The sequence below is a fragment of the Dysidea avara genome, chromosome 13 (assembly GCF_963678975.1).
Source record: "Dysidea avara chromosome 13, odDysAvar1.4, whole genome shotgun sequence".
Taxonomy (NCBI): Eukaryota; Metazoa; Porifera; class Demospongiae; order Dictyoceratida; family Dysideidae; genus Dysidea; species Dysidea avara.
Window position 1 is genome coordinate 10,156,577 of NC_089284.1, and position 72,089 is coordinate 10,228,665.

The 72,089-nt window shown below is 37.1% G+C and overlaps 3 protein-coding genes across 5 annotated transcripts in view; 1 reads left to right on the plus strand and 2 right to left on the minus strand.

Moving 5' to 3' along the window:
- Window positions 1-6,160: 6,160 nt before the first annotated feature.
- Window positions 6,161-8,842, plus strand: LOC136242221 (uncharacterized). Its single transcript, XM_066033642.1, has 3 exons — window positions 6,161-6,705; window positions 7,311-8,319; window positions 8,741-8,842. The coding sequence occupies exons 1-3, from the start codon at window positions 6,161-6,163 to the stop codon at window positions 8,840-8,842; spliced, it is 1,656 nt and encodes a 551-aa protein (XP_065889714.1).
- A 4,583-nt stretch (window positions 8,843-13,425) lies between these two features.
- Window positions 13,426-52,634, minus strand: LOC136243592 (polyubiquitin-C-like). Of its 3 annotated transcripts, XM_066035128.1 has the most exons (9): window positions 52,536-52,634; window positions 32,794-33,020; window positions 31,862-32,095; window positions 28,753-28,977; window positions 24,192-24,425; window positions 20,756-20,983; window positions 19,741-19,953; window positions 15,467-15,697; window positions 13,426-14,837 (listed from the first exon to the last, which is right to left on the minus strand). In XM_066035128.1, exons 2-9 carry the CDS (start codon window positions 33,017-33,019, stop codon window positions 13,645-13,647), a joined length of 2,784 nt encoding a protein of 927 aa, XP_065891200.1. In that variant the 5' UTR covers window position 33,020; window positions 52,536-52,634; the 3' UTR covers window positions 13,426-13,644. The 3 variants fall into 3 exon arrangements, with proteins under 3 accessions (XP_065891200.1, XP_065891202.1, XP_065891203.1); XM_066035130.1 differs by lacking the exon at window positions 32,794-33,020 and having other exon boundaries at window positions 52,536-52,625; XM_066035131.1 differs by lacking the exons at window positions 31,862-32,095; window positions 32,794-33,020; window positions 52,536-52,634 and adding an exon at window positions 30,823-30,882.
- A 3,155-nt stretch (window positions 52,635-55,789) lies between these two features.
- Window positions 55,790-72,089, minus strand: part of LOC136243594 (polyubiquitin-like) — a 44,852-nt gene continuing 28,552 nt past the window's right edge. Inside the window, exons 3-6 of the mRNA XM_066035135.1 lie at window positions 63,610-63,837; window positions 62,725-62,937; window positions 58,162-58,392; window positions 55,790-57,527 (exon numbers count right to left, since the gene is read on the minus strand). Of these exons, the coding sequence (XP_065891207.1) occupies window positions 56,314-57,527; window positions 58,162-58,392; window positions 62,725-62,937; window positions 63,610-63,837 (1,886 nt within the window). The 3' untranslated portion in view covers window positions 55,790-56,313. The remainder of the gene's footprint in view (window positions 57,528-58,161; window positions 58,393-62,724; window positions 62,938-63,609; window positions 63,838-72,089) is intronic.

Consider the following 72,089-nt stretch of genomic DNA (forward strand, 5'->3'; position numbering starts at 1 on the left):
TACAGGGTGTTTGTTTGCAGCTGAACTCTCTACATGGTAGTTATTATTTTATTATTATTATTATTATTATTATTGTGATTTTGCTGCTGAAAGACATGGATACAAACTAGGGGGTTGGTATAAAACTAAACTAGACTATAAAATACAGCAGCCGGTGTGCTGATAAGAGCTATCAGCACCCATTTATAAGTTAAGATTACAAGGGAGCAAATAAAAATTACAAGTAAACTAATTAATTAACAAAGGGGTAATTGGGGTGGAACTACACCTGTGACAAGGACAGACAACATGATAAGTACAGTAATTATTGTCATCAAAGTTTGAAGTGAACATGGTCCAGAAGATGTTGTTTAACTGTCTCTTTAGTGTTGCTATAGATAGATCTAGATTTAAAGGTGGCAGTACATTCCATAAACGTGGTAAACGGTTAAAATAAAAGCTATATTTTGTATAATTATGAACTAGCTTGTAATGAGTTGATGATCTTGTAAAACTGTTGCCGTTAAAATGGACCCACTTGGAGATGTCAAAGTGTAAAGATGGATTCTTGATGGATTTAATAAAAAATAACAAGTCATTTAGTTCACAAGTAAACATGAGGGGAAGCATCGACAACTTTAATGGTGTAGTTTTATAGGATGAAGTATAATCATTAAGAATGTACTTTGTGGCTCTCCGCTGAACCCTTTCCAAAAGCTGGGTTTCTTTGTAGCTGAACTCTCTACAATGTGACTTCTTCTAGCTGAACTCTCTACAGGGTGACTTGTTTCTAGCTGATCTCTCTACAGGGTGACTTGTTTCTAGCTGAACTCTCTACAGGTGATTTGTTTGCAGCTGACCTCTCTACATGGTGGTTTCTTTGTAGCTGAACTCTCTACAAGGTAACTTTTTCTAGCTGATCTTTCTACAGGGTGATTTGTTTGTAGCTGAATTCTCTACAGGGTGATTTATTTGCAGCTGAACTCTCAAAAGGTGACTTCTTCTAGCTGAACTCTCTACAGAGTGATTGATTTTTTTGCAGCTGAACTCTCTACATGGTGGTTTCTTTGTAACTGAACTCTGTACAGGGTGATTTGTTTGTAGCTGAACTCTCTACAGGGTGATCTGTTCGTAGCTGAACTCCCTACAAGGTAACTTCTTCTAGCTGATCTTTCTACAGGGCAAATTGTTCATAGCTGAGTTCTCTACAGGGTGATTTGTTTGCAGCTGAACTCTCTACATGGTAGTTTCTTTGTAGCTGAACTCTCTACAATGTGACAGTTGTGACTTCTTCTAGCTGAACTCTCTACAGGATGACTTGTTTCTAGCTGATCTCTCTACAGGGTGACTTGTTTCTAGCTGAACTCTCTACAGGGGATTTGTTTGCACCTGAACTCTCTACATGGTGGTTTCTTTATAGCTGAACTCTCTACAAGGTGACTTCTCCTAGCTGATCTCTCTGCAGGGTGATTTGTTTGTAGCTGAACTCTCTACAGGTGATTTGTTTGTAGCTGAACTTTCTACAAGGGGATACTTCTAGCTGATTTCTCTACAGGATTACTTGTTCCTAACTGAACTCTCAACAGGGTGATCTGTTCATAGCTGAACTTTCTACTGGGTGATTTGTTTGCAGCTTAACTCTCTACAAGGTGACTTCTTCTAGCTGAACTCTCTACAGAGTGATTGATTTTTTTGCAGCTGAACTTTCTACATGGTGGTTGCTTTGTAGCTGAACTCTCTAAAAGGTGACTTCTTCTAGCTTAACTCTCTACAGGGTGATCTTTTCATAGCTTAACTCTCTACAGGGTGATCTTTCATAGCTGAACTCTCTACAGGATGATTTGTTTGCAGCTGAACTCCCTACAAGGTAACTTCTTCTAGCTGATCTATCTACAGGGCGATTTGTTTGTAGCTGAGTTCTCTACAGGGTGTTTGTTTGCAGCTGAACTCTCTACATGGTAGTTATTATTTTATTATTATTATTATTATTATTGTGATTTTGCTGCTGAAAGACATGGATACAAACTAGGGGGTTGGTATAAAACTAAACTAGACTATAAAATACAGCAGCCGGTGTGCTGATAAGAGCTATCAGCACCCAATTATAAGTTAAGATTACAAGGGAGCAAATAAAAATTACAAGTAAACTAATTAATTAACAAAGGGGTAATTGGGGTGGAACTACACCTGTGACAAGGACAGACAACATGATAAGTACAGTAATTATTGTCATCAAAGTTTGAAGTGAACATGGTCCAGAAGATGTTGTTTAACTGTCTCTTTAGTGTTGCTATAGATAGATCTAGATTTAAAGGTGGCAGTACATTCCATAAACGTGGTAAACGGTTAAAATAAAAGCTATATTTTGTATAATTATGAACTAGCTTGTAATGAGTTGATGATCTTGTAAAACTGTTGCCGTTAAAATGGACCCACTTGGAGATGTCAAAGTGTAAAGATGGATTCTTGATGGATTTAATAAAAAATAACAAGTCATTTAGTTCACAAGTAAACATGAGGGGAAGCATCGACAACTTTAATGGTGTAGTTTTATAGGATGAAGTATAATCATTAAGAATGTACTTTGTGGCTCTCCGCTGAACCCTTTCCAAAAGCTGGGTTTCTTTGTAGCTGAACTCTCTACAATGTGACTTCTTCTAGCTGAACTCTCTACAGGGTGACTTGTTTCTAGCTGATCTCTCTACAGGGTGACTTGTTTCTAGCTGAACTCTCTACAGGTGATTTGTTTGCAGCTGACCTCTCTACATGGTGGTTTCTTTGTAGCTGAACTCTCTACAAGGTAACTTTTTCTAGCTGATCTTTCTACAGGGTGATTTGTTTGTAGCTGAATTCTCTACAGGGTGATTTATTTGCAGCTGAACTCTCAAAAGGTGACTTCTTCTAGCTGAACTCTCTACAGAGTGATTGATTTTTTTGCAGCTGAACTCTCTACATGGTGGTTTCTTTGTAACTGAACTCTGTACAGGGTGATTTGTTTGTAGCTGAACTCTCTACAGGGTGATCTGTTCGTAGCTGAACTCCCTACAAGGTAACTTCTTCTAGCTGATCTTTCTACAGGGCAAATTGTTCATAGCTGAGTTCTCTACAGGGTGATTTGTTTGCAGCTGAACTCTCTACATGGTAGTTTCTTTGTAGCTGAACTCTCTACAATGTGACAGTTGTGACTTCTTCTAGCTGAACTCTCTACAGGATGACTTGTTTCTAGCTGATCTCTCTACAGGGTGACTTGTTTCTAGCTGAACTCTCTACAGGTGATTTGTTTGCAGCTGACCTCTCTACATGGTGGTTTCTTTGTAGCTGAACTCTCTACAAGGTAACTTTTTCTAGCTGATCTTTCTACAGGGTGATATGTTTGTAGCTGAATTCTCTACAGGGTGATTTATTTGCAGCTGAACTCTCAAAAGGTGACTTCTTCTAGCTGAACTCTCTACAGAGTGATTGATTTTTTTGCAGCTGAACTCTCTACATGGTGGTTTCTTTGTAACTGAACTCTGTACAGGGTGATTTGTTTGTAGCTGAACTCTCTACAGGGTGATCTGTTCGTAGCTGAACTCCCTACAAGGTAACTTCTTCTAGCTGATCTTTCTACAGGGCAAATTGTTCATAGCTGAGTTCTCTACAGGGTGATTTGTTTGCAGCTGAACTCTCTACATGGTAGTTTCTTTGTAGCTGAACTCTCTACAATGTGACAGTTGTGACTTCTTCTAGCTGAACTCTCTACAGGATGACTTGTTTCTAGCTGATCTCTCTACAGGGTGACTTGTTTCTAGCTGAACTCTCTACAGGGGATTTGTTTGCACCTGAACTCTCTACATGGTGGTTTCTTTATAGCTGAACTCTCTACAAGGTGACTTCTTCTAGCTGATCTCTCTGCAGGGTGATTTGTTTGTAGCTGAACTCTCTACAGGTGATTTGTTTGTAGCTGAACTTTCTACAAGGGGATACTTCTAGCTGATTTCTCTACAGGATTACTTGTTCCTAACTGAACTCTCAACAGGGTGATCTGTTCATAGCTGAACTTTCTACTGGGTGATTTGTTTGCAGCTTAACTCTCTACAAGGTAACTTCTTCTAGCTGATCTTTTTACAGGGCATGTTTGTTTGTAGCTGAGTTGTGATTGGTTTGCAGCTGAACTCCCTACATGATGATTTCTTTGTAGCTGAACTCTCTACAAGGTGACTTCTTCTAGCTGATACAGTGTGACTTGTTTCTAGCTGATCTCTCTACAGGGTGACTTGTTTGTAGCTGAACTCTCTACAGGGTGGTCTGTTTGTAGCTGAATTTTCTACAGGGCGATTTGTTTGCAGCTGAATTCTCTACATGGTAGTTTCTTTGTAGCTGAACTATAATAATAATAATAATACTATCTACAATGTAACTTCTTCTAGCTGAACTCTCTACAGGGTGACTTGTTTCTAGCTGATCTCTGTACAGGGTGACTTGTTTCTAGCTGAACTCTCTACAGGTTATTTGTTTGCAGCTGAACTCTCTTACATGGTGGTTTCTTTGTAGCTGAACTCTCTACAAGGTGACTTCTTCTGACTGATCTCTCTACAAGATGACTTGTTTCTAACTGAACTCTCTACAGTGTGATCTGTTCATAGCGGAACTTTCTACTGGGTGATTTGTTTGCAGCTGAACTCTTTGCATGATTGTTTCTTTGTAACTGAACTCTCTGCAAGGTAACTTCTTCTAGCTGATCTCTCTACAGGGCAGTCCGTTTGAGCTGAACTCTCTACATGATGGTTTCTTTGTAGCTGAACTCTCTATTAGGTACCTTCTTCTGGCTGATCTGACTACAGGGTGACTTGTTTGTAGCTGAATTCCCTACAGAATAACTTGCAATGTAATATAATTGAGTAAATTATAAATGCAGCTGAATGCTTTATTAGAGTGACTGTTCTATTAGAGTATCTCGATGTCGCATTTGCTACACGTAGTTGCGTTTCGAATCATAACTCAGTGGTTTGTAATCTGATTCTTCTGTACTACTGCAAGGACTTTCTATGATGATTATTCCAGCTACATACTGATTTTCAGCTCATTGCTCTAAGCGGTTTGCCTGATAGATACGAAAACTAATAGTATTTTTATTCATAAAAATCGATCGCGTAATTTTGACATAGGTCGGGTTTTGTGTCATATCTCCATGGTCTTTATCCCGATTCCTTTCAAACCACAAAAAGGCACTCCTACGATGGTTGCTCCATCTACATAGCAATTTTCAACTGATTCCTCAAAGGAGTTTACCCTGTAGACGTGACAGACCTTCGATCTTATTTTACGCAAATAATCGGTCATAACTCCGTGAATGTTCACAGGGGCGTAGCCAGCCAATATTTGATGGTTGGGCATAACATCAACTTAACTACACGCACAAGAAACATGCTCACTTTCATGCGAGACATTATCAAAGAAAAATATGAAAAGTGTATGTACACAAGGCCTAGCTACCTATGCTATAGTGTAAATAAATGCTGCTTGCTTGCATGCATGCAACATTTACTAGCTATGCTATTCTATTAAACTTGTAGGGCAGGCATCCACCGACGATCGTCGTAGTCGAGCATCACGTGACATCAAACTGCTGAACCTACGAGAACCAACAATGTAAACATTTCATCACATATTTACTACAATCAACTGGCAGTATAGCTTACAGACCAACCACTATGTAATGCTTTTCAAGTAAACGCCACATGGCCCCGAATGAAGGCCAGGGGCGCTATAATGAGTCTCGTCACAAATATCAGCATGTCAAGAAAGTAACTTTAGTCCTCTTGTTTTTTCAACTTCTGGAGGCATGGGTACCTCCACCACTGTGGCTTACAAGCGCCTGGCCTTCCTCCTATCTTGTAAGTGGAAATCACCTTACTGTAGGGTGATGAGCTGGCTTCGCTGCCGTCTTGGCTTCTCTTTATTGCACTCTGCCATCATGTGCATAAGGGGTTCTCGCTCCTCCTCTGGTCATCCCTTTAAGGGTCATGTTCCAGCATCAGTTGACCTTGCACTGGGGGAGGGGCATCTTGGGGCCGTTTAAGCCCCATTTCCTTTTTTTCCTATTCTATGTTCTGTTTCAGCAGCTCTGTAGGTGTAGGAATAGGCTAAACCCATTTTATAGAACATCTTAGTGTAGAATTTTCTGTCCTAATACACTGAAATGGCTGATAATGCTGGAAGCAAGAAGAGAAAAGCTGGACTTGATGATTCACCAGATAAGTGCCACTATGTGTTAAATAAGCAATTAGATGTATGTGGGAAATGTAACAAGAAATGTGAGGAAGATGACGATGCCATACAATGTGATTTATGTCGTATGTGGGTACATGCTAATTGTGATAATGTTTCTCAAGAACAGTACAAAGCAATTAACACTCTATCTGAAATCAGCAACTGTGTGTACTACTGCAATATTAATGATTGTCTAACTCGTCTCAAAAGTATCATTAATGATTGGATGATCCACCAGGCTGGGCTACCCCAACCAGATCTAACTGTCTCAACCTTATCAGCAGATCTTGAGCAACTGGCTTCAGCACACTGCAAAATCGAAAAGGCTGTGTCCGATTTGTCTAATAAAATAGAAACCTTGCAGTTGCAGGAGACAAAGCTGGTTGACCAAATCCAAACAACGTCAAATGCCCTTGATAGACATACAGTCAATCCTACTCAACAAGTGCCTGATCGCAAATCCAATGTTGTTTTGTATGGTATCGATGAATGCTCTTCAAGAACATCTAGACACGAAAGACAACAGAATGATGTTAAAGCCGTTTTAGAAACCCTTAGTAGTATAAAGGTTCAGATAAACCCTGATCACATAATCAACTGTTTTCGTCTTGGGAAATTCAAACAGAATCAATCTAGGCCACGGCCCATCTTAATTAAACTCCAACGTACCATGGACGTAAATACAATTTTAGCAAACAAAAGTTCCTTACCTTCCCCATTGATTATCAAACCTGATATGTCACGACTCACCACAAGAAAGAGCAATAGAGTCAGTTTTACTAAAGGAAAGATGGTCCCTAATCAAGGCTGGTCATAACCGTAAACAAATCAAACTTAGCAACAATCGTATTTTTGTCAACAACCAACTTCATGGAGAGGTTATTAATGCAGTTTTTAAATACTCTTCATCTACAGCTTCGAATTCGTCAGCTCAACCAATGGACATAACACACACGAAACAACCGCGCTCACAGGAGCAGACTTCCTGATGACTGCTCAGCTACAAGTAGTTACAATGCTTCAAATTTCCAAAATCCCAATCATACTAAACTAAAAATCTTGAGTCTAAATTGTTGTAGTTTACGCAGTTCCAGAAAAAGAGCTCATTTCCAAGCCTTAATTGATGAACACAACCCTCATATTATTTGTGGCTGTGAATCACATCTTGATAGCTCTTATTACAACGCTGAAATTTTTCCTCCTACATATACTGTATTAAGAAAGGATCGAGTAGAGGGTGCTGGAGGTGTATTCTTATGCATTAAGGAAGGCCTAGATGTATCTGAAGAACCTGAATTGGATGTAAATGCTGAAATCATTTGGGCAAAAGTGACTCCTTCTAAAAGGGCCCCTATTTATGTTTGCTCATTTTATCGTCCACCAGACCTGTCCATTGACCCCATACTGCAATTGGGATTATCTTTGAATACTCTTACACGTAGGTTTACTGAACTACCTAATATAATAGTAATGGGTGATTTCAACCTTCCAGGTATTAATTGGTTAGATGGAAGTGGTCAGGTTACCTCTAATCCTAGCTATGGAGTAGAACTAAATAATGTATTTCTTGATCAAATTAATGATATTGGCCTTAATCAATTTGTCAATACTCCGACTAGAAACAACAACATACTTGATCTTGTACTTTCTACCTCATCTACCATTTTGGACTTAACTACTGCACCAGGAATGTCGGATCATGAGGCCGTTGTCTTCCATCATAATATAGATAACACAAATATTAATACTAAATCTGAACACAAAGTTGCTTTATACCACCGAGCTAATCTTGAGAATATTAAAAGAGACCTACTTGAATTTCAAACTTATTTTCTTGGGAATGATCCTTACTGTAAAACTGTCGAACAAAACTGGACTGATCTAAAAGGTGTAATCAATGACAGTGTTGCAAAGCACGTGCCATACAAAACTATACGTTCCAACTCCAAATTACCATGGATAAACAGAGAAATAAAGAGGGATATGAAGAGACGCAAACAATTATACAACATAGCTAAAAGAACAAAATCTAGTAATGACTGGAATGCCTATCGCAAGATTAAAAACTCTATAAATAGCAAGATTAAAGTAGCACACAATAATTATTTTAATAGAATGTTTGACAACTCATTTAATGGAAATCGTAGACAATTTTGGAAGTATATTAGAGCAAAACGTAAGGACTACCATAATATCTCCACCCTAATTGTAGATGGTGAATCTATCTCAGATACAAAGAGTAAAGCCAATGCATTAAACAACTATTTTGAGTCAGTCTTCACTAAAGAAAACTTATCTAATATCCCTTCCATGAATGGTTGCAACAACCCTGTGAATGCTCTGCCTACTATGCCAAGTATTACATTTTCAGTGGCTGGTATCCAACATCAATTATCCCTATTAGATACCAACAAAGCCAGTGGGCCAGACAACATTCATCCATATATCTTGAAGAATTGTGCAAACGAAATATCTCCTATACTGCAAGTTATATTCACTCAATCACTAGACACAGGTATACTACCTTCTGATTGGCTCATGGCCAATATATGTCCAGTTTTCAAGAAAGGAAACCGTACTAGTACCGCAAACTACCGACCAATATCATTGACTTCTGTATGCTCCAAAACTATGGAACATATTATATATCATTCCATAATGAATCATTTAAACTCAAATAGCATTCTCATTGATACCCAACACGGCTTCAGATCCCAGCACTCTTGTGTTACCCAACTTATTTCACTGATAGAAGACTTGTCACATGCTCTAGACCAACAGAAACAAACCGATGTCATTCTCCTTGACTTTGCTAAAGCGTTTGATAGTGTCCCACATCAAAGACTATTAGTTAAATTAAGACACTATGGTATCAACGATCACATCTGTCAGTGGGTCAATACTTGGCTGACCAGAAGGTCACAGCAAGTAGCTTTGGACGGTACTTTTTCTGACTCGATAGCTGTTCACTCAGGAGTCCCTCAAGGGACGGTCCTCGGCCCTTTGATGTTTCTTCTATACATTAATGATATAACAGAACATGTAAATTCGTCACTACGGTTATTTGCTGATGACTGTTTACTTTACAGAATTATCACCACCAAGGAGGATGCCATTCAACTTCAGCATGATCTTGATCAACTACACGAATGGGCAACTAAGTGGCAATTAAGATTCAATGTAACCAAATGTACTATTATGCGGTTTACCAGATCATTATCACCAATCATTTTCAACTACAAGCTAAACAATCACAACTTGGGTACATCAAACCAACACTCCTACCTTGGTGTTATATTGGACAACAAACTATCATGGTCTCCACATATTAGTAATATAGCTGCTAAGGCCAATAGAACATTAAACTTCTTGAAACGCAACCTGAGTTGCTGCTCGTCTAACATCAAAGCAACAGCCTACCTTACGATAGTACGACCGTCAATGGAATATGCTGCAGTCATCTGGGACCCATATCACCATAACAATATTCAACAGCTAGAGAAAGTACAGCGTAGGGCAGCTAGATGGGTCCTAAATGATTTCAATCGATTCAGCTCAGTCACAGCTATGTTACAGCATCTTTCTTGGCCAAGCCTTCAGCTGAGACGTAAAATATCCAGATTACAAGCACTTTTTAAAATTATACATCAAGATTATTCACTGTCAATTCCTCCTCATTTTATTTCAATGACAAGATCCACCAGAATATATCACCCACATCGTTTTATTCTACCAAATTCATCTACCTATTCATACCAACAGAGCTTTTTCTCCAGATCAATTAAGGATTGGAACAACTTACCATCTTCCATCATTGAGAGCAACAATATTGACTCTTTTTCAGCGGAACTGCAAACATTGTATGGAACTCAATAACTGTAATCTTTGTAACTACGTAGCTAAATTCATTTTATGATTGCTTTTTTTCCTGAGCATATCAGCTGTGCTGTCTGCTCAGTAACAATAAAAAAAAAAAAAAAAAAAAAAGAGTAGAGTGTGGTGGATGGGAGTGCCAACTTGGGCCGGTTCTTCTTTCTTTAAAAAAAAAAATAATAGAAAGCTTCGTCCCAGACTTATAGTAGTCAATGTACAGTTTGAATGAATCTGGTGTAAACCACTACTCGGTTAGACAAATTGTGCACGTGACACTTTATAATGACTTGACCTTTTCTCCATTTCCATATGCCATTATTGCTATCTAGAAGAGTACGTTTACCCGTTTTCTTTCATCAGCAGTAAGTTAGGCTATACGGTACTTTCCTTATCAAAAAAATATGCTTGACAAGTCCACTGAAACGAAATCTTTTGCTGCCAGCACCATCCACACTGAATCCTACTGACGATTATCACTCACTGTGACTTAGAGATACAGTACCTTGTACAGTACCACGACTATAGTGTATAGTGTACCACGCTTCGACTCCGGGCTATTTTAAATTTCGAATTTAAATCGCGCCAAAGAACGTGGCACGTGCGTCTACATGAAGTGTAATTATTGGGGTTTTCCAAGGGATTTTCCGCGTAATGGATCACGTGATACACCATTTATCTCTATCCCTAGCTTCTTCGAATCATGGCTCAACAAATGAGGTACATTTTTACGCTTTACAGTATTAAAAAGGGTTGTTTTGTGTGCTGCTGTGAATCCTCGCGTGAATTTTAAACTGGCTACTTGTGATGGTTGGGCAAAAGTTTGTGATGGTTGGGCAAGAAACTGTGATGGTTGGGCAAATGCCCGCCCATGCCCACCCTTGGCTACGCCACTGAATGTTCATCAGATTCCTACCAAAGTTGGTACAGAGATCCGCCTTAATAAGCCCTTTAAGTGTGCCAAATTGCAGCCCTATCCGAGCACGCATTCGTGTTTTATGGCGGATTTTACGAAGTGTGCGAAATGAAGAAGTAGAAGAAAAAAAAAACACGAAGAAATTGAAACAAAATTTTGTTCGCTCGTATCTCGGAAATGGCTGGAGCGATTTTCTTCAAATTTGGTGTGTAGACTCCCCTAGCTGGCCGGCACCTCTCTAGCAAATGTGGTTCCAATCGGATAAGGGATCACAGAGCTACATAGGTGTGAAAATTGCGTTTTCTTTCTTCCTGTTAATATACTCACGGGTGGCACGCCGGCTTCTTGGGCCGCACGACACACTACCGTGTGTCTTGATAGGTAGCTATGGGCTAGCTTGTTTATAACTGATAGTTAATTGCTTAGTAATTGCAATAGGATATTGTAGAATACACTATGTGTCTTGGTACAATAAATCAAATGCATTTTGCTTTTTTGGTTGAAAAACAATTTGCTTGCCAAAACTTATATATAAAATAATTACACAATTTTTTTTGCATAGCCAATACTAAGTTTCCAAGCATTAGCTAACTGTGTGACTTACTGCCTTTATAATTAATCCTGTAGCGATTGGCTAGCTTTCATGATCAACCAAGACACATGTGTACAACAAGCATCAAGAATGCATGTAGTTAAATTTTAGTATCACGCACTGTAGCTATACCAGTGCTGTAAAATATTGTAGAGTAGCGTAAAAATATTAGTGTAAATCAAATTTTTACATGTTTTATATACATGAATTATAGCTACGGTGCATGCATAAGATTTCTCATTGTGTATGTATACAGTTATAGCTATAACTATAAAAGACTAACAGCAGCTCAGGTAAAACTTTCAGAAAGCTATGCAGTACGTATCAAACATTGGGCCAATTAAGCAGTACTTATTTAAGTATAATATTATATTACTTTCCAGTGTACTTATAAATTATGAGCAATTGAAAGTAGTTTTAAGTATATACTTTAAAAACATTGTGTACTTTGTATATAGCTACATAATAATGTCAGAATTTATATATTCTACTGCATGGGCATGCAATAAGTTTGGTTTCTGGGTTTCCCACATTGCATTATATAACCATGTAATGTAGCCAGAATAATGCCACTGGTAAACACTGTGAAAAAAGAGGGATATAAGATGGTATTTCCAGTGGCTTATTGAATACAAAAAAGCTTGGTATAACCTGTGTTATACTAGCAATCTCTTGTAAGACTTCAGTTAAAGTGTTAAATATACTGAAACCATATATGTGATGGTATAGTGTGGACATTATATTAAATATAAGCTATTTAAGGTAATGTGGTAAATAAACTGAAACCATATATACAACAGTATAGTATGGATTATACTAAAGTATAAAATTTGTATAATACAGGATTTATATTAAGGCTTATTTGTATTCAATAAGCCACTGGAAATACCATCTTATATCCCACTTTTGCACAGTGAAAATTATGCTCTACAGGCTGTTTTCTTAAGAAAGCATTATACTACTAAGTTCTAACACACTTATTTGTACATATATAATATTATAATAAATAGCTGTTGATTTAGTGATAATTATATAGCATAGTGATTTGTCTGAATATACGTTTCAACCAATTTAATAATATTGTATATTACAATAAAATTACAGATGAAACATTTGAACAAGTTAAGTAGCTAATGTATACCCAACACAATATTATAGTTATTCTGTGCTTAAGCTTTATAAAATACAATAGCTATAATAAAGTGATTATAGTGAAATGTGGTACAGCACAAAGTACTTGTACACTACTGCCAGAATGTCTTGTACTTCTCCCTTGCAATTGGTTTTAGCTGGAGTACTTGTATAATTCAAAAGTTCCTTTTATTTGCATAGCCCCATGTCTGAACAAGTCTAAGAGTTTTTATTTACTGGAAACTCTCTAACCTTTTTCTCCAGCCTCACAACACAGTTGCATCATTTCAACTAGTAAGGTTACCTACACACTGAGTTCCTTCCTCACACACACACACAACTGAACATCTTGTGGGATGTAGCACCCATAGGTAGTCAATACTTACATAATTAAACATGTAGTCACACTGAGGATGCTAAGAAGGTGATACGTGTTCCTTGAGGATTTCCCTGCAAACATATGATCCATGCATCAGAACACACACAGAGTGGTGGTGGTTACCATTTTAAAAGCTTTGAGAAAGCATTGTTTGATGAAAGCATGCAGTCACTGTAAAAGATGAAGTGTGTCCTGCACTCCATGCTGAATGTCACAATATAGACACCAATATGCCAATTGGTGTGTATATTGTGATACAATGGTGTGCAGGACACACTGTATTTTTTCAGTGTTTGTTTAGTGCATCATCACATGTCTATAATCTGTTTAAAAGACAGACAAGTATAACCGATCATTTATACACATGCAATAGTTATAACTGTATCAAAAGTCACTAACGTATTCTTTCATGTGGTGTATCTATATGCAGCTTCTAAACACACTGAATCTAGAAATTGTGTATATGCATGTATTCAATGTACACGTCTGAGACTAAAATTTCAGTTAGTAGTTATAAGTGTCACTTTAAGTCCACACTACACCCAACTGTTCAATCACTTGTTGTATTGATGGTCTCTTGTTGGGATCAACATTAGTACAACTGGTAATGAGGGGCATATAGTGAGGCCAACTTGACTGAATAGACATCAAGAGAACATCAATACTCCTTGTTGGCATCTCTCTGGTTAACATCTCAATCAGCAATACTCCATAACTGTAGATATCTATCTTCACTGTTTGGTGATGAGCAGAATCTCTGTGTGTTACTTCTGGGGCAGCATATATGATAGCACCAGGACCAAGGGTTTGTGCAATGTGCGCAAACTGAGCAGAGCCAAGATCAGATAGTTTAGCTACCCATTCATTACCATCAACTTTCAGTAGTACATTAGGAGCACTGACATCACGATGAATAAGGGGGTGTGGCTGAATACTGTGCAAGTATAGTAAACCTTGAGCTATATCCATACTGATTGGATGGATTTGGCTAGGTGTGGCTCTTCTGTCAGCCAAAGCATCTCGCAAATTTGTGTCCATTATTTCAGTGAGAATGATGGCTGGATGATCAGGGACTGCTCCAATAAACTCTAGCAGATTACGATGACGACATCGGGCAGATATTCGAATTTCTCTCTCAAACTGATCTTTGTTGTAATGAGAAGCTATGCCTCTGTGGAGACACTTCGCAGCTACTCTGCGTCCTCTGTAGGTGGCTACAGTAACATAACCCCATCCTCCAGTTCCTAGGATGGTGTTACTAAGATGTATTTCATCTCGTGACACTACCCACAGTCGTTCTACTGCTTGAACAGCAACTTCAAGTGTCTCCATTCTCTGGATAAGACCAGCAATGACTGTGTTCTCCAAATAGTGACATTTAGCTTGCAGTGCTTGGGAGGTCTCCCTTTCTGTTTGTAGCTCTTGCTGTACTTGCTGCAGCTCCTCTTGGAGTACTGCACTTTGTTGTTTCTCTGTGGCAAGGTGTTCTTGTAGTTCAATAACATTGCCAGGTTCTTGTGCCTGCATTTCAAGCTCTTGTAGTTGATAATGGAACATTTCAGCCTGTACCTCCATTTGCTCTTGCTGTTTTTGTAACTGACTTTCTTGTGATTGCAATTTACTCTCCTGCGTTTGCAGCATTTGACTCTGCTTATTCTGGATCTCATCTGATTTTTCAGCTAACTCAGTTATCAGCTCACACAAGTGGAAAGGCATATCTACGTATAAAGTATTGAAAGTTGTGAATAATATAATATTGAGTCCATATAGTAACTGGAAATAAATGACTAGTACGCATGCATGGTCATGCCATGTGTCCTTTCTGTTGACTAACTATATACATAAGAGAACTTCCCTTATCTGACACCTTCTGCAGTGTATGTGCAGGTCACCTCAGGACAGCCCAAACTATGGAAATTCCTCCTATAGTTTCCATTATGTTTATTTTTACCTTGCAACAATAAGTGACAATAATTCTAAGAGGTTGTTTTTAAGCTTGACATAAATAACTACCACTCCTGGGAAAAGGACACAAGTGGTGCCCATTGTAATACCATTGATCAAGAGGAACAGAGTGGCAAACTACAGAAGAATATTATGTGAAAGTCTGCAATGAGGATCTTTTACAAACGGGAAAACCAGCAGTAAAGGTAAGTAGGTGAAAGCCAATACTCATAAAGTAGCAGTGGTTGATATTATTATTACTCCCACTATAGTAGGGCATGTGGTGAATATTTGAAGGAAGCATGGCATACAGTGATTGTGTCAAGTGATAATTAAACTCAGAACACTAAACTGTTGAATAAAAAATTCTAAACTATTTCAGCACTTATGAAATTGACCTCACCTTTGTGTTCTCTTACTATCACATGGATTTCAGACTTCATTACAATATTGTACTCAGATAGTGTATGTCCACCATCTAATCGCTGTCCCCGAAAGATCAACATTTGCTTATCAGGTGGTATATCATTTTCATCTTTAATTTTGGCCTTCACATCTTGTATTGTATCTGATGGTTTTACCCATAAGCTGATGGTTTTTCCAATCAGTGTTTTAACAAATATCTGTATACCCACTGTAATGTGTGTGCCATAAGAAAAATCATTATTACATGTTGTATACATTTATACAAAAAAAAATCTGTAGCATACAACAGGAAATATTGGCAGAAGGAAAAGTTGACAAATCTTCATTTCATCAGTGCTGATGAATTAAATATCACAAAAAAAATTTTTTGAAGGTGCTAATCTAGGTTCAATGAAATAAATGTTTACAAATTTATTCCATTCGTCAAATTCATCAACCTTTTCTTTCGTCAAAATTTTTTTAGTGAAGCACAGTATGGTGCAGAAAATGGTGTGGTCTTAAAAGATATTTTACTCACATTAGACCTGTCTCCTGTAATTTATAATCATTTTAATCTAAGGTGGCAATAAAGCAATGATGTGCACAAGAAGCCATAGCAAATATATATGACGTAACATACCATACTATACTATATTATACTACGCAATTAGTGGTAAATCAGGCGGGGGCTAATTAGGTGCTACACCATAATAAACTTACCAACTGTAAAAGCAGCTATGCATGAGTAACAGGTGAGTTGTTAGCAAAAACAACAAGCAGCTGCTGTTACACAGTTCAGGTGGAATGTAACTCATGCACCTTAACAACAAATTAACAACCTTGACAACCTGAAAACAAGCACCAGACTCCATTACAGCCTGTTACAAACATGGTATTTTCTTTGTAGATATGGGTTGAACAGCCACGAAATTTTGTATGAATGGTAAGCAATAGTGTCTGAATAATTCTGGTATCAGTATATCATATATCCATTCTATGGCTTCTTTGCTTGGTGTAAACAGTGGAACAAGGCTCTCATCTGCATGCAAATGCCATATTTTTCGACTTGTAAATCGCTTTCACTTATTGATATGTAGAATGATTCTTGTAATAGTACGCTTTCATCATGTGAAGTATTGGAGCTAAAATTTGAGGTTATTGAGAGATAACACATCTTCTGTGGTCCACTAAATACCACCGATTTCTTGCTTTGAGAGCAGTTCTACGCTTTATACTCTCTATGAATGATAGGTTCCTGTATGTGTAGTTTATTTGTATGCAAAATTAAGTACTAGCTTTTAATATGTCTTAAAATTGAGACCATGTTGAGACACGGCAGATTGTTGTCAAGAATGCGCGTGATTGCTTTAACGCCACCTTAACTGCTAAACATATCCTGTAATGCAAGCGTGTTGAATTATAGCTAGTTTAGTAGGAAACATTTTCTGATTTAGTCACCAACAATGGAGTGCATTCGCTACAAGAAAACAAACAGCTATTGCAATAAGAAATAACTTAACTCAATACAACTTAAACACTTTGTCATTATAACACAGCACAACATTGTTAGAAACTATGACTGCAGCAGACAATTATGGAGAATTGTGTTTATATTCAAAGCAGGGATCCACTCTAAAGGAATGTTTGAGCATAATAATGCCTAACCAATACTGTTAAGTCATCATAAAGGGAAAAGAGGCTGGATTTCAATAGAGATTTTAGCATGAAAATGCTAACTCTGTGCAAACACCTTGCTTTAGATGAATTATTGTGGTTTTTTCTATCATATATGGAACCAACCATAATTTCACACCATGCCTTCAACAGTTAAGGTACATACTGTAGGCAGACTGAATGCACAAACACCTCACACTATGTAGGGCTGTGAGCACATGTATAACTAAGCAAACAGTTACACATGTGTTATGCTTGGCAGTATTTAGTGTCGGGAACAGCTGTCCACTGTAAATGATTTGTTCGTTAACATATCAAAAAAGGCTATTGGAAATTGTCACATTTGAAAATTTTTACAAAGCACTAAATAGTAACCTTAATTCTTATGAAGTACGCATTAAAACAGCCTAAAAACTATTTCATGTCCTTTTTGTAGCTTAATTTAGCTTGGTCCCACCGATCAGTTAATTAATCTTGCCAACAGCCACTGTTTCTTGCCCAATAGAAAATACATGTATTTGCATGATATAAAAATAAGGCAAAGGTGTGCCCATTAGAATCCATAATTTGCCCGACAAACCATACATAAAAACAAAGCCCTTGAATTTCTTTATACAGTGGCATCTGAACTTTTGTTGTAACACTTTCATAGCGGCAGTTACTAACAATCGACTCCACCACAGTGTGTGCTCCATTCAATTTTCCATAGGAGAAATTCATTACCTCAGTATGCAAACTTCAAAAGTGTGCTGGGTTGCCCTTACCCAAATTCACTAAACTTGGTCTCATTCGATGTGTTGAATTGTACTGATTAAGAATACACCCGAACTAATGGCCTAACTGGCCATTCTACAAAGATACATCACAAAACATACAAAAAACAGGGTTTTTTTCACAGTATAAATTTGTACCTGGATGCGTAAATTTGCTGTACAAGGCTCTCTCCTCTCTTTTACATTGGCCACTATACAAAATCTTGCAATTACTCGATGCACAATGTATCAAGGATTCTGATAAATACAATCCCATCTCTATCAAATGAAGCATGCAGAAGTCATGATGCGTTGTTTGAAAGACGGTGTTATTTGCATAATTTTTAATCCATAAAAATTTTAATGTACAGTAAATGCGTCAAAGTTTTTGATATGGCCATAGTACAGTGAAACCTCTCTAACCTGACACCTACGTATAATCTGACACTATCTGCAGCACTAATAAGACTTTTTTACATGCATTATTACTACTTTCATAATGATATCCAACATTCTCACTAATCTGACATAACTTTTGGTAACAATGAACACTAGATCATAAAGGATTTACTGCATCCCATACAGAGAGTAAATCAGTAAATGCCCATAGCATTCTATACTGTCCATTTGCATGGACACACTTGGATATAATTGTTCGTTGTATGATTGGTTAGCATTGTAACAACAAAACGGTAGCCATGCATGCACTTTAATGCTTTTGTGTAGCGTAGCGTTTTAGTATAACAAAAAACCCTTACACTTTCCAGCCTTGTTTGTGGTGTGTAGTGTGGCTTAGTCATTGCAAAGTGGTCTCAAGATAATTGTTCGTATATCAGTATGTTGTTGTATTTAGTTTCAGCAGTGATATCAGGTTCCACCAACATTAGTAGACTCTCCATGATATGATATGTGTTGGTATATCAGTACAGACTACTATCATGTTTGTCAAGACAAGAGGAGTTTGTTCTTTTAAGGAGATGCAAAATATTAACAAATGTTTACTCCACAAGTTTAATTATCATTTTTATTCTAATGGTTTTCACCTTAGCCACGGTGGTAGACAGGATGCACAAGGTACAACTTACCCAATAACAAATTCACTTGTTTAAGGAGAACATAATGAACTATGTATGACTACATGCATTGTAATAATTATGACTGATCGATAAATACCTATGTGGTTCTATTTTCCTTATAATTGCTTATAAATATAATTGCAGTATAATCAATCTCTGAAATATCTGATTACAATTGTAAAATTAAGCCAACTTTTTGAAACCTTAAACCTGAGTAAGATAAACAGATTAGCAGTAGCACTATTCAGTGGCGAGTTCAGAAGCAGCTATGAAGTGTACAAGAGCACAACATAAATAACCAGCAATTTTTATGAGCCATTAAACCCATTAGCATGAACATGCATTAAAAATAATTGTGGGTGCCAGATTGTTTGGAGAGGCCACACCACCACGGGCAACCAAGCAATGCCATGAGCTTTTCAGGTCTGTCTTGAGCGTATGACTATAGTAGTGAAAATTAAACTTAATAGCCCTGTTTAGTTCCTCCAATCTACATAGCTGCAATTCAGTGTATTAGACTGATATCTCATCGGGTTCAAAATAAATTTTCTCGCTATTGCATTGGCATAGTTTTCTTGCATTGCGGTATGTCATGAATTCTTTTATTAAAAACAGGCATTAATACAAATTGCAGATGTTTTATTGCAAGAATTTCACTTATTGCACTAATTGTGTTCTTGTGGGATTCTTGTAGATCAGGTCATAATTCTACAATATAAAAGCATAAAAGTGTGTCTGATGCTGTCTGTCATGTAAGCAATGTTACTAACCTTTCAGTTCCAGGATTGATTCTTTCTGGATATTGTAATCAGCTAAAGTAGGTCCCTCATCCAGTTCTTTTCTGTTAAAGAACAGCCACTGTTGATCAGGCGGTACACCTTCCATTTCTTGAATTCTATCCTTTACATTTTCTATTGTATCTGAGTGATACACCCCAACAGATTTGGTCTGTCCACATGGTAATTTGACATATATTACCAAACCTGAAAAGGTGGCATTTGTGACTCCCATTATTACTATATCTATACTAAACAAGTTTGCAGTAAAATGCAACTTTCTTTATACTATGGCATTCAATACACTGTAGCCTTTGAGTGAAGGCACATATGTAGGAATTTGTAATAAAAATTTTCAAGCACTTTATTTTGAGCATGAATAATATGTACATACGTAGGTAGGCAAATATACAAAAAGTATTTCATCAAAGAAGGAAAAAAAGCAGGAATTTAATCTTGGAGCTTCAGGATAAAAGTTAGGGATTAAATGTCCACTATTTGAGCTTGCACACTGACAGTTGAAGCTTTCTTCATGCTCATGTCAGTACACTTGCGTTCAGCCTCAGTAACATTTTGTTGTTGCTCTTATATAGGATATCCACAAATTGAAATTCACATAACCCAATATAAACAAACTTGTGATTTCCTGCATTTGCAGGTGAGTCACCTAAGTGGAACATAATAGTTGAAACATGGGCATTTGTGATTTGCTTGACACATATGCACTTGCACTTGGGCCTATGACTCTTATACATATACATTAGACACATCACTTGTGCAAATGTTACAACTATTACATATGTAAACTTATAGCTACTATTGGTTCATTAGTGGAGCTTGCAGATACAATATACACTCAATTGGTACAGATAGATTAACAATGGACTGTCTGTCGGTTTTTACTGCAGTCACTCATTAATAATGACTCTGTTGTATGTGCTTTATTACTGATACTCAATATGGTACAACTTGCTATTGCATGGTAAGTCTTGTATATTGAATAACTGACCTGGTTCTAGTCTTAATATTAAATGAAATGTTGATTTATTCTGTACATGATAATCAGACATAGTGTATCCATCTTCTAGCTGTTTTTGTGCAAAAATCAGTCTTTGTTTACGAGGTGGTACATTTAGTTTATCTTGAATTTTGGCCTTAACATCTTCTGTTTTATCTGAATAGTGCACCTCCAAAGTAAGGTTCTTTCCAGTCAGCGTTTTGACAAATATTTCCATACCTGTATGTAATATGTGCATATAATGCTATCAATCATATTGGAATAGTACTTTTAAACCTAAGCAATTTGTCATAAGCACATGATCAACTGGTACCAAAAAATTGTTGAAAGTTAAAGTTGATGAAAGAAAAATAGTAGAGTAGCTAAGCAAAAATATCATTCACGGTTTGATAAAGCACAAAATGTGGTAAAACATTTGCTTGATTTATACCATTTCAAATTAGAAATGAATGTCTTTCAAAATGCCAAACATGCCACTCACAAAAATCAGACAAACCAATAGAAAATGCACATGGAAGCCATATAAAACATACACAATAGGTGTATACTAAAGGTTTGCATTTTTACTGACAAGCAAAGGATTTATCAGATCCAGAATATTTTGTCATTTTTGTCTTTGTTTGCAATAATCAATATTTAATAACCATTAAAAAGTCAGATCCAGAAGGTGATCAAGGAAGTGTCCATCCAGGGTAGTAGTAATTATTTTTATAATTTATAGAAGCATCTTTATGAAACCATACTGTATGGCCTAAATATTTCGAGGGGCAAGGTTAAGCAAAATAATAAAAATATTTTTTTTCCTACAGATTTGCAAACAAACCCAAAAATGCATATAATACGGTATACACCTTGTGTGTGCAAAATGTAATCTCTATTAAACTGAGTTTATACTACCTAATCCAAAACAGCCAAGCTGTAAAAGCGGCACAAAATCCACCTGAATTGTCGTTATTAACATCTTTACCGTTAACCTACCATCACAGCCATTTCTTGGCTGCCACCTTGGATTTCACTTCTTTTTTCACCATAGCATTTCTGAGGGCCACACTATTTTTTTACAGCTTGGCTGTTTTGGATTAGATTTCACTTCTTTTTGTATACCCCAAAGCCGACCTACGTATGGCCGGCTTTAGGGCTTTTTAACCTATCATTTTTTTCTTTACCACAGAAAGAAAAAAAGATGAAGCAGGGTGATTTCTTTGTAGCTGAACTCTCTACAAGGTGATCCTTCTAGTTGATCTCTCTACCGGATGACTTGTTTGTAGCTGAACTTTCTACAGGGTGATTTGTTTGTAGCTGAACTCTCTACAAGGTAACTTCTTCTAGCTGATCTTTCTACAGGACGATTTGTTTGCAGCTGAACTCTGCACATGGTAGTTTCTTTGTAGCTGAACTCTCTACAATGTAACTTCTTCTAGCTGAACTCTCTACAGGGTGACTTGTTTCTAGCTGAACTCTCTACAGGTGATTTGTTTGCAGCTGAACCCTTTTACATGGTGGTTTCTTTGTAGCTGAACTCTCTACAAGGTGACTTCTTCTAGCTGATCTCTCTACAAGATGACTTGTTTCTAACTGAACTCTCTACAGGGTGATCTGTTCATAGCGGAACTTTCTACTGGGTGATTTGTTTGTAGCTGAACTCTCTACATGATGGTTTCTTTGTAACTGAACTCTCTACAAGGTAATTTCTTCTAGCTGATCTCTCTACAGGGCAATTTGTTTGTAGCTGAACTCTCTACATGATGGTTTCTTTGTAGCTGAACTCTCTATTAGGTACCTTCTTCTAGCTGATCTGACTACAGGGTGACTTGTTTGTAGTTGAATTCCCTACAGAATAACTTGCAATGTAATATAATTGAGTAAATTATAAACGCAGCTGAATGCTCTATTAGGGTGACTGTTCTATTAGAGTATCTCGATCTTGCAATTGCTACACGTAGTTGCCTTTCGAATCATAACTCAGTGGTTTGTAATCTGATTCTTCTGTACTACTGCAAGGACTTTCTATGATGATTATTCCAGCTACATACTGATTTTCAGCTCGTTGCTCTAAGCGGTTTGCCTGGTAGACACGAAAACTAATAGTTTTTTTATTCCTAAAAATCGATCGCGTAATTTTGACACAGGTTGAGTTTTGTGTCATATCTCCATGGTATTTATCCCGATTCCTTTCAAACCACAAAAAGGCACTCTTAGGATGGTTGCTCCATCTACATATCAATTTTCAACTGATTCCTCCAAGGGGTTTACCCTGTAGGCATGACAGACCTTCGACCTTATTTTACGCAAATAATCAGTCATAACTCCGTGAATGTTCATCGGATTTCTACCAAAGTTGGTACTGGGATATGCCTTAATGAGCCCTTTATTTGTGCCAAATTTCAGCCCGATTCGAGCACACATTCATGTTTTATGGCGGATTTTGCGAAGTGTGCGAAATGAAGATGAAGAAGAAACACAAAGAAATTAAAACAAAATTTTGTTCGCTCGTATCTCGGAAATAGCTGGAGCGTTTTTTTTCAAATTTGGTATGTAGACTCCCCTAACTGGCGGGCACTTCTCTAGCAAATTTGGTTCCAATCGGATAAGGGATCACAGAGCTACATAGGTGTGAAAATTGCGTTTTCTTTCTTCCTGTTAATATACTCACGGTGTGGTGCGCCGGCTTCTTGGGCCACACGACACACTACCGTGTGTCTTGATTACACTGTGAAATATTGGTACCTTAAGGCTATGACAAATTAGTTATATGTTTCATGGATGCAAAACTAGAAAATAAAAATAAATCATGTGCTCCTAAATAAGTGCTAAGATGGCTGTAGATTATGATTATACAAGCAGTCATATAAGTGTAGCAGCAAAGTGAAGAGAATATAGTCTCTCTATTTCAGAAAGGCTTTAGCTCCTGCATTTGTGATACTCTAATAGAGCAGTCATATATATACTCTAACAAAATAAAGCAGTCTGAAATTGATTCCAGAATGTCTGTATTTTTCAACCTGCTGAGTTAGAAGAGTAAATAAAACAGTTAATTTCACTGAACTTTTGATTGCACTGATTTATGCCAGCATGCATGCTATCAAAATGGAATCCATTAAAATCAGTCTCAAAAAATGGAATAGCAGAATAAGTGAAAATTATATTCTAATCACTTTACTAATATTCATACCCTCTATAGTATTATTACACTTCTCACCTTGCTGATAATGCAATCGTGAAGTGATAGCAGAACAACGTACACTAGGATAATCCCCAGGACAATCTTTAAATAAGATGTGCACAAAACTATCGAACAATTAAACTGTTTTCAAATACACTTCGCCGCACAGTCCAAACAAAACTATACATTCTTTCTGCTTTAGCCCCAACACAGACTGTTATCATGTGCACAATAGCTTCATTACTTTGGATATTATGTTCTGACCTGATGGTCCCATTTTTGGTAATATCAAATGAAGAGTTGATTCTTTATGAATGTTGTAATCAGACAATGTACATCCATCTTCCATTTGTTTTCCTGCCCATATCAGTTTTTGGTAATCAGGTAGTATACCTTCTATGTCATGAATTCTGCTCTTTACACTTTCTATCGTGTCTGATCCCTTTACTTTAAGTGTGGTAGTTTTTCCAGCTAGAGTTCTCACAAATATTTGAAAGCCTGTATATAATACACAAATTAGAAATGTAAACAAGGTTTAAACTGTGATGAGTTGGGGGAACATACTGCATCACATCACAGTGTGTAAACTTTCACATAGGGATGGGTGGTATTGCTTTTTTGAAGAACGGTACGGTATTAGGAAAAATACCTCGGTATCACTAAATACCTTTATATTGTACACTTTTTAAAAAACTGGGTAAGCTATGATTTACACTTATACCCACATTGTGCTAGTAGTGAAAGTTATCTTTTAAAGGAACAAATGAAATGACAATTGTACCACAAAGTAAGGTTTGAATACCTCAAAAGGTAAATTATTGTGTTTGTCTTGTCCACAATATAAACACATGGTTGTATGGGGCTTGACTTCATGTGTAGCCACCACTAAACCACCAAAAATTTAATTAATATATTAAATTCGGTATTCGGTATTTTTAGAAAGCCACAACGGTACCTGAAAAATACCTTTTTAACTACTAATACCTAAATACCTCCCAACCCTACTTTCAAATTTTATACATATGTAAGTACTACTGCATGTGTGCATGTAAAATACAGCAAAAGGAGAGATTAATACAGCACAAGATGAAACTGAGTGCTATAGAAGTCTCGAGACACCCCAAAGAGCTGTATTTTTGTGTACACAAGCATAGGCAGTGCTCTTATATGGTATTTTCTTAATCATTTCTTCAGAACGTTCATCTCAAGTATTCAAACTCCTTCAGTTCTCTACCAGTATGTAAGTGACCATATAACTTGTTTCTAGCTGTAGAACTAGCAAATAGGATTAGTTTGGGTAAGTGCAATGCACGTGATATAAACTAGCTATTTATCCATGAGTATACTGTTTATAGCTGTGTAGCAGTCGTTAGTATAGCCATGACAGAAGCAGGGATTAAATGTGCACTAGTATAGATGCAGGCCTCCTTTGTTTCACGATTTTTTATGATCACTGTTTTAATGTAAAGTTTTAAGATTTCCTTACACTTGTTTGCGTACTTTTTGTAACATAATTTATGACTGGTGAACCAGCACATACTATATTAAAAGAAACACTGCCCCAGACTTATTAATTGCATAACTGATGCATGCCACAGCTATCAATTACTAAAGAACAAGGCTATACTGCTTTGTTTCCTCCTATTATACAGAACACTGCAAATGAAGGAAGTACAAGAAGTGCCTCCATGCACTATCAATCCACAGACTAAATTACAGATGCTTGTTGTTAAAAGTCAGCCCAAGAAGCTATAACTGGCTACCCACAAATCAACATCTATACAGAGAAATAGCACACAATGAAGAACAAAGGTAAGGCCATGCCTATTGAATCTAATGTTGTACAGGCCAAACGGACTGTCTCTTTTCATAACCTGGAATAATAATGACAATCACATGACATATGTAAGATCATGTATTCCAATGGTGTCAACCTCATGTGTGTGAGTGACAGGCAGCTTTTAAAGTGCACTCAAGAGATTTGTTTCAGTGTAGCAATACATTGTGGTACTGCAGAACACCCTACTATACTTCATGCAAGGTCTTTAGTAGTTGTACCTTTTTGTATGGTAAATTTTACCTTTTATTGATTGAATTTTCTTATTTTCTTTCATACAAATCATTATCAATCTGACCTACTGCAGATTATCTGAGGCTTTGCCCACACAACATAAAAATCCAATAGCTACTGCTTAAGTCCATGATGCATATGTGTACGTATTGTAGCTGCAGTAGTACAAGTTGGGCCTAAGCAACGCCGAACGGTGATTAAATTAAACACATAGTGTTTACCATAGTCAAACTTTGTGGTTGATTACTCAAGTGTAGAGCTTTCTATATGGAGTATTGTGGTACAATTTCATGATCTCTTTGTATCATAAAGAAAATTAGAATTACAGATATATCACCACTATACTTCAGAATTCAGAATATATTTCAGTTCTTACATATTATATTTCAGAATTACAGATAGCACCACTATGTTTCTATGATTGAACAATGGAAGTGCTAGTCAAAATGATTTCATTTCTTGAGATACCATAATCCACAACTGTAAGGAATAATGGAAGCATTTCATTTGCTTTCTATAGCAAAAGCAGAGTTATAGTTGACCAATATCAATCAAAACCTACTGTGGCATAGCTAAAGTTACATGCATTACTATAGTTACCAGGAGTTATCATACAGTACGGTATAGTAATGATTACCACATCCTTATAAAAAAGAGTTGACCAGAAACTAGCTACACAATACCTTCATAGCACCTTGGCAGTATTGGTGTGGCATTACCAAAACCAAAAGTGCCTTCAGTGCAACCCCCAAAACGCATCCAATAAATTGTTTTGAAAGTTTAAAAATTATTTAGTAGAACTTTCTGTCGACCGATTAACATTAGTAACTTACATACTTACTAATGCCTTCAGACAACTGTAACTCAACAATGGTTAAGGCTACAGACTTGATTGTTTACTGTTAGACATTACTTCAGCCCAAAGGGTGCCTTTTGGCGTACCGCAGTATGTACTAAGCATACAACATGGACTTACATACCTTTGTGTCCCCAAGGAATCCATTTGCACTATACATTTTGGCTTTCTGGCCTGTGGCTGTGCTAACTAGCTGTCATGTGTATTGTCCATATTTTCTGTAATGACTGGATTGAATGCTTCTCATATGCTGTTCTGTGTTTGTAACACTGTGTAACAGGCTGAACATAGCTGAAAACGAAGTGTAATGGTCACTTTACTTCTCAGTAATTGATGGTTGAGGTGCACTCAGGTGCAAAATTAGTTTTATGGCATGTCTTAGCACCATTCTTTCTTTTGATGAGGTATGCATACCTGTCTTGTCCAGAAAGTAAGCTGACAGTAAAGAGAAGGTACAAACAGTGGACTGGACCACTGGACTGGACTACTGAACTGATGTTTTTTGATTTTCAATTTCATTTTTACATTCCAGGGTACAGGGATGTATTTGTTGCTGCATTTGAAATGCCTACTTGCTACATTCTGCACCAAATCATCCTATTGTAGACTAATTTTATACATACTGTAGCATGCCCTGTTTCAAATGTGAATGTGTATATATTGATAGCAAATTTTAATACCCATGTTTGATCTCCAAATGTAAGAAATATTGAAGAGAGATACTGATAGATTTGTATGAAAACACAGTGTAAAAGTTTTCAGGGGAGTAGATGTTGAAATAATATACATGTATGAGCTACTGACCCATAATTGAATCTTTCACGAATGCATATACAGTGTACAATAAATTTAGCGGTTGCACTTGTATTGGCTTGGGTGATTGATTGCCCGGCATAAGCTATTAGCCTGCATACATATCAGGCAAAGCCCTCATTCCCATGTTACAACTATTACATGTATTATGTGTTGTATCACTACGTACACATTGGCTTAGTATCACCATACATGTGCATAATTCTTATCTGCAAAATAGAATCATTTGGTAGAGAAGGCATTTTTTAAAAAACAACAATAGGGAAATCGATATAATTGCCATTACCATAGCTAATGCAATACTCTTGGGACATGTCACACTCATGTTCAAACAGTTATGACTAAAACAAGTGTGGAAGAAAGTGTAACAGCCAAAGTGCCTAACAAAAGTGTTGAAAAATGCAATCAAAACCCAAAAAACAACCAGTATAGTCCTGTGTGGTCCAGTCCAGTGTTTGTACTTTCCCGACAGTAAAACATTTCATTTTGGCTTAGTTGATTTTCATTTGATGAAAGTAGTAAACAACCACAGATTTTACCACACTTTACTAACTATATAGTAACCCTGCCACACGTTTCTAGTAATGTCAGACGTCAAAGGAAATATTGCATAAATATATAGAAATATTATGTTAATTTGGGTTACACACAGTTTGTATACCATATGTGCTAATGTCTCAAGCAGTAGTGAATGGTATAGAATTCACAGGTAGTCAAGACTTTGAAGAAGCTGCAAAGAGTTCAGATAAACAGGTCAGCTGAGTTTTTATTATTGTGACAATGATAGTTTGATAAAATGACTGATTGTTCTATTGGCTTCTATATACTAAAAGTATTTACAGCAGGCTTTCAGTTTCATTTAAATCCTACACATATAGAGGTGGTGCTTAGTTCCCCTACAAGCTAGCCAAATAAGGGTGGTGTTCAGTGCCCTATAGTTTCTCCCTTTCTGGCAATAAGCATGGCCTTATTTCAGTTATTTACCAGCCTGCCAAACCTTATTTTCATCAAGTACAATAGAAATGCCAGAGGGGGTTAGTTTAAACCTCACTGCCAGTTTTGTTCTAATGTAACAAGATACTTACCTCTTAATGCCAAATAAACGGTTGAGTACTCCTTGATGTTGTAAAATAACAAAGAGTGGCTATCTTCCAGCTGTCGGGTATTAAACATCAGTATTTGTTGATCAGTTGGTATGCCTTCTTTGCATTGAATTTCAGCCTTTACAGCTGCTATCCTATCTGACGGCTCAACCTCCACAATAGTGATCTTTCCAGTTACTGTTTTGACAAACATCTGATAACCTGTACCTGTAAACATTGAAATATATAGTCTAGTGTTGTTTTAGTAAGCACTTTTAGTTTTAGTTTTAGTAGTCAATTTTGTCAATAATTTTAGTTTTAGCTATAGTAATTTTTCTTAATTCCTTTTAGTTTTTGATTTAGTTATGGTTATATTCTTTGTGTCACTTTAGTTTTAGCTATAATTTTAGTTTAAAATGTGAAAATCTTTTAGTTATGGTTATAGTTTTAGTAACATTTCTAAAAACATTTTAGTCTTAGTTATAGTTTTAGTTGTACATAAGAAAAACAAAAAAATCTTTTAGTTTTAGTAATCTTTTCAAATTCTTTTTAGTTTTAGATTTAGTTTTAGTAAAATATTCTGTTTTATTTTAGTTATAGATTTAGTTTTAGTTATGACACGGATTGCTTTTAGTTATAGTTTTAGTTAACTAATAGATATTTGTCTTACTAAAAGTACTTTTAGTTTTAGTTATAGCTAACTAAACCACCATCAGGTCACAAACTATAGCATATATTGATGTTTGGATGCTACATATATAGCAGTACAGTTTCATTCTGTGCTTTGTTCCACCTGTAGAACATATGTGACCGAATTTGACAAAACAAGGCTTCCGCACACATCCACTTTTATGGCTTTGAAGCACCATAACTCAATGTGGGAGTATGCCATTAGTTTCAAATTTTGACCTGGTATTTTACATTGCTATGGAAGAATTATGTGAAACTTTTAGGACAATAGCTTACTGAGTAGTCAAGTTACAGGTTGTTAAAGTCAGAAAATTGGATGTGTATGGAAGCCTTGTTTTGTCAAATTCGGTCACATATGTGAACTTATACGTGTAGTGGTCTGAGCAACATAGTGTTGTTTATAGTAAAGAGCTTTAGTCTTAGTTTTAGTTATAGTCATAGCTAGTTTCTTCAATAATTTTAGTTTTAGTTTTAGTTTTAGTTATAGTAATCCTTCTTAAAATTTATTTTAGTTATAGATTTAGTTATGGTTATATTGTATTTGCTGTTTAGTGTTAGTTATAGTTTTAGTTAAGAACATGAAAACCTTTTAGTTTTAGTTATAGTTTTAGTTGTACATAAGACAATCTTTTGGTTTTAGTTATAGTTTTAGTCATCTTTCTTAGTTTTAGTAAATTATTCTGTTGTTTTTTAGTTATAGATTTAGTTTTAGTTATAATATGGATTTGCTTTTTGTTATAGTTTCAGTTACTAATACACATTTGCCTTACTAAAAGTACTTTTAGTTTTAGTTATAGTTAACTAAAACAACACTTAATACATATGTACATAAATTACATCATAACACAATGAAATACGTTAGGAGCGCATTGAACCCTATGGACAAGGGAGCACGTAACTCCGTAAACAGCGAAATTCAAACATGGCTGCCGCATACTATAATAAGTATCTTTTAAAATTGCCTAATTAGGATATTATACAGAGGTGCATGCTCGAGTACGTCATGTTTCTGCTGCAACGAAGCAAAACTATGGAAACGAAGTTCAATGACACGATGGAGGAATAGTAGCACAGGCTAGCAGGACAGTCTTTCTACAGTCACTAATCACATGAAATCATGCGAAATTACTCCACTTGACTATTCCAAGCTCTACCTTTGACTCGACAGTCTTCCTATCAAAGCAGCTTTACATATGACGATGGAGTAGCAGTCCATTCAGTGTATCCCTGTTGCATGTAAGAATGATGTAACCAATTATATACATAGTAACACTGGACGCCATGTTTGAATTTCGCCGGTAGTATTGGTAGTGTACGGAGCTACACGCTCCCTTGTTCATAGGATTCGATGGGCTCCTGAATACGTACAGTAAACCTGTTTACCTGTTTATCCTGGTCACCATATGCCAAAAAATTTTCTAAGCTGGTCACCTTGTACAGAATGACACATTTGGGGATTACTACAATAACCACTTTAGGCAAATGGCCTTATTATACAGTGACCTGATTACTGTACAACTATTGCAATCATACTGTCATCCAAGAAAATGGCTACAGTGCAAAATGAAAGCATTAGGGTTCTACAGACTACAGTACACACATTTTGTGCATCATATACAGGTATCACTCCTTGATACAATATATACTGTCACACGATAATAAAGGAAACTGATTATGGACCATGTGTACTACTCATGCAGAACTGTAGTTAATTTAACCACAATTGTAAGTTGTAATCACAGTTGAAATTTGTAACTTCTTTAAGACTGATCATTTTCACATTAAAAATTTTGATGAAATTAATCCAGATTTTTGTCTAAGAGTACAAACCAGTTAACATTCTCTGATAGACTGTTTCTTTTATGTGTAAGCACATAGCCTGCTATTGAAGACCTCTTCTGACCTCAGGCATGCACAAATACTTTAGTCTGTTATTCACTTTTGTACATGTACAAGATAGACATGCTCCCTGGGGTAAAAGTCATTCTTAGTAACCTACAAGCCCATATGCTGTCATTTGTTGGTTGTTAAAACACCCATACACCCTATTAGGAAAACACTTAAAACGTGTTCAGCAATGCATTTCATCCGTATTTTGAAATTGGCACACAGTAACCACTTTGGAGTAAAGCTTACCTGTTTAGTGTTTTTATCTCTCACACACTGGCTGCTTTTAAAATCATTGCACACATATGGGCCTGGACAGACAAGCACAGAGATACATGATTTTGTCAAACCAATTTCAGGTAACCATGCAGGCACATGCCTGGTTTAAAAAGTAATGAAACAAGAGAGGCCACCTACACCTGCAGCTTTACTATGTACTGAACATAAAACCTTTTTCACAAAATACATAATACTAGCATATCTACCATAACCATACACTAACCAGTAACCACATCACATACGTAGAATTACTGACCTTTTCTCTTTTTTATGCTCAAATAAAGAGTTGACTCTTTTGTAACACCATAATCAAACAATGTTTGCTCATCTTCCAGATTATATCCTCTAAAGATTAGTATCTGTACATCAGGTGGTACTCCTTCTTTGTCTAGAATTTTGTCTTTTACACTTTTTATTGTATTTGAGGGCTCCACCCACAAAATAAATGCCCTTCTAGCCAGTGTCCCATGTCTGACAAATATCCGCATACCTACATACATATAGTATAATTATTCAGTATACCTACGTACATAGCTACGTACGCACATCAACTAAATATTGTGTTGTGAGATCAAATTAAGCAGCCATGATCTAATAATTTCAAGCAACAAACAAGTGTAGTACAGTAGAATAAGATATTTGAGGCAAGGGTGCTGAGATGGAGGTGAACTCAATGTGCAACCAAAATACAATGAAAGCACTTGTAAAGTCTAAATACAGTACCCTCAGTGTAACTGTATAGCTAGTGTCATGGGCAGCAACTATTAGCCTTCTGCTTTGGTTACAGATTTTATTGTATATACAGACATCACATATGTTGCCCACATAGAAGCTAGGGCATACACAGAAGTTTTCAAGGGGGGTTTCCAAAGTCACTAGCTACCTTCGTATTTCTAACTTTAGAATACCTAATACAAATTCACAATTTTATCTGGACATTAATAAAGCATCACAATTTGTAGATGAGCAGTGCTTTACCAAACCACTAAACTGCATTTTAGCTTATATCAACACTTCTCACCAAAATTGTTCGCACAAATGCATAATTGCAATAGTCTCCTGCTATACAGCAGAAATGTGTTCCCAAAAGAACTTGAAAATTTCAACATATTGCTCAGGTAGTAATGTTAATAATGATATAATACATGTACTCTACATACTATGCACATGTCAATTTATCTTGCCAACCTGATCGTAGTTTTAATACCATATGAATCGACGCTGTTTGCCAAAGTTTGTAGTCAAATACTGTATGTTCATCTTCCAGTGTTTTTCCATCATCAATCAACCTTTGCTGATCAGGTGGTATACCTTCTTTGTCTTGAATTTTAGCCTTTACAACTTCTATTGTATCTGAGTACTCCACCTCCAAAGTAATTGTTTTTCCAGTCAGTGTCTTGACAAATAACTGCATGCTGTTAGAAATAAACATGGAGTAAATTTTAGGTATACAGATGCTGATGTGTCAACCTATGACTTTGCCTAGGATTTGACATTGGCTATCACATGTTAACCTGTAACTTTGCCTATCTAATGTTGGAGTAATTCGTTGCTTATCAAATGGTAGCCTGTGGCTTTGCCAATCAAATGCTAGAGTTGTCAATACTGTAATAATTCCTGTTCACAAAACACTGTAATAGAACAGTCAGTATTACTGAAGCTCACAAGACAAACTTATAAACAAAAAACAAGTACGTATGTAATCTAACATGCATAAAAGTAAATGAGCAACCTACATTCTACAAAAGAAGCACCAACGTGTTGTAAATATGTATGCATGTGCATGGTATATCAAGACACACGGTAGTGTGCCAAGAAGCTGACGCGCAACACCTGTGAGTATATTGACAGGAAGAACGAAAATGCAATTTTCGCACCTCCATAGCTCTGTGCTGCCTTGATGAAACAAGACGATTTTTGTTGTGTACATGCCCGCCAACTTCAGTACTCCATATTCCAAATTTGAGTGAAATCGCTTCAAGCGTTCCCGAGATATGCGACTTCAAAAATTGGCTTAATTTCTTCTTTTTTTTTCTTCTTATTTTTCTTCCTCTTTTCGCACACTTACAAAAACTGGTATAAAACGTAAATGCCTTATCTGATTGCCTTGAAATCTGGCACACAGAAGAGGGGTATAAAGGCGCATCTCAGTACCAACTTTGGCCTGAATACAATAAACAGGCTAAGAAGTATTAGTGATTATTCACGAAAAATAACACCAAATATGTTGTCACGCCTACAGGTAAACCGCTTATGGGAAGAAGCTGAACATTGGTGGGTGAATAGGTTAACTATTGAACCTCAAACCTTTTGTGGTTTGAAAAAAATCGAGCTAAAAACCAGGAAGATATAACGAAAAAACCAACAGTACGTAACAATTATGCAATCGAGATTAGCTAATAAAAACGACTACTTGCCAGGCCTACCAGAAAAACTGCTTGGGATAATGCTTTGAAACTTGCTGTACAGATGGAGTAATCATCTTAGAAAGGCTCTTCAATTGTGTAGAAGAATCAGACTTAAAGCCACGGAATTATAACACGAAATCCAACTTGGTGTAGCAAGAAAAAGTGCGAGATCGAGATATTCTAATAGAGCAGTCATCCTAATAGAACAGTCACCCTGAAGAGAATTCCAGAGAAACAAGTAACTATCAGCTACAAACAATTTACCCTGTAGAGAGATCAGCTAGAAGAAGTTTTACCTTGTAGAGAGTTCAGTTACAAACAAATCACCCTGTAGAAAGATAAGTTAGAAGAAGTCACCTTGTAGAGAGTTCAGTTACAAAAAAACCACCATGTAGGGAGTTTAGCTACAAACTAGTGACCCTGTAGAGACATCAGCTAGAAGAAATTACCTTGTAGAGAGTTCAGCTACAAAGAAACCATTCTGTAAAGAGCTCAGCTGCAAACAAATCACCTGTACAGAATTCAGCTACAAACAAATCACCCTGTAGAGAGATCAACTAGAAGAAGTTACCTTGTAGATAGTTCAGCTACAAACAAATCACCCTGTAGAGAGATCAGCTAGAAGAAGTCACCTTGTAGAGTGTTCAGTTACAAAGAAACCAACATGTAGAGAGTTCTGTAATAAATATACTATATACTGTATGACAACAAATATTGGCAAAACTAATATTTGGCGATTTGCTATAAAATTGCAGTTGCCGAAATTTTAATTTGGTGAAATGCTCTCACTAAAAAATTGGCGAATGGTGCAAGTACGATGCTGTACTGACTCACTTTAAAGAATATTCTGGTCCAGCTTCCATAGATGCCTACTGTACTCGAATATCTGTGCTCCAATTTCTTTCATGGCCACACCTACTTTCAGGATTATTTGCTGTCTGTAGGCATACTCACCCATTTATCAATGGCTGCGCACGAATTCATGTCTGCTGCTGTCTACAAGCTTATGTGGAGCCACGCCCACTAATAGAGTACGAGTTCTAGTCTAGTCAGTAAGCCACCCCATTTCGGCATGCGTGGAACCACACTAGTTTCAGCAGTATCCACAAAGGTTTGTTGAAAACCTACTTCAACAACTGCTTGACCCAATGTTTGAAAATAATATTGACGAAATTTAAATTTGGCGGTTTAGTGACGAATCGCCAATTTGCCAAATTTAGTTCACCGCCAAATTTAATTGATATACGGTATATAATTTGTACATTTAATGATAAAATTAGAAATATTTAAAGTATTTAACGTCTGCTTCATCTTTTCTTCTTCCTGTGGTAAAGAAAAAAAGATAGGTTTAGAAAGCCACAAAGCTGGCCTATGGCTTTGGGGTATACAAATACAAAAAGAAGTGAACCAAAACAGCCAAGCCGTAAAAAAACAGTGCGGCCCTCAAAAAGGCTATGGTGAAAAAAGATGTGAAATCCAAGGTGGCGGCCAAGAAATGGCTGTGATGGTAGGCTCTGAAATGGCTCTGATTTGTTTGTTTCTACCATTAACCTACCATCACAGCCATTTCTTGGCAGCCACCTTGGATTTCACATCTTTTTTCACCATAGCCTTTTTGAGGGCCGCACTCTTTTTTTACAGCTTGGCTGTTTTGGATTAGATTTATAATATACTGCAAGTTTTAAAATGACAACAATTACGGAAAACACTAATGGCAAAATCCATACTGCATACCATGCTTCTTCCACAGTTACAATTTAGGAAGTAGGACAACTGGTGAGAGAAGACTTGCCTATAGTTGTAGTGTGGAGTTATAGTCCAAGCTGCATTCCCTACCCATATCATTTATATGGGATTTTTGCAAATTTTCAACAGTTGTTCACTGTCAGCTTTATATTTTGGAAAATGCCACCACACCACATCTAATTGATCATTTTCGCTTGAATAATATATTGTGCATATCCTCTATTTGAGTATTATGATTGTTGGATGCTTGGATATAACACACCTTGAAATTATAGACAGAAATTTATTTTCATATCATCCATATACTACCACTTATCAATGATCACTCACTGTGGAATATTAAAGGTCCAGTGAAATGGAAAATTCACTTGTCATTTTATTGAATAAATAGGTTGTTTGTATCATGCAGTGCACAAAAACCTTTTTAATAATTCAATTATGCTGTTATACCAAGATATTTAGCCACAAAGTCTAGTTACGTCACGTTGTGACGCAAGACAAAGAACCGGAAGTACTGTTATTATTATTATTATTATTATTAGTGCTTTACAGTGACCATTACACACTTTGCAATGGGAAAGGTAGATAAACAGTGAAAGTCTAATGTGTGGGTGGCAATACCAAGCTCTCCTTTTCAACTTCATAGTGTTCCAAGATTACTTGAACGTTCTGCTAGAAAACAATAGCGGAATTGTTCTGTAGTTGCCTGTAGCAGCTTAGCCTGTGTGCTTCGCACTATCGAAGCTCATGCTTCATTATGTTTCACCGAAGTAAGATCAGTTCAATTTGTTTACAAAGCTGGGTTAGCAGTACCATAAAACAAACAATGGTATCTATATTACACTTTCCAGAGTCGCTTCTCTGCCATAGAGGGATAATGTCTTGCCAGCGGCGCTATCGCAAATGTTTTTCCTCGTGTTTCTCTACCTTTATCTGCTGCATTGGACCATTAAATGTATTCAAAATATCTAAGAAATAAACTTAGACATGTTTCGACCACTGTACTGTTAATTTACAGTCTCTTTAACAGGCGTTCTCGAGTGTTCTTCACCACAAGACCAGCGTAAATTCACTTACTGGCTTGTAACTGCTTGCAGTACAAGTTCTTACCATGTTTTAAGTTTTCATGCTAGTTATGACGTGAAACTAAATTGAATCTAGCTGTACATGGACGCTTCTGTTGCTTTATTGGCACCTCACGCGTACTAAAGTTTCTTTGTCTGATGTGTTATGACGTAATATAATTGACAAACCACAATCGAGGGGTCAGCAACGGGGTAAAACTCACGTACAAGATTATAAATCTTGAGATTTACAGGGATTTATAAAGATTTACAGAGATTTATGAAGATTTTCAGATTTACCTCAAGATTTACTGATTTTTACAGATTTGACAAGATTTACTCAGACTTACTCTGCAGATTTATCAAGATTTTCAAGAGTTTTGTTGACAGGCTTAAGTTGCATGTTTACATAATAATAATGCTTTACAGAATAGTAATTCTGAGGGTATACCAGTGATATCATCACATAATTTCATATGTAAGAAATAGTCTTGTGGAACCATTTGCGACCAGGATCCTTGCTGCAACTAAAATTAAATCAAGCAATCAAAAGGTAAATTTACACTAAATCAAGCAATCAAGAGGTCCTAAAATTGGACAATCAAGCACCTTAGCCAGCCAATTTGTTCATGAGAGTTTACAAGATTTTGCTAAATTGTCAAGCAATAAAGGCACTTTTTTGGATGAAATCAAGTGATCAATTTCACCAATCAAAAATCTTTATCCCAGTTGCAAACGGTTGTACAAGACTGTGGGTAATGACTACCTCTTGTACTGTGAAAATTTATACCACATGTTCTATTTATTTAATTGCAATTAAATTAATGAAGTCTGAAAAGTACATCAACAATAACAATAAGCTTCAAACTCTTCTGACAGTTACTACAATGTCACTTCTTTCCTTTCTTAACTGTACTGCTATATAATGCAGCTCAGATGCACGATACCACTCTTTACACTTGTTCCACAATACCATCTTGGTTTCATCATCTGTGTTTCTACAGCAGCAAAATACATCTATCGTGATTGTATTAGGACAATTCTTTGTCTTATCACAGGAAACAGCTGGACAACACCATTTTCTAAACATCTTAGTAGGTGATTTCTCATAGTCTTTTGCTCATACACAAAAGTGCTGGGGTTTTCACCATGAGCAAGTGCTGCACAGTATGCAGTAGCAAACACACCACAGTCATTTTCTCCAGCCTGCTTGTTAGTATTAGCAAATCTTACTGTAATGTATTTCTTTGGTGTTTTTATCGATTGTGCTTGAAGTGATTTTGTGCTTTGGTGCAATGTAAAGTACAATGAATCATATATAGTTACATCAGAACCTGGATCCATTGTAGATACCGTTATCCAGTGGTTTCCATTTACATGCAAAATTTGCACACTTTCAGGCATTAAAACATATTCTTCACACAATACAAAAGTGCACTCCTCAAACCCTTTCAAATCTGGAAACTGCTTCTTTAGAATAAACTGAACAGCACTTAGATGTGTGCCCCTTAATCACTGTCCATTCGAAATTATTTGCTTGTCTGTATTGTACAATGGAATCCCTTCAATGCGTAGCCACAATTCAGAAAATTCGGTACCACTTACGTCATCATTACTCTATATGGAGCTCTATGTAATGCTTCGCTCAAGGGTTAGTTCTATAGAGTTAACCAAAAATTTAGTCATCATTTCAAATTTCAAATATTATCTTGAGTTTGACTGGTCTAAGGGCAGGTCGAGGTAGTTGGGATTGTGTCTGAGATGAGGTCTGAGATAGTCCTTGTGCAGCTTGTCCTTGTGATCCTCGGAATTTAATTCTGTCCCTTCATCACCTCGTTCATCATTCTTTAAATCTTCGTGGATCTCTCTCAGAAATACTTCGGGAATTTTTGCGATCCGTTAAATCCAAGGCTACATCAGCGTAGAAGTAGCTGCAAGTTTGCTGAGTGTTTCGGTGTTACTCGTGGGATCGCTCGAGGTGTTACTTTCATTGCAATTCACTCCATCCCTTGCTGTTTCTATCGAATTGTCCCTTGGATTGTCCACGCCTTCACCCCCAGATGATTGAGCAGGCTTGTTGAATTCATGCATTTACTTGATGCTGCTACTTGTTTCCTGGAGCACAAATCTTGAGATAAGTCTTTCTTCTCCATTTCATGGACAACTGCAACTGAATACGAAGTGAGAGTGCAATTCAAAAGAGACTAAAACACGAGGCACAAACCTTCTACTGCTTTACACTTACAGCTGCAGCTAGCACGCGGTAACACCTTCGAAAAGGTGCTGTGACTGTTACGCATTAATCATGTGTGATGCGTTTACGTAAATTTACGGAAGATTGCAGATAATTTTCATTTGAAGATTTAAGATTTACAAAGATTTATACTTAGATTTTTACCGCAGCGTACGAGATTTACGCTTGGTTGCGGACCCCTCGACCGCAATACACTAAAATGTGCTATATCTACTAAACAAAACAAAATCTGACTAAATCACATGCACCAACCTATCCCACTAGTAGCAAGGATTGATAATAGCCAAAATGTATTTTACCATTTCAGTGGACTTTTAATACAATATAAAATACTACTTAGTTCGTGCCATGCCTTGTTTTTGCATACAAGAGTAAAAGTTTGCCTGTTTGTATTGTTTGGTTAATATATAGCCTGAATTTACCTTTTGGTTTTTTGCTATAAATAAACAAACACAGAACAAATTAATAGCATTAGTTTCAGTGTATGTCTTTACCTCAATTGAACAGGGTCAGATCTCTTGATTACTGTGTCAGTGAGTCATCTAGACTAGTGATTTCGACCCAGTTCAACCCTGACATGCACAAATTCAGCACTTATCCACGCAAACGTTTATGCATATATACACCCATCAAGAGAGATAACCACCATAAATTATGAAAATGATGTGTACATATAAAAATGTGGTGTCCTCATGCACATGTGACCACAACATGAAAGACCATAAGGTGGGCATGGCAAGGAGATCTATAAATTACAGTAAAAAAACAAAAGGTAGTTACTACATTTCTACCAACCACTCAGCACAATTTCTTGCTAGAAATATTTTTCTACAGACAATAATAGATAGGCCAGCAGCTTCATCAAGTAGCTTCCAGCACTGAAATCATGAGATCATATTATGGCCTGTTGAATATAACTCAGAGCATTGCACAGTGAGGACAGAAATGATGGTAGATAATGCCCAAGAACACTTATAATTACATATTTGAATGGTATCATGGTAACAGGGAGTTCCCAATCTGTCCAGTTCAGATAAAATTGTAAATAATCTTCCTTTGTCTGCTTTTAGTATCCAAATGTTGGTTACAGATAGAGTCCAAAGATTGTGTCAGCTCTAACAGAACTACTGTATTAGATGACTCACAGTAAATCATAATGTCAGGATGGTAAGGCATTATGATAAGTGATGGAGGGATGGTTGCTTGAGGAGGCATACTAGCATGCATTCCTGGTTATTCAGCATAAACATGAATGGCTTGCACATTAGCTAAAAGACCAGAGAGATTGGAAGCTATACAATACAAAACTGGTATATGTAAAATGGCCTTGCCTTATGATGAAGAAACAGAGTAGCCCCCAAGAACATGAGTTTTGGTGGGACGTGTACAACCACAGAGTGAGCACTTCACATTATGCCATCATACTGCTTGATACGTATATCATATGGAACATTTGTGGTCAAAACAGGAGGCATGCCCCTGACTTTCATTTAGACTTTAGACAATGTTTTCAAGAAAGGATTACATAGAACAGTTAACTGCTATAATAAAACAGTCACTTTTACATTTAAAACTGTAAGTACGTAGCTACTCAGTTTAATAGTGAAAATCATTCAAATATTCTCTCAGAGCATGAAAAATTCCCTAAAGGTGAACCCCCATAAATAAACGTATAAAGGCTTTAAATCTAACATGTCACATAATGCCATATATGTACAAATTTTCGAGGTACGTAATTTTTGCAAACTGAAAAATTTCAGGGTTTTCGCAGTTTTATTTTCAAGGATCATTTGTTTCTTTCACTGCATGAGGTTACCTATTAGAAGCATAGAGCCCTGATAATCGTTAAGATTTGAGGATGAAAATTTTCAAGTAACCGCGAAAACCGTAAAAAAATGTCCATCAAAAATTTGTATGTACGTATACCGTAATTGTAGCATCCTCACTCATTGTCTACCTGATATGTCTACTCTCAGCCCTTGGACCTGCAGCCCTTGGACTTCAAGTAGACATATCAAGCACACTACATGTTACAAATACAAAATAATCATTATTTGTGTTGTATGCTTCAAACTCCATTGCATAAATTTCATTGTCAAATTTGCTCCCCCCCCCAGACAGACAGACAGACAGACAGACACACTCTTTACACTTTCCCATTACGGAATAAGCATAAGCTTCCACTGATGCTGCTTCTAATTAAGCAAAGTCACAAGTGCACCTATAGGGTCTTATGAATGAATGAATGACTTGGACAATCTATATACGACAAGTATACAAAAAAAAAAGAATTTTCAACACTAGAATAGGGACCATAACACATCGATAAAAAGTACTGAAACAAGGTGGAGTAGTGCACGTTATTAAACAATAAAAAGTGTTATATCCCTACTGTGCTCAAGATACCATAATGGAAAAGTACAGTAGGGATATAACACTTCTTATTGTTTTACTGTGATTTAATATCGTGCACTACTCCAGCTTGTTTCAGTACTTTTTATCGATGTGCTATGGTCCCTACTCTAGTTGAAAATTCCAAATTTTTCTGTGTACTTGTTTGTTACTTTTTTTGTAAATAATTACTGCAACTGGTGAACCCGCATCTGAAATGATGCCACATACCCCAGCTATATCAATTATCGTCTGAAAAGTGAAGTATCCATTACACTTCGTTGTCAGCTATGTTCAACCCATTGCACAGCGTTATGAATCAAGAAATGGTCGAAAAGCACCTCTGTAATCCACGCATACCGAAAGAAAGAAATGGCACCACACCCCCCAGATATATCAATTATCGTCTGAAAAGTGAAGTGTACATTATGCTTCGTTGTCGGCTATGTTCAATCTGTTACACAGCAATATGAATCAAGAACTGTTCAAAAAGCACCTCTACAATCAAAGTAGCCACTATGAAAGTATACGGACAATTTCTGTTACGAAGGGAAGCCATCACGTACTACTGCTAAATCGACAGATTTCGCTGTCAGCAAAGATGAATGGGACACAAAGGAGGATACTGGTATGTAAGTCCATGAAGAATGCATGGTAAGTACTGTGGTATGTCAAAAGGCACCTCTCGGGCCGAAGCGACATCGAACAGTGAAAAAATCAAGCCCGTAGCCTTAGCCGTTATTGAGTTACGTTTGTCTGAAGGCATCAGTCAGTCAGTCGGTTACTCAATCAGTCAGCCAGTCACTAGAAAATTCTGTTAAATATATATATATATATTAAAATTCTGTAGCAACTTGTTGAAAGCATTTCGGGTCAATCTGAAAGCTTGTTTGGGCTTGGTTTTACTGCCTCATCATCGTCTTGGAAAAGTAAGGCTGGTTTTTGGGTGATGTTCTTTCATGGGCCACGCCCACACCTTTGTGGTCCCTGCTATACAGTAGTATCGTACTGTATTATACTAGATCACAGCTAAAAATTCTGCTAGTCTCGCATAGTCAGACTGCTTCTTTTTATTTAGTGGAATAAGATCTAGTCTGTTTCAAATACTCACACTTCTTCCACAATTCCAGTTGTGGCCAGAGTGATCCATCACAGGTCTACAGTAACATGTGCAGAAGCAATTATGTCATGTTTGTAGGTGTGTCACAAGTACAGGTATTCAAACCAGACCAGACCCTTTTTTCTCCCTCCCCAATGACTAAGAGAAAAGCCCTGGCCACACAAGACTAGTGATGTGGTAGCCTTAACAATACTATGTTATTGTCAGCATATGAGACTGACCCCTCAGATCATAGAAGTATCTTAGACACTGCATCTATGCTCAAAAATTTTTAAGACTGTGCTTCCTAGTCTGGTACAGCTGTTAGGCACCTACTGTATAAGCACCCTGAAAAAGGGCCTGGTCTGTCTAGCAATAAGGACTAGTGCCTCTGTTACTGAAAACTGGTGTGTCCAATGAAATCGCAGCATTGTCAATCATAACATAGTTGTCACATGATGTGAGTAGGTAGCTAGGATTACGGGGTTGAGACAAAAGTTGTCAGGATTTGTTTTGCATTAGAATGAGTAAACAAGAGTTGATTTTCTTAAAAGAATCCATATGTAACAGATGCCTTCCCTGGGGAAAGTAAATATATCATCCACACAAAAACAGCCAAGCTGTAAAAATGGTGCAGCCTTAAATAGCCTGGGTGAAAAAAGTTATGAAATCAAAGGTGGCAGCCAAGAAATGGCTGCAATTTCTTGGCTGCAATGATGTTAATGCTAAGAACGTACACTGTACACAAAATTTATTAGCATTAACATCATTGCTTGACTGCCGCTTTTGATTTCACAACTTTTTTCACCCAGACTTTTTAGGGCCGCACCATTTTTTCACAGCTTGGCTGTTTGTGTGCAGATTTTATTTATTTTGTACTTTGGTCCCAAAACCAGCCATTGGCTGACTTTGGGGTTTATTTTTACTCACATTTCTTCTTAACTACACAGACATGATGATGATCATTGAAGACAGACTTATAAATATATTGTATTGTAAGCTTTACTTCAATACTTAGTAATATTATTGTAATACTCTAATAGAACAGACATTTTTGAGAATTTCTAATAGAACATACATAGAATGTTCCAGAACAATCTAGGGCTGGAATGAAGGTCAAATTTTAGCCTCTGAAGCTTCTTGCAAGAAAGCCACCAATTTGAAAGCTTCAAAGCCTTGTTGATTCACGCTAGTAATTAAGGGATTTGCAAGATACGTATAGGTATTCAAAGTTTTGATTAAATTTCTTCATTTTTTTTTCTTAAGCTGTAGGGGGCTACAGGGGTTTCAGTTTATTTTCGCACACTTTGCAAAATTACTATAAAATGCAAACATGTGATTCGATTGCCTCAATCTTTGGCACGAATAAAGAGCATATAATGGCAAATTCACATAGCAAGTTTGCTATGAATCTGATGAATATCTAAGGAGTTATATACATTTATTCACATTAAAAAAGACCAAACTTCTGTCATGGCTACAGGGTAAGCCAAGTATGGGAATAGCTTGAAAATGGTATGTACATAGGCTGACATAACAGTGCTTTTGATGGACATACAGAGTTACAGCTACAAAGTTATAAGCAAAAACCAAACAAGTGTAAAATCTCAGGATCGAAATACTCTCATAGAGCAGTCACTTTAGGCATAGATCTATATGATTGGAAGCTCTTGATTTGCGTGCTGGCTTTCCTTGTTTTCTGGAAGTGGTTAATTCGGCTATTGGGTACTATTATTAGTTGCACAGTTGCTATGTTCTGTTATCGCAAGATGGTCATAGGCATGTATTCCAGGAGCTGTAAGTTCACCAGCATGACACCAAGATTTGTAATTGCTATATAAGCCACTCTAGAATCATTTAGCTTTACAACAGATGTCAGGAGGATGCTTAGAAATACCCAAAATGGGTACACAAACTAAGTGACTATGCACCTAGTTATTACTGGAAGATCTCTGGAGAAGATGTTGAGTTGTAGTAACACATGGCACAAACCATTGGAAATTGTCTCAAATGTAATACAGTGCCACTAGTTTTACTGTTATGTCTTCGAAGACATGGCAAGGCGTACACTACAGTTTCCTTGAGTAACCTAACCTTGTACTGCGAAGCAACTGAAGCAGAATAGTATAAAAACACTCACTTATACTTACAATAGTTTTGCACAACCCTTAGCAAAGTAGGCATTAAGTAACAAGACTTTAAAAGCTTTTGTAACCCTTCACCAACCAAGTGGCAATCCACAAAACTACAAGGAGTGTGTACCCAGAATGTATACATTATACTGAGTCCACGAAAGTTTTGAATATGATTACAAAAAATAATATGCTTGCAGAAAATGAATAACCTTAAAGATGGTACTGAAGGGTGGAATCAGCAACTCTGTTGTTTAGAATATCAACTAGACTTTGGGTGACCTGCAGTTCGAATCCTGGGGTTGGAGAGATTTTTTTCCTTACTTTCTGTTACACCTTATTTGCTATAAGTCATTGTTTAAGTCTGACTCCTTGTAACTAGAAATGCGAAAAGCAGATGGTTGCAAGTATACCCCTAGCTCAATCCAGTCATTGCTAAGTGTTTTGAATCGTAACTCGAAAGAAAACAAAGCTTCATTGTCTATATTTGATGATCAGTATCCTGAGTTTCGTGAATTATGCAAGACACTAGATATTGTCAGCAGTTCTCTGCACAAAGAAGGCATAGGTGCTGATCCAAAGAAGGCTCCTGCTATTGAAGTAGATGATGGGATTACTAGGATATTCTTCACCTAAAGTGCTACAAAGGACTGTTTTCCTACGGTTTGCTATGAGGGATGTGCAGGAGCAGCATGACCTGCTTCGCAGGAAATTTGTCAGGGTTCCCTCAGAAGTTGACATTTATAATTCACAAGTGTATTACCAGTACACTGAATTTATATCCAAAAATAATCAATGTCGATTTAAAGATGTCACTGCAGCAAGTAAAGTTTGTCAAGCATATGCTCTTGTTGGGTCTAATCAGTGTATTTGAAATTAATGGATGAATATTTACCAAGGCTTCCACCAATGTCACTATATGTTTAAACTCGTCCACTGGAAAGGATTCCTGATGATTCAGTGACTTGGTACACTAAACAATGTGTTGATGTGAATCCATTAAAATCAATTGTTCCTAGTCTAAGTAAGGAGTCTCAGTGCACCACAAAGTACACTAATCACTCATTACGGGTAACAGCTACAACCAAGATGTTTTGTGGAAAGGTCCCAGAGAAACTTATTGCAGAAACTACTGGACATCAGAGTGTAAAAGCTTTAAGATGTTATGAGCGCACACAACCGGCCATGCACCAAGCGGTAGGCAATATCATTATGGATCCTCAGGGTGCTAAGGAGATTTCTATGAAGCAGAGTAGTGTTGTGAAGGAAGAAGATGTAGCTACAGAAGGACAGAAGTGTGATGGTCCTCCAGCCGAGAAGGGCAGTGTTGTGAAGGAAGAAGATGTAGCTACAGAAGGCCAGAAGTGTGACGGTCCTCCAGCCGAGAAGAAGCCTTGTATTGAGAAACAACCAAGCCATGCGTTTTCTGGAACGTTGAACAACTGTACCATTAACATTTCTTATCACTGAGGTGAATGTACCTTATTATCATGTCACTTATCATATCATGTCTGTTATTATTATTATCATATCATGTCACTTATTATCATATCATGTCAGTAATAATGATAGTAAAAGAAATAATGGGTGGGTACATAGTATTTGTTTAATAAATTCTTAGGATTTTTGTTATAATAACATAGCATTGTTATTATAACAAAAAGCACTTTGTGTGCCAATATAGCACTGTGGTTTGTCAATATAGCACTGTGGTTTGTCAATATAGCACTGTGGTTTGTCAATATCTGTGGTTTTTCCATATAGCACTGTGGCTTTCTCTGTACAAAACACTGGACATCTTGCAGGTCTGTACAGTCAATATAGCATTGTCGGTCCCTTTGATTTTCTCACCCAAAATTCTTTATAGAATATGGAAGGATTATAAATGAACATGGTTTAATGAGTATGAATGGATACCATACGTACTTACCATAGATAGAGTGTAAATACGTACTGTAAGTATAAGATTCTGGTAAAAATAATAAGCCATAGTCAAGATACCATTGTATTGTATTTCTGCATTGCAGAAGTTCCAAGAAACACTTAGAAAGTGATGGCATGGATGGTAGTAGTGAGGATCAATAGACCAAGTTTTATTAAAATTCAAGCATTGTAAATTAAAACTTTTGTCACTGTGTATCTGAGTGGAAACCCCGTTAGAATTCCTAGATTTGCCCCTGATTATGTTCTGCCTATTACATAGCTAGCCCTACACATGGAGAATGATAAGTGGCATTAGCCTAACTTACTTCAACTGTTGAAGGCATAGAGCAAAAACCACGGATGATTTTTCATCTCAGTTTTTGTTACAACATGGGAAACATGAAGCCACTGATGTACTACTATAATTCGTCAATGTCAGCAAAAGCAAATGAGCAGGACTAAGGTAAATCCACGGTGCATGGATAAGACATCTGCGAGTAATGTAGTCATAGGTCTGCGGTTTATAAATCTATGATGTAGTGTACCGTAAATAACCCAAACTTTGCCCCACCTATCCCATGTGAGCAAACGAGAGGATCACACAAAAATTTGCAAGAAAATTTGGTCCCCAGGTGTGGGGGTTTAGGCAACGCTTCAAACAAAGGATTAGGAATTCAGATATCTTAAGAAGGAATAGACCTAGAGTAGACACTACCTATAGCAATTTGCACTTAATCACAGCTAGCGATCAAGAAGTCCTCAAAAGTAGTTGGCTTGAAAACAAAACGAGAATTTACGAAAATACGTGTAAAACTGTCAAGGTCCTTTTCAAGCAAAATCAAGATACAGTGGTATGCCAAAAGACACCTGGCAGACTGAAGCATCGTCTAACAGTGATAAATGTAACCATAGATAATATATACCTTATCCGGGATTGGAAACGTGAGAAAATTGAATACAAAAAGCGTGAGCCGTCAGCGTTGCAGTAATCAACACCTTTCCTTTGATCAGTACGGGTTCACTTCGCTGACGAAGAAATGGAAAGAAAGGACAAATAAGCTACTAGAACTCAACATGGAAAGGATTTCCCATCATGGTAAGAGTAATACTGTTCTTTTACTGGTGTATGTTCATCGAAATTTTGGAAGCAAATCTTGTAGTTTACATTTTGCACAAAAGTGACTGTTTGATCGCACTCTTGAGGTTTGGGGTTTTGAGAGTTTGATAGCAGTGTTCTTTTTCAGTGCAAATAGTACTGATTGAAAGCTAAGACGTAAGCGGATCTACTGATGTAAGTAAAAACCCTTAGTTCTGCCATTTTGTAAGTGAAATGACACCACAAACCGCATAGCATGTGTTTTTGTAGTACTACAGTTTGGAGTTCACAGGCCTATTTCTAGACGTTCTTAGCTTACTTTCTAAAATATTTCTAGTAATTCATACATATATAAGTAAACCAGATGGCTTTTAGAAAGCATTTTTCTGGAGTGATGTAGTGAAATATTCAATTCTTTAAAGCACATGCAAATATTTCATTTTAGCTATAACTACAATTTTACAATGATTATTATTTGCACTCTATATTTTGCAGGTAAATGACAGGAGAGGTCATAGAAAACTTAGCACTTTATATGAGACCCTTCAGCACATCTCTCAGTGGGATGGATACTGGCAATTTCTAGAGTTTACGCTGAAAGTGCTTTTTACTGCTAGCACTGCCTCTACCTATGTCTTCCTTCACTGACACGCCTGTTAAGTCTTTAGAAAGCACTGTAGACTGAAGCAGTGTGCCGTCATTCCCTCAGGTATTATATGCAAATACTTTGTTTCCTACAGGGTGGATTGATATGATCCAAAATACACTGTGACAGAAATCATACTTTTCCAGTTGGGTCCATTGACTATTATGAAAGACTTTTTGTGGATTATATTTTATAAAAGAGAAATTCTGAAGCACCGTGATATGGCTAGCACTAGAAGACAAATTTTACTGGAGTTACTCCTATGGAAACTACTACCTGTACTTACAAGACTTGCATCTTTATGTTGCACCAGTATTTATATGTAATGCTGTAATCACAAAGTAGTATAACATTATGAACAATGACATAATGATGTCACGTACGTATACATACTGCTATTGTACAAGTCTCTATGATGTAGTGATGTGCGATATGTGATATATATCGAAATATCATGATAAATATTTTTATATCGTGATATGATATTGAATCTTTATATCGTATAAGCCTACGTATAGATTTTAGCTATAATTAGAGAAAAATGTACCCAAGATGTCATTGTACACTGTACTTTTTTTGATAAAAGAACTTGCAATGTTGTATGCTAGTCATGTACCATGTTTTATTGTACTTCTAGTACATTACTACTACAAGCATTATCATTGTAAATACACTAGCTGAGTGATGAGTTGTATATCGTGATATATATTGTATCGTCATCATGATATGTTGTGTGCAATAATCGTGATAGGAAAATATCCTTATCACACACCACTACTATGATGTAAGCTCTTTGAGTGCTGCATGCTCATTTTAGTTGATTGTTTGTAGCTACTTCTCAACCTGTTACATGATTTATTTCTACACGAACTCATTGCCTGCTGCTAAATTTTAAAGCAAATTCATCGAAACTGGTACTGTTTTCAGCAGCAAAATACCAATCAGGCTCTGTGCCACTCCTTTTGCTTCTATTGACTCAGTGGACTAATTTTAAAAGAATTATCTCTAATAGCTACACTTCTGCACAGTAAAAGATGAATAGCTACTATGGAAAACGGTGAACATCACTGGCTGTACATTTTAGTGACCATCACTAAGAATTGCAGTGATGCCACGGCAGTATTTACTACTTATTCTTTACAGTGTGAGTGCTTCACAAGTGTCTCTTGCCTTGGCACCGGTAATGAAAAGAACCAGAGACAGTACCGTATAACGGGAATGATTCGCGGAAGAAAACATTCGCGAATGATCTACTATTCCTCATTCGCAAGAAAACATTCGCGATTTATTGCATAAAGTAATTAATAATTGGGCGCGCGCACACAACGAATTAATCTTTTTTCCTATGGATAGCTAGGGAACGCTCGACTATATGGCTGACTCTGACATGTTGCGTACTACGCATACTAGTAGCCATGCATGATTGCTGTTTCGCTGGAGAAGTAGGCATTCACGATGAGCACGGACGATAGGCACGCCTATAGCCTTTTTTTTTTTAAACCAGGCGCACGCCCACAGCCGGCCAAAGGCCGGCTGTGGGCGTGCGCCTGGTTTACTGAAATTGTTTTCGTAAAAGTGTGTGTGTGTACCTATCTATCTACCTATCTACCTATGTTTGTCCGTACGCACCCACGTGAGCAAAATCGTTTAATAACGATAAAAGCAGCTTTTACGTAAGAAGTAAAAGTGAAATGAAGTCTGTATTAAACTTCTGCACAGGTGAACTTTGCTCTGAGGTGGTTTCTTTTCGGCGGACTGAAATACGGGTGTGGTGACTTTCCTCAGACTACCTTCCCCTTGAGGTTTTCAGGCATTTAGCAACTGAAAAACAACGGTGCAGGCCTCGTACACTGCCAGGAATAGCCTATCGCTTCGAGTTGAAAGGGGGCGTATCCCTTACGTACGCAAACGAAAATGAAGAGCAGCTTTGAGGCTTTGTCGAGAGAATTTGTGGGGAAAAACACGTTAGTCACACTATAAAACAGTTTAGAAGATAGTTTTGTGCGTAATATGTTGGTAAAAGCGGTTTATTTAACAAACGCTTCCTTAGCAGTGCATAGCAACGTAATTGAACGAATTACGAATATTTCATGAATTACGAGAAATAGCTAATTATATTATTGCACAACCCAAACTACCCTATTGTAAAGTAGTAATTCACAGTTGGTTAATTCATAGTAGTATATACTGTCTATGGTTATTCCAGATGAGTTAGCTAGCTGCATGGCGCCTGGTTTTTAGAAGTAGCACAACATCAACTTGTTTTGAAAGTGGTAGCTACATATAGCATAAATGAATGAATACAAATACACAGAGAAAAACAAGAACAAACACTATATGACAGTCATCATTTAGAAAGCTGGAAATTCAGTCTCAACCTATAGCCTTGGGGTGGCACTAAAACCGAGGCTAAGACACACCATTTCCGGCACAGTGAATCGCTGGGCTGCAATTATACTTACCCCGGCATTTAGTAGTACTGATTTTTCCACAGTCATTGAAGTTTGCATCTCTGTTCGAATCACACGCCACGGTCACTGGCTATACTGTTACGCATATATAACAGTTTAGCGAGTAGCTACCCGCTTATGCACTCGTTACATGAATGCTACATCAACTGATTCATGAAAAAAACTTTTTTAATTGTAGGAAAAATTTATCAAGAAAACATTCGCGAATGCACCTACAATCGTGAAATTCGCGAATGTTTTCTTCCGCGAATCATTCTCATTATACGGTATTTCAATTCATCTATCACCATCTACCACACACAACACTAAATGACAGCTTACAAAGATTTAAACATTACCCCTACCATTATTTAACAATGACAATAGACCATCACACCATTCCCATGTGTTGTTTCCTTCATTGTAGCTCAAGTTTTCTTAGATAACACGGACTAATGTAACAGAGTTAAGTTACACTAAAATTGCTCTTCTGTAATGCTGAGTGAATCTGTTGATTGGTGTTAATTGCCTCTGTTTCCAATCCCGGGTAAGGTATATATTATCTATATGATGTAACCTTAGCCATTATTGAGTTACAAAGGCATCATAACCTCTGTTACAGGTATATTGAGTTACAAAAGCATCAGTAATAAAATTTAAAGAAAATAATTTTCATTATGGGTCACACTGAAGCAGACACTTGCAGGCTTGATTATACCGAACCCATGCAATACTCCTATGGTACTGGTTTTGTGACAGGTTCTTCTGTCAAGGGGGTGACACAAAGGCACTCACTATATGTAGATCCGTGACCGCGATCAAAGTCTTGACCCACCGAAATTTCGCTTTGACCTGTGACTATGAGCCCTTTTCAATCTTTGACTGGTGACCTAGCAATGATAGTTCAGTAGGTTTCGATTGTGGGTTGGAAATTTTCACCCTTGACCATTGACTTGGCATGAATTTGGTGGCCTTGACCTTTGACTTAGACCGCAGTCACAGATCTACCTACAGTGAGTGCCTGTGTGTCACCCCCTTGTCTCTTCACCCCTAACTGGTAAAGTAGATCGATAGCTAACAACATGGTACCTATCAGGTATAACTGATTTTTGCCACAAAACAGTATCATAAGCACATCCCAACAACTACACACTGGTGGTGCCAGCGGGTCTCAGCGAGGATGCAGCAACCTCATACTAGATTACTGACAAACCAGTACATGAACGGTTTAACAGTTATGCGCTTATCAATGTAATGCCCAACTACCACAAATAATGGCTGAGGGTGGGGGAAGGTCGGAGATGGTGGTGGATCGATCGCCAAATTTCCATCCATGACATGTTGTCTTCAATAAGAAATTTACTGAAGCAAAGGCGTGTGCCTTTAAAAAGGAGTTTCTCAGATGCTAGCTAGCTACTAGAATCCACTCGAACTCACTCACAACCCGAATCTCTTGACCAACGCCTGAACGCCACATATCATACAAATCCCCTCCTAGCCCCACTGTCCCGCCGGTTTGCTAGTTGAGACTTGATCGGGGTTTGTATCGCCAATACTTCCCCAGTACGTGGGGAATAGTAATTTTCTGTGATGCAATCCCCACCTTCCCCGACCTCAGCCCGTATCCCTGGTAGTCGGGGATTACGCTGATAGGTGCATTTCAGGTGACTTCCATTCTGCATGTACGACAGTGTGCATGATAGTTTAATACAGGAACTCACCTAGTCTACTGCGGTATAGTTCGAGCCGGGTACGTGTCTCTCGAGGTGTCTCTATCTTAGGACTCCAATTGATGCTTCACTTAGATCACGTGATTGGTGCTTCACTGTTTTTTTAGGTGCACTTGGGCACTGGCATGAGGAAGTACTATCACTAACCTTGAAGATATATTATGCAAACAGTAATTATGCAACTGCATGCATGCATGTGCCAGTGCCGGGCTAGGCCTACTGATCATTATGTTATGCGGCAAGGAATTCCTCAACTGCTAGTGTAGCTATTCAGGGGCTAAAAAAATGGGGCTAGTTGTAGCCAAAAGCTAGTTGTAAATGACTTTTGGCTATAGTTGTAAATGATAATTGGGCTAGTTGTATATAAAAGTCAGACTAAAAATAAAATAGCACAGAAAAGTATAAAGTCAAAGTTACCATAGATAGCTAGCTAGCTATGTGTATTATGCATCTCTTTTAGTTTACTACAGGGATTTGACAAAAAGTACCTCAAGATTGAATATTGCGATAGTCTTTTAAAATATTTACCATTTTCAGTTGTGGTCTACTTTTTGATTAAAAATTGTCTTACTATCCAACTTATATTATGGATTTTATTTTCTTTTTATTGCGCACTATTAAATGCCTTAAAATCTTATAATTATATAAAACAACAATTTACTCTAAAAAATTGGCTTGTATGTAATTAATGCATATGTGCATAGTTCACTACTTCTTGTTTTAAATTTCGTCTCTTCAGCTTGCTATTTCCTTAAATTACTTCCAGGTTGCAGTCATTTCTCTCAAATTGCTTCCAGATTTAATCTTGTCACAGCTGTGTTTCAAATTTTCTTAGGGGAGTACGCCCTCAGACCCCCTATAGAAATCATTTTAGTCTTGCATTATGCATCACAAGCCCTCTTCTCACTTTAACTGACTATGATAATCATGACAATACAAAGCTTAATAATGTACTTTATACACAAAAGCAAAATTAATTTTGTTTAGTTTGGACCATGTGTTCCCCCTGTCTAAGGTTATGGCTAGTTGTAAACATAGTTTTTTTAGCCACTGAGTGTATTCACAAGTGTTCTGTTTATCAACAGAAAGTGAAACCTGAGCAGCTGTCCTTCAGAATCCAAAGACAAATGGTGACTAATCTGGTAAGTTTGGCACATTAAAAACAAATTGTTTTTCCTAACCACCAGTTGAAAGGAAAGTATCAAGTGAGTTGGTGAGACAAGCCAGTTAGATTAATCATTCTTTTATGAGGGACCACATGCATGTCAGCCAGACCGGCCATATATATATATATATATATCATGATGTCCATAATAAAATGTTAGAGATCACTGAAGAGCAAGGAGTATTTATAAGTATGGGCTTGTTTAACTGATAGCTATAACTATAGCTATATCAGCAAATACACTATGCATGAGCACAACCCAAATGCATTTGCTTTTTTCATTGTAAAATATTTCATTTGCAAAAACTCATTTCTTACACAAATTTTTTGCATAGCTAGCCTTACTCAGCTATAGAAAGTTTCTAAGCATTAGCTAACTATGTGACTTACTGCCTTTATAGCTAATACTGTAGCTTATTGACTAGCTTTCAACTAAGACATAATAAACATCAAGAATATATGTAGCTAGTTAATATTTTTTACCACTGTAGCTAGTTACCAGTATTGTAAAATATTAAGACGCGCCATGTAAAATAATTTCCATTTGGTGTAGCTAAATCATATTTGTGACTGAATTTTGGAAAATCACTCTTAGTGGTCACGCCTGAAACAAGTAGAATTTTTGAATCTATAGCATGGTGCTGTTAGTAGCAAAAAACACTTTCAAATATTTCTATTTTTTTCCTGTAATGCTGTGTTTCAGAACTAAATATTTAATGTCAAATGTGCCCATAAGCCAAAATTCGGTTACAATTTTTTTGCATGTTTTACACAAAATTATATAGCTACTGTGCATGCATAAGATTTCTCATTGTGTATACTGTACAGTTACAACTATAACTGTACAAGAGTAACAAGACCAACAGCAGCTCAGGTGAAACTTTCAGAGTAAGTAAGCTATCAGCAAGTATCAAACATTGGGCCAATCAAGCAATACTTATATATTTTTTCCAGTGTGCTTATAAATTATGAGTAATTGAAAGTAGTTTTTAAACATTGTGTACTTTGTATATAGCTATATAATAAGGCAAAACACCAGAATTTTAAATCTTCTACTGTGCGTGCAATAGGTAAGCATGAGGCTATTATGTTCCAAAAATTGAGCATTATTACTTTTGAGCAGTGCTCAAAAAATCATCTATTATGCTATTGAGAATTGCCCATTATTCCCAAAATTATGTCACCATAATTGGTTAATAATACCAGTTTATTGCTGTATCACACTATTTTCATTAATGCTTAAGCTTCAAATAGTCTTGAATTCTTTAGCTGATTGCTGTGTTAGAGTATTTCATTTCAATGTGACTCCTTTATTAGAGCAAATAACATTCAGTGATCGTTCTATTAGAGTTTCTGACTGCTCTATTAGAGTATTTCGACCTTTTAAAACAGAATTGTGCAATCTGCAGATTTTAAAAATGCTAGCATAATTCCTGATTCCCACACATACCTATTATACCCGAAATTATGCCAGCATAATCGCCACGTCCCTAGCGATAGGTTTAGTTTCTGGGATTCCCACATTGCATTATTATAACCATGTAATATATCCAGAATAATGCCACTGATAAATAATGCTATACAGAATAATGTGATTGCTTAAGAAAGTAAGATCTAATACATTAATTTTGTTTGTATGTGTTATATATAGTTGTCGATTGAGTTCTGCATTGTCAAGTGGTTATTATAGAATATTGTGACTTGTCTGAATACATGTACACTAATAAAATTACAGATTGAATGAGTTAAGTAGCTAATATTTACACACCATAATAGTTATAAACTTATAATTCTGCTCTTAAGCTATAATATATACAACAGAAAATTAATATTCTCAGTGTACACAATATAAACTCTTGATAATAATAAAAACATGGTACAGCAAGTATGCTAACTACCAGAATGTCTGCATTGTTGATTTTAGCTGGATTAGGTAGTAAAATTCAAAAGTGCCATTTATTTGGCCTATGTCTGTTCTAAGAGTTTTTGTTTACTGACACTCTCTAACCTTTTCCTCCAGCCTCGTGACCACAGATAATTATGTTGCAACATAATCGTGACCACAGATAATTATGTTGCAACATAATATAAATTATCTGTGCTCGTGACACTGTTGTATCATTTCAGAGGTTAGTAGGTTACCTATGTACTGAATTCCTTCCTCATGTACACATACACCACCCATGCAACAGAACATCTTGTGGGATGTAGCCACCATGGTAGTCTATATATATTTAAATAATGATGTTGTCACACTGAGGGTACTAAGAAGGTGATATGTTTACTCCTTGAGGATTTGCCTGCAAAAACATGATCCATGGGAACACACATGCACTGAGTGGTGGAGATTACTTGTCATTTTAACAGCCTTGAGAAAGCATTGTTAGATGACAGCAGTTTTAGTGTACACATGCATCATGGCTTGTCTATAGTCTGTTTTAAAAGACAAGCATTATACACATGTAATAGTTTTAGAACTGTATCAAAAGTCACTAACGTATTCTTTCACGTGGTGAATGTATGCAGTTCCTAAATACATTGAATCTAGAAATTGTGTACATGCATGTATACAAGTCTGAGACTAAAATTTCAGTAAGTGTTAGTTTAAGTCTGCACTACACCCAACTGTTCAATCACTTGTTGTATTGATGGTCTCTTGTTAGGATCAACATTAGTACAGCTGGTAATGAGGGGCATATAGTGAGGCCACCTTGACTGAACAGACCTCAACAGAACATCGATACTTTCAGTAGGCATCCTTCTGGTTAACATCTCAATAAGTAGTACTCCATAACTGTATACGTCTATCTTCACTGTTTGTTGATGAGCAGAATCTCTTTGTGTAACTTCTGGGGCAGCATATATGATAGCGCCAGGACCAAGGGTTTGTGCAATGTGGGCAAACTGAGCAGAGCCAAGATCAGATAGTTTAGCTACCCAACCATTACCATCAGCTTTCAGTAGTACATTGGGAGCACTGACATCACGATGAATAATGGGGTGTGGCTGAATACTGTGCAAGTATAGTAAACCTTGAGCTATATCCATACTGATTGGAGGGATTTGGCTAGTTGTGGCTCTTCTGTCAGCCAAAGCATCTCGCAAATTTGTGTCCATTATTTCAGTGAGAATGATGGCTGGATTATCAGGGACTGCTCCAATAAACTCCAGCAGATTATGATGACGGCATCGGGCAGATATTCGAATTTCTCTCTCAAACTGATCTTTGTTGTAATGAGAAGCTATGCCTCTGTGGAGACACTTCGCAGCTACTCTGCGTCTTCTGTAGGTGGCTACAGTAACATAACCCCATCCTCCAGTTCCTAGGATGGTGTTACTGAGGTGTACTTCATCTCGTGACACTACCCACAGTCGCTCTACTGCTTGAACAGCAACTTCAAGTGTCTCCATTCTCTGGATAAGACCAGCAATGACTGTGTTCTCCAAATAGTGACATTTTGCTTGCAGTTCTTGGGAGGTCTCCCTTTCTGTTTGTAGTTCTTGCTGTACTTGCTGCAGCTTCTCTTGGAGTACTGCACTTTGTTGTTTCTCTGTGGCAAGGTCTTCTTGTAGTTCAACAACACTGCCAGGTTCTTGTGCCTGTATTTTAAGCTCTTGTGTCTGCATTTTAAGCTCTTGTAGTTGATGATGGAACACCTCAACCTGTACCTCCATTTGCTCTCGCTGTTTTTGTAACTGACTTTCTTGTGATTGTAATTTACCCTCCTGTGTTTGCAGAATTTGACTTTGCTGATTTTGGATCTCATCTGATTTTTCAGCTAACTCAGTTATAAGCTCGCACAAGTGGAAAAGTACATCTATAAAACATTGAGAGTTAATATGTCTGATCAATTTAGTCACTGGAAATTAAATAATCACCCTGACATATCAATGATACACATATAAATGAGTAGTACACATTCATTTGCATACATGGTTGAAATCATGCCATGTGCCCTTTCTGTTGACTAACTACAGAAGAGACTTATCTGGACACTTCCTGCAGTGTACATGCAGGTCACCTCAAGACAGCCCAAATTATATAGCAATTCCTCCTGTACGTAGTTACCATTACATTTATGTTTCATCTTGCAACAATAAACAACTAAGAGGTTATTTTTTAAGCTTGTCATAAATAACTACCACTCCTGGGAAAAGGACACAAGTGGTACCAATTATAATTGTAAAAATACAAGAGGAACAGAGTAGCAAATTACAGAAGAATATTATGTGAAGGTCTGCAATGAGGATCTTTTGCAAATGGGAAAACCAGTGGCAGGTATAAGCCAATATTTATAAAGTAGCGCTGGCTGTTATTCCCACTGTAGTAGGGCATGTGGTGAATATTTGAAGAAAGCAGGACATACAGTGATTGTGTCAAGTGATAATCAGAGCACTAAACTTTTGAATAAAACCTCTAAACCATTCCAGTACTTATGAAATTGTCCTCACCTTTGCGTTCTCTTACTATCACATGGATTTCAGACTTCATTACAATATTGTACTCAGATAGTGTATGTCCATCATTTAATTGCTGTCCCCGAAAGATCAACATTTGCTTATCGGGTGGTATATCATTTCCATCTTTTATTTTGGCCTTCACATCTTGTATTGTATCTGATGGCTTTACCCATAAACTAATGGTCTTTCCAGTCAGTGTTTTAACAAGTATCTGTATTCCCACTGTAATGCAAGAAACATGCACATTATTATACATGCTGCATACATGTATACAAAAATTCTGTAGCATATACAACAGGAAATATGGCAAAAGGCACTTCATCAGTACTGAAAAATTAAATGCTATCAAAAATCACGAAAATAATTTTTTAAAGGTGCTAATCAAGGTTTGATGAAATAAATGTTTAATTTATTTCATTGTCAAATTCATCAAGATTTTCTCAGTGAAGTACAGTATAGTGAAGTACAGTATGGTGAAGAAAAGGAGTGTGGCCTTAAAAGATAATAACTATTTCACTCACATTAGACTTGTTTCCTATAATTTATAATCATTTTTAATTAACTTCTAAACACATGCAGTAATGCATGTATGTTGAATTATAGCTACCATAATTCAGAAAATTTTGGTGTAGAAAATTTTCATCTATTAAAATTTTGATGCAACATGTTTTGTCACTGGCACAATTGACAAAAATTTTTGACAGAATAACTATATGTTAATATTAGTATGTGTAAATTATTCGTATAGCTCACAATAATTTGTTGTTTTAATTTTCGTCAATACAGCCAGCGACAGAAATTTTTTGATACTAAAATATCTGATTTACGGTAGTTTAGTATATGAACATTTTCCCAATTAGTCACCAACAATGGAGAGCAACAAGAAAATAAACAGCTATGCAATAGCAAATAACTTAACTCAACACAGCTTAAACACTTTGTCATTATAACACAGCACAATATTGCTAAAAACTATAATTGCAGCAGACATTTATTGGAGAGCTGTGTTTATTCAAAGCAGGGATCAGGGTTAGCATTTTCGTGCCAAAAAACCAAACCAGCCTTTTTTCCCTTTATGATGACTTGGCAGTATTGGTTAGGTATAACTATGTCCAAACATGCCTTTGGAGTGATGCAAAACACCCCTGGTAAAATTATTACAGTTTTTTCCTGTCATATATGAATAAGAAGGGAATCAACCATAATTTCACACCACGCCTCCAACAGTTAAGATTAAATGCACAAACACCTCACATTATGTAGGATTGTAAGCATATGTACATAGCTGATAACTAGGGGTGCAACAATATATCGATATGTTGATATATTGCAATATTTTCTATCACAATACAATAACAATAGGGCAATTGGAAACAGTGGAAATGGAAACCAGAAACGGAAAGTGGAAATGGAAAACAGAAATGGTCTAATCGTCATATAAATGTACCCTAGAGCAAAACCCTTGTTTAGTGACCACCTCTTAAAGACCACCTTCTTATAAATACCACCTCCATACAAAGACCACATTGTAATTAGATCTCAAAGATAGCTGACCTTATAAGATCGTTTCATGGTCTGTTGAAAGACCACCCTCTTTACAAAGACCACCTTTCACATTGTAATAATAGCTAAGATTCCAAGCATGTATTCTATGACTTTATCAAAGCAGCTAGGCTCTTACAGTCCTAGGGTAAAACCTCACTTAGTGTCACTTTTAAATACCACCTCTGTACAAAGACCACTTCTATATACAAAGAATATGTTGTAATTGGGTTCTAAAGATAGGTAAGGCCACTTCGTGGTCACCTTTTATAAAGACCACCTCTTTACATGGGCAATATTTGATAAGCTTCAAACATGTATTTCATGACTCATAGAAAGAGGTCAATGCCATCTCCCATGTTTTGGTCCACACTTCACTCAAGTCATCTACCATTATTGCTTAGTTTGTACCAGAATGTGCCAAGTCCTTAGTCCATGCAAGTGAAATGTGGCTAGCTACACTACAACCTACTGTATCAACAAAAAAATGAGGTCTCATAAAGAGATGATGATGACCTTAAGAGTGTAGTATTTTTTAGCTCACCTAGCTGTTTTGATAAGATTTTTGGAACGATGTTATACAATTTTCTTTTTGTTTCTGATTAAGTCATGTATGTTTTTAATGTAGGCTTTTATTTCAATGTACTGTAATTGTCTTTGTAATGTATCCTTAGTTGTTTGGTTTTGTATTGTATTGTTTTTGTAGGTGGTACTCATATAGGCATATTTGCCTTTTGTATTCACCTTACCTTTTGGTTAAACTAATAAAAATAAAATAAATAAATAAATACAATGTGGATAGGTGGGCTTTGTAAAGAGAGTGGTCTTTTATAAAAGTGATCATGAAGTGGTCTTATAAGGTCATTGAGATCTAATTACAAAGTGGTCTTTCTATAAAGGTGGTCTTTATAAGAAGGTAGTCTTTAAGAGGTGGTGGCCACTATACAAGGGTTTTACTCTAGGGTACATTTATATGACGATTTAACCATTTCCGTTTTCCATTTCCACTTTCTGTTTCCGGTTTCCATTCCACTGTTTCCAATTGCCCCAGAGTAAATTATGCAAGCAATTGTTCCATTTTCATTTGTGAAATGACCATGGACTTTAGGTCTTGGCATGGTAAGATAGTATATCCTTTTGTATAACCCTGCAGCTGTCATTTTAACTTTTAAATACTAACTGATTACATTATGAGTACACCTTAGTCATATTTGTTGGACTTACTTGACATAACTACTATAATGAGGTGGTCTTATTCAAGGCGGTCTTATTATACGGGTGGTAGAGGTGGTCTTTGTTAAGAGATATCTGTTAATATGAAGTTTTGACTAACTTTAGTTTTTCAGTTTCAGTTGTTTAGTTTTAGTTTTCAATTTCAGCTGTTTCCAATGTCCCTTTACTCTGCTGATACTGGATTTGATAATGGATTTCTCACATGATGAATTGTGCATGATTTAGGAGCAGAGATGGGGTAATGCGTTACATAATATAATGCGTTATGTAATATATATTACAATTTGCGAGTTGAAGTAATATAACGCGTTACTTTGCGAAATGCATGTAATATAACTTAAGTTACTTTTGGAAACTATTAACTCATTACTAGTAACGAACAAAGTAATAATATTATGTAACAAACAAGGTAACGAGTAGCGAGTAGCGATAAGCGTGATGTAACAAGTAATGCTATGAGTAACAATGAGCCAGTAATGCATTACAAATGGCTTTCATACTACTATTTACTATCCATTAAACTACTTAATGATCCATTACCTCAATCCATGCATTAACCTTTCACCTATATTAAAAGATGCTGCCTGGTCCATTGGACTGATGTGTACCACGTGACTACATAGACCATTGCTATTAATGCCCACTGTCTGTGTGAAAACATGTGGCTTGCATGCATACATGCTGAAGTGTTAATTTAATTCATAATATTAAAGTACATGAAGTTACTTGTTTAATATTTACAGCTAATATTACATTTCACAAGTAACTTAATATGTAATATGTAACTGTAATATATTTCATTGTATAGAAAGTATTATTTAATATGTAATATATTACTTTGAAAAGGTAACTTCCCCAACTCTATGTAGGAGTTGCATAGTTAAATTAATGATCTTGGACTTTGTGTCTTGGTAATTGTTAGACACTCATAATAGGCGTCTTCGAGAATTTAAAAACCTGAGGTGATGTCAATAATTACCTGCGCCTCAGTAATTATTAATGTAGCCTCAAAATTTAAAATCTTTGAAGATGCCTATTAAGAGTGCCTAACTATTATCAAGACATAAAGTCCAAGATCATTAATTTTGATCTTGTAACTATGCAACTCCTAAATCATGCACAATTCATGAGAAATCCATTATCAAATCCAGTAACAGCAGAGTAAATTATACATGCAATTGCTCCATTTTCATTTGTGACATGGCCATGGACTTTGATTAAGGTCTTGGCATGGTAAGATAGTATATCCTTTTGTACAACCCTGCAGCTGTCATTTTTAAGTACTGATTGATTTATTACATTATGAGTATACCCCTTAGCGTTATTTGTTGGACCTACTTGACATTGCTGCTATAATGAGGTGGTCTCATTATAGAGGTGGTTTTATTACAGAGGTGGTCTATTACAGAGGTGGTCTTTGTTAAGAGGTACCTGTTAATATGCCAATTTTAGTTTTTCAGTATATTTTCAGTTTCAGTTTCCAATTTCAGCTGTTTACAATTTCCCCTACAATTCGGTGTATTGGACTGATATCCCATTGGGTTCAAAATAAATCGTCTTAGTGTTGCATTAGAATAGTTTTATTGCATTGGGGTATGTCATACAAAATAGGCATTCATACAAATTGCAGATGTTTTATTGCATGAATTTCACTTATTGCACTAATATTATTGCGTTCAGGTGGGATTCTTGCAGATCAGGTCATAATTATAAGAATACGGTATTTACAATATAAAATGTCTGATACTGTTCGACATGTAAGCAGTGTTACATACTAACCTTTCAGTTCCAGGATCGATTCTTTCTGGATATTATAATCAGCTAAAGTAGGTCCCTCTTCCAGTTCTTTTCTGTTAAAGAACAGCCGCTGTTGATCAGGCGGTACACCTTCCATTTCTTGAATTCTATTCTTTACATTTTCTATTGTATCTGAGTGACACACCCCAACAGATCTGGTCTGTCCACATGGTAATTTAACATATATTGCCAAATCTGAAAAGATTACATTTGTTATTTCCATTATTTATAGCTATATTAAGTTTGCAGTAAAACACAGCTTTATTTATATCATGGCATTCAATGCACTGTAGTCTTTGAACTAAAGAACACAATTACATAGGAATCTGTAATAAAATTTTCAAGCATTTTATTTTGAGTATGATAATAGATAGGAAAATATACAACATGACAAAAAGTATTTCATCAAAGAAGGAAAAAAGCAGGAATTTAATCTTGGAGATTCAGGATAAAAATTCAAGCCCTAAATCCATCCATAACCCAACTTTCAGATTTCCATACGCATACAACAGGTTAGACTAAAGCAACCAAGCTGTAAAAAGCGGTGTGGCCTTAAAATGGTTCCTTTTGAAAGATAATATCAAAGTTGGTATCCAAGAAATGGCTGCAGTACTGCTAATATTAATAATTAATTGACATTAACATCATTTCAGCCATTTCTTGGTTACCACCTTCAATACCTGACAATAAGCTTACATGCACTCTTTAGTCTAGATTTGTCTATACATTGTAACTCCTAATCTAGTTTTAACACATCTGTAACGTCATGTACCCGTATGTACCGTAAATATGTCGGGTTGTAATTACCAAAATGCCACTATCTTTTATGACCACATACAATACATGTCATGTTTAGTAATTACTAACCATCTCTTAATGGTAATACCAAGTGAAGTGTTGATTCTTTCTGAATATTGTAGTCAGATATTGTATGTCCATCTTCCAATTGTTTTCTTGCAAAGATTAGTCTCTGTTGATCAGGTGGTATACCTTCTTTGGCTTGAATTATGGCCTTTACATTTTCTATTGTATCTGAACGCTCCACCTCCAAAGTAATGGTCTTCCCAGTTAGTGTCTTGACAAATATTTGCGTAGCTGTTATTAACAACAATGCATAATTAATTTATAGGATATTATCAAAATTTTAATGCCTCTGTGATTGACTCTTATACAACAACAACAAAAAAACAGACATTAAAAGTGCTGAGATACTTGATATTTTAGACAATTTGTTGCTACAGAGTAAGCTATTTACAGGTAAGAAATGCTAAAGGGGTGTATCCAAGATAGTTTTCAGTGATTTATAGGTGTAGGGGTGTGTGGGCGCAGCCCCCAGTTGCTTCAAAAGTCGCGATTTAAACTATACACTATAATAATATGCTTGGTTCCTTTAAAGTCCTATGTGTAATTTTAATGGATTATGGCTGGTCAGGCATTGACAATAATCACACAAATGCATATCCAAATTGTCCAATTGAATGATAAATTCAACTCCTGCCTTAAATTTCAAGTTACAGGTGTACTAAGTCTTACATTGATATTGCCATTTAAAAGTATGTTCCACTGTGAAAGTTCTATTAGAGTACTTTTGATTGCTCTATTAGAATACATCTGACAGAGTATCTTGATTGTAAATACATACCCCTTATTCTCCCTTAATCCACTAGCTTTTGAAGAATCAATGTAAGTTTCCTATTATACTGTAGCTATACTGCTCTGTTCCCATTTGTTCTGTGTGCTTCTGTTGCCAAGCTATGATAGTCCAGTATTCCTGCTGAAAGCCTATAAGTTAAAATTTCAGAAAGGGTTTCATAAACCTCATAAATACACCCCTGCTAAATGTAATCTTCCCATTAGACTGGCTGAATGCTTTATTAGAGTATTTCAATTTTTGATTTCAAGCACTGAGGCAGACATTAAATGTCAACTAGTATAACTGCATGTGTATATGGCTTCCTTTGTTTTATTACTTTTACTTCTATGATTTTTCTACTCAAATGTAAAATTTCTATACTTGTTTGTTACTACTTATGTAATACAGTGTATGGCTGGTGAACCAGCATATACATGGAAAAAATTGAGCTAGATATATAAATAATTACAAAAAAAAATATTTGAAAATTAAGTATGCAACTAAACATGTGCTCTGACAACAAATTACTGAAAAGTAAAGTGGCCATTCTGCTTTGTTTTCAGCTACGTATGTTCCACCTGTAATACAGTGTAACAAACAAAGAACATCATACAAGAAGTGACTCTGTAATCTCATGGACATGCACTAAATCCCGTAATGATATACTACTGAGAATCAACACCTACGTACACAGTAGTGGAGAAAGAAATGGGACACAAAGGTAAGTCTATGATGTATGCATTGTAGCTGCTGCAGCTGGTAAAAAAGCACGCCTCAGGCCTAAGCGATATTGAACAGTGCAGAAATCAAACCTGCAGCCTGATGATCGTTACATAATATAATGTACACAGAATGCAGTTATGGTACATGATATTGTTTATGTATTAAAACTTGTTTGGAAGTTATATATAGATGAATTTAGACTGGTCTTCATAAGACTGCAGTAATCAAGAAATGGCTGAAATAATGTTAATGTCGTATAGGGCCACCTATGTGACCCATGAAAAGTGGCCTATTAATAAGGTGGCCCTATAGACCTTATCCACAATGACATCACAATTGACAAAATGGCCGTGTTTAGTCTGGGCACTTCATATGCAATCACTAAAATGAACTTTGTTTGCAGATTTCACGACATGGAACTATTGAATAATAAAGGTAAAAAGCTAGTTAGTGTGATGTGGCGATACAAAATAGTCTCACCAGACAAAACCAGACTTAAGTTTGCTATCTATACAAAACCACACGCATTTGCCTTGTAATTAAGTATGTATGCCTCGCCTTGCCCTTTGCTGCAGTATGTAAACATTAACATAGCGACTCTCCATCTCTCCCAATAGCTTCTGTACAAAAGTGTCCACACTATCGGCTGCCAATTTGTGCTTTGATGTCATTGCGGATAAGGTCCATTACTGCTGAAAATCTCAATATTGTGGCCATAAAATGAAGTGGCCATTATTGTCAAGGCTTTCAACTCCACTATCTGGCTAGTCGCTGTAACAGCGATTTACAATTGGTAGAAATACACTATATGATTATACATAGTACAGTTTTACAACCAGGGTTTCATTATTTTTTTGGGGGGGGGGGGGAAAGAGCTTGCCCTCTTTAAATTTTAAGCAGTAGTTTAAATGAAAGTGCCTCAAGACAATCTACAAGAGTCAAAAATGCAAAAATTTGAGGAGTCTAAAATGCAAAATATTCCTGGAACGGCATATTATTTTCAGGTATATACACCAGAAACAATTTATGAGAGTCTAAAAATGAAGTTTAAGACCTTAAACTATGTTAATGGTTGTGCATCTGCAACTAGTACGGAGCAGCAGTATCAGGGATCCCGTGCATGTGTATGTATTGGAACTGTGTGCATGCTCACCCTCAACACAAGCCACGCTGTTAAGTGTCAAGAGTTGGTTGACTTGTAGTCTTGCTTGTGACTTTCTTTTAATTGAATCATCATGCCTCTGCAATGGTTGAAACGTCAATGTTCTTTCAGCCAAAACCAATCCCCGGCTTCATCAGGCCGCACAAAGAAACCAAGGAAGAACAGGAATGCCACTTCAGCTTAATCTGAGGATGGTAACCTGTTACAGAATAGTGACTCTTCGCGGACCAATAATACTTCACAGAGTGGTGACCCTTTACGGAGTGAAGATTCTCCTCAACCTGGACCCCCACCCTAGAATACTTGACGTGGCAGGACATTCCTGGAATAGTACAACTTGCTGGTGCCTTTCGGAGGCCCTCTCACTCTACAGGCGGACCTACCCCGGCTGTTAGTACTGGACCCACTCCAGCTGTCAGTACTGGACACACCTGCTCGCTACCAATTTCCCTACCTGTTACCTCTACCCCTCCTGTGACTGTACATGCTACTAGTTGTAATGAGCTCCCTATCTCCCAGGTATGGTTATTTACAATATTAGCTGTGTAAGCTTAATTGCCATGTTGAGTTGTGATTTAATTGTGCGAGGTATGTGTTGTTATAATTAATTTACTGATATTGCAAGTCATACTAGGAGGGGTAAATACAGATGACAAGTTTTGTTCATTCCTATTATGTGTTAACTGCCTGGTCAAATTTCACCCTCTCCTTCTGGTTTAGCACCAGTATGCTGGCAATTGAGCTATTGCTACATAGACAATTTGCTACAGGGCTGTAGGCAGCATATGCATGAAGGTACCTACGTATATAATATACATATACGTGTTTACCTTTATTGTTCTGAGGGTACTGGTAGTTGGTACTGTGCTTGTCATAAATTGTCTATGTAATATGTAATACCTTTAGTTTCATCGTATTAACGTGACATTTGCAAGTCATTATAACCAACCACTCCATTTTCCTCTGCTCCTTCCTAATAGCACTAAATATGATTCCTTCTCCACGTGCTCTACAACAAGTTGCAGTAACTGGGCAACTCATGGATCCTACATCTAGCAGTAGACTACCCCTGATACATCCTGCTCTTGCTGGAACTAGACAGTTTTTGGCACTAAGCTTCTCCCTGGTTCCTCCAGTTTCACAAAAGCTCATAGAAAAAATTGAAGCTGGGAACTTCATTGATATGTCTGAGCTACTCAGTGATCATATGGGAGTTCTCAACAATGAAGATAGTCCGAGACCAACCAAGACAAAGCGACATAATGTCACCAATATCCTAGAGTGGGCACGCTGTTTTGCAATTTACATATCTATCCTAAACTGGAAGCAACCCCAGCAAGTACCAGACCTGTTAGGATACCAGTTTTTAATACTCCTAATAAGTATGGCATATGAAGGTGATGGTTGGCAAGGGTACGATAGGGTCTTCCGACAGCATGCAGCTGCAAACTCGCTGGGTACATGGCCACTATAGATGGCTCCTTGTGGCATGCGGTGTTTGGTGGAAAGAGAATGGCTCCTCATTGCAAGCACTATTTTAGTTTCAGTCACTCCTCAACCAACTGTGCTTGGGCTCCTGACTCCGGTTCATCAATCATTCAGCCCACAGATCGAAGCCCATGTGATGGCTCTACTACCTACAGTCCTGAATGTGGCCAACATAAATGCAGAATTTGTCTGGCATGGAACAATTACCAGTATCCTGGTTGTCTTTTTCCCATTTGAACATTCCTATGCATATTGCATCCACAATCCTGGTGTCTTAGATAAAGGACATAAAGCCAGATTCTGTCCATATCAAACCCAAAAAAATCACCCCAACCGTGGACCAGTTAACCAAAGGCCTTATTAGACTCCATCTACATTGGCATGGTGACTATGACTACATTGTGATTTAAGTTTAGACATCATTTGTTTCTCTTATTTTTAGCCTATCAATTGTATTTAGGCCCTTCACACATTTGTGCTATCTGTACATGGTTGCTTTACTGATAGTTAACGAATTACACTAATGTGTTAACGAATTATATTACTGAATTACATGTATGTGCTTCCTGCCTAAGTACATAATTTGGTACTCTGGGAGAAGAAATACAACAGACATAGATTTACCAATCTTATTAATTATTTCACTTATAGAAGCTGAGGCTGAACAACTCTCATTGGAGCCAGATATGACAGCTGTCCCCATGTCCGCTATTAATTATCAGGACTGGTTACCCCAATGGAAAAGTCTGACCCAGTGTACATCGACTAATATTGTGTTAGTTCCACCAGAAGCCTGCAGAGTGACAACTCCCCTCAAGGTACCTGCTTGGTCTATCTACCTGAGGACATACCCACATCAAGAGTTAGTTCAATTCTTTTTGAGGGGAATCACAGAAGGTTTCAGAATACGGTTTAATTATCACAACCGGCAATTGAAGTCAGCACAGAAAAACCTAGAAGGTGCTCTCTCACACCCGAGCATAGTCCAGGAGTACTTGTAGACTGAGGTACACATGGGAAGACTGATAGGACCACTCAACTATTCATTTAAGCTGGTAACACAGATATGTCATTTTGGAGTAATACCTAAGTCCCACCAACCAGGTAAATGGAGACTCATTGTCAATCTGTCCCACCCAGTGGGATTCAGCGTGAATGACAGCATTCCAAAGAATCTTAGTTCCATCAAAATATATAATAATTGACAATGGTATCCAGGAGATCCTCAGGCTTGGAAAAGACACTACGCTAACTAAAATAGACATCCAGAGTGCATTCAGACTGATACCTGTTCACTCAATGGATCGCCACCTACTAGGTATGTCTTGGACTGATGGTGTTTATATTGATACATGCCTCCCATTTGGCCCACGCTCAGCACCACGGTTATTCAACATTTTGGCTGACCTACTGGCATGGGTACTGAAGCAGCAGGGAGTATCTGAGGTCCTCCATTATCTTGATGATTTTCTGACCATGCCCCCCCCCCCCCCGTTCTCAGGAGTGTGTCAACAGAATCTAGACATTATTCAGCAAATTTGTACGCAGCTGGGAGTTCCCCTTGCAACAGAGAAGGTGGTAGGACCAACAACATCACTGTGCTTCCTAGGGATTACTATTAACACTGAGAAGATGGAGGCCCATCTCCCAGATGATAAACTTAATAGAATTTGCCACTCGGTATACAACTGGCTCCACAAAAGAAAGGCTAGGAAGAGAGAGATCTTATCACTAGTGGGATTACTGCAGCATACAACCAAGATTGTTAGAGGTGGGAGGACATTTGTCTCACGCATGTATGCAGCTGCGGAAAAACTCAAAAGGATGTACTACTTTACACGACTCAAAAGGGATTTCCGCTCGGATCTGGCATGGTGGCATGTATTTCTTCAGAACTGGAATGGCCTTAGCTTACTCCGCTATATCTCAGATACATCTCCTGATTTCACTATTTACACTGATGCATCAGGATTGTGGGGTTGAGGTACATGCTTTAGTACACAATGGCTTCAGTGGCAGTGGCCATCAGAATGGTTCCCCATCTCAATCACGGCTAAGGAACTAGTGCCCATCGTACTCAGCTGTGCAGTGTGGGATCCACAACTACCTGACCACATGGTTTTGTTTCAATGCAACAATAGTAGTGTTGTGGTTAGTGTCAACAAAGGAACAGCAAAGGAAAGCAATGTGATGCACCTCCTTAGATGCCTATGGTTTTTTACAGCATACTACGACATATCATTATTGTGCAAGCACATCACAGGCTGCCAGAATGACATTGCAGACCATATATCCTGTGATAACCTGCAGTCTTTCTTTCATCTAAGCCCACAAGCCTCTCCAATTGCAACTCCTGTGCCTCCACAACTCCAACAGCTCCTAGCATTATCAGGAGATCACCTAGCTTTAGAAAGTTGTTTAAGCTTACCATCCGTAGACATTGAGCTCAAAACAGCTTATATGACACCAAACAAAACACAGTAAACTCTTTTCCCCATATTGTAACAGCTATAAATTAACAATCACAACATTATGTGTATGTTTTGATATATAATCATAATATGGATTGTAATGCATTTGTTATGTCATCATTCATTAGTACATTCATCATTCATTTGTACATTTCCTCACTTACCTATCACAGGTGCCAGAAACCCTCCCACATACAAGCAGCAATCTATCTACACTAGATATCACCAACTTGCAGAATAGCATTCATAGGTACTACTATCAAGGTCTAGCATTGTCAACACAGAGATTGTACAGCACTGGACAGGCACGTTATCACTCATTCTGCCATCAGCTCCATTGTTTGCCACTGCCATCGACTGAACACATATTATTGTTATTTGTGGCACACCTGGTCAACGAAGGCCTGGTCTATTCCACAATTAAAGTTTACCTGTCAGCTCTCCATAACCTCCATGTGGCCACAGGGCATCATCAAATTTTCGCCAGTCAATTAAAGCCAAGATTGGAACAAGTGCTATGTAGTATAAAGCGAACTGAAGCAAGCCAATCCCCACCACGTTCGAGACTGCCAATCACCATCCAGCTAATGAGACGCTTTAAAATTGCACTTCTCCAGGAGGCACACAACTTTGACAATATACGTTTGTGGGCAGCCTGCTGTATTGCCTTCTTTGGGTTCCTGAGATGCAGCGAGTTCACTGTCCTATCTATGCAAGATTACAACCCATCAGTACACCTTTCCTATGAAGACTTGTCAATAGACTCCAGAGACTCCCCTCCCCATCTGTAGTTCAAGTTCAGATAAAGCAGTCCAAGACTGACCCATTCCACAAAGGCGTTCGATTGTGCCTAGGCAAAACAGACACAGATGATTGCCCATTAAAAGCTATACTCCCTTACATGGTCACTAGAGGCACCAAAGCAAACTGCTGACAACAAACCATTGACACGCCAAGGGTTTCATACCTTACTATCCAATTTGCTGGGTGAAATAGGATTACCAGCAACAGACTACAACACTCATAGCTTTTGAATCGGAGCCGGCACCACAGCAAAAGATGCTGGAATTTCAGATACCCACATTCAGATGTTAGGAAGATGGCGAAGTTCTGCATACCAACAATATATCCGGACATCTCCATCCAAACTTGCTGAGCTAACAAAACTGCTTGCCCACCATACCTAACTCTTCATGTACTCATGTAGCAGCTAATTTAAGATTCACCTTTAGTTTTTCTGTATTAATTATTGTACTTGGTGTGATTGATTCTCTATGCAAGTAGAAAAGGTGGCTTGGGAGGGATAGGCTCTTCAAAAGGAATAGCCTTTCTATGGCACTAGTACATGTAGTAACAAAATTCACCCCCCAAGCCATTATAATGTGGATAAGGAAATACTGAGGTGGTTTAGGAAGGCAAAAAAGCTAAAGCACATGAAATGAAAATTAAGATTCAGGAACTTGTGATTGCCACAGTAAGACTCCGGGAACCTGTGCACTTACCAAACCCAATCACCATCAGCAGATGGATATTGTAAGCACCAAAGTCACCTCACTGAGAAACCAACATTAACACAAGGAGAGAACCATCAATGATGATGAAAATAATGCATACGTATATTATACAGTAACTGAAAGTGTGGTGTGTCCTTGGGTACATGTGACCACAACATGGAAGACCATAAGGTGGACGTGGTAAGGGGTGAAATTACAACAAAACACACAAAAAACAACAACAACAACAATAACAACAAAAAAAACAGCGAATAAACAAATAGTCCTATGCTTCTATTGACCAGTTCCTTGCTAGAAAAATTCTTCTAGATGCAGTAATAGATAATCCAGCAGCTTCATCGAGTAAATTTCTACAT

Bases quoted from the DNA above. Each gene is read 5' to 3' on its own strand.
- LOC136242221 (XM_066033642.1), top strand. From the start codon at position 6,161: ATGGCTGATAATGCTGGAAGCAAGAAGAGAAAAGCTGGACTTGATGAT. The intron at 6,706-7,310 runs GTATGGTATCGA...AAATTGTTGTAG, and splicing joins CGCAAATCCAATGTTGTTTT to TTTACGCAGTTCCAGAAAAA. The intron at 8,320-8,740 runs GTAGCACACAAT...CTCAATCACTAG, and splicing joins CTATAAATAGCAAGATTAAA to ACACAGGTATACTACCTTCT.
- LOC136243592 (XM_066035128.1), bottom strand. From the start codon at position 33,019: ATGCAGTTATTTGTCAAGACACTGACTGGAAAAACAATTACTTTGGAG. The intron at 28,978-31,861 runs GTCAGTAATTCT...CAATGTTTACAG, and splicing joins GAGCATAAAAAAGAGAAAAG to GTACAGGTTATCAGATGTTT. The intron at 15,698-19,740 runs GTTAGTAACATT...CACACATTACAG, and splicing joins ATCAATCCTGGAACTGAAAG to TGGGTATACAGATATTTGTT.